General features: G+C 42.1%; 1 protein-coding gene across 1 annotated transcript; it reads right to left on the bottom strand.

Moving 5' to 3' along the window:
- Positions 1–16,742: 16,742 nt before the first annotated feature.
- On the bottom strand, positions 16,743–61,184 carry LOC126481559 (uncharacterized). The gene is made up of 5 exons (XM_050105401.1): positions 61,082–61,184; positions 50,913–51,071; positions 37,722–38,390; positions 32,050–32,257; positions 16,743–17,978 (listed from the first exon to the last, which is right to left on the bottom strand). The coding sequence occupies exons 2-5, from the start codon at positions 50,946–50,948 to the stop codon at positions 17,623–17,625; spliced, it is 1,269 nt and encodes a 422-aa protein (XP_049961358.1). The 5' UTR covers positions 50,949–51,071; positions 61,082–61,184; the 3' UTR covers positions 16,743–17,622.
- Positions 61,185–72,089: the final 10,905 nt, after the last annotated feature.

The following is a 72,089-nucleotide window of genomic DNA, read 5'->3' as shown; positions in this document are numbered from 1 at the left end:
CCACTTAACATTTACTTCAAAATAATTATCTCTACACTTATCAGAATTCCAAAATGAATGATTATATTTCAATTGGCACAATTAATGTTAAGTTTCGTGGCTAGTTCATTTGCTACCTCATCGTCTTCATGTAAACTAACTGGCCCTCCACATATTTCACAATACACACATTCACCTAACACCCTTGTTAGGATGTGTAAATCTATCGGAATGTAACCTAACATACCATTTACATAACTTTCGTTTTGAGAAAACTGTATCACAACGTTTTATTTTAATCTTCGATGCACTAATGGGTGTTTCTCTAGACACTGACGTGTTTGCCTGTATTTCACTGTCTGCAATTTCACACGCCACATGTTGAACACAATGTTTCCCTTTATTCGAAAATCTGTTACCATGAAACCCACATTTCTTAAAAACACTTCGTTTTGGCGTCATACTTTACTTTTTGAGGGATTTACCAATCTATTAGTCACTTTTCCTCGGGAAAACGTTAGCACTTCGATATACAATGCGTGTTTATACTATGAAACGATACGGTGCTGTTTTTTACAGTGCTATCAATACAAACACGTAATTAGACCTTTATAACACAGCAATCCACAGCCTCCTATATAAAAAATTACCGATTTTATTAGATCTTGAAGTAATTCACGTAAATATTTTAACATTCCAGTGAAGATTATATTTAAAAAAATAAAATAGAATACTTCCCATGTGAGTTTATAAGCTATATATATATATATATATATATATATATATATATATATATATATATATATATATATATATATATATATATACGAAAATAGCAAATTTTGTTAAGAGATAAAAATCCGAAAATGTGAAGAAATTATTTTCAGCTCTAACTCCCGTTAATTATTTAATTTAATAATTTTACAAAGGCGAATACTGTTAAAGTCTTATTTCTTGAATCTGTTTGAGGTTATTATTATTGTAATTCAACAGCTGTCTCGTTCACCATTGTGAACACCTTCATGTCTGATGCCAAATTAACATCAATTTTTCTACCTGTTCTTTGAAGAGAATCTGTGTTTACCAAAAAAATATATATAAAAATAAATCCTGTTCTCCAAGGATAAATTATGTCAGATAAAGGAGTCCTGTCCTTCCATGTCATTTACCTGATCCTGATAATTCCTGGTTTCATCAGTATTTCATCTTTCCTGTTTTGAAGAATAGTTAAAGAATGGGACAATTTAGAATCACCGTTTCAGTTCGAGTGTGTGTCCGGTTTGTTCTCCCAGAAAGCATTGGTTCCAAAATGACCGATCCTGTTACTAACTACCGAAGCTTTAACTAGCGTAGGTCTAGTTTGCCTCATTCAGTTTGTTTCGTACATGCTCTGCCCCTTTCTTTGCTAAATTATCAGTGTTCACGTTTATATCACTTAGTTTCCTTTAATGGAGCATGTTTCGTGTTTGCATAATTAACATCCCCTACAATGTAGTATCCGTTTCACGGCACAGAGTACGCCCCATGCTGATCTTTCTCCCATTTAATTGTGAACATTTGCGAATGCATACCGGCAATTAGATACAAGTTCCCATTCTTTTGTTATCAAATGCCACCTAAAAAGGTCAAGAGAATGTTAATAAATATTGTAGTTTGCAGTGCTTCTTGAAAGTTTACCATCTTCCCCGTCTCACTTAGCTGTAATCGGTGGTACAAATCAGAAAGGTACTAATTGTATCCTGAGATCTAGTAATCGTTAGCGTTGTCTGGCAAAGTGTTCGATTAAGATCTCTCTCTTAAATTCAGGCATTAATTGATTCAGTTTTCGCTGGACAGTTACAGTACGGCCATTGCACTTGCGGTCGACAAACTATTCGAAATTATAACAGGAAAGATTGGGATGTCGAATCAGGGAAGACACTAATTTACTCATATAGGCCAGGAACGATCAGTTGTTAACTATTCACAACTTTTGTAAATTATAACCACCGGACAAATCCAATGATTTGCGCTACCATATATCTAATAGGTCGATACTGAGTACTGAGAATCAACTGTCAATCTTTGCACCTAACACCGATTCTCTGCAGGCCTTTCTGCATTTCGCTAAAATTTTCTAGCATCACCCGCGAAAAAACTCATGAAACTTCTAACGTTATCCACTAGTCATTTGCATATTCACAGTGAAACATAATGGTCCTACAACATTTCCTTAGGGTACAACTGAAGTTACGGCCGACACGAGAGCAACAGGAGCCAACCCACGACGTCGGTCGCGCCGGTGCGAGCTGCGACGCCGTGAGATGGGAGATCGGCACGCCTTCCCTTCCGGCTGGCAGCGGACGGGTCGGGAGAGCGTTTTGGGGTGCTGCGCCAGGTCTTCGACAGGCATCGCAGTTTATTAGAAGTTGAGTGATTGGTGATATGTTGTTTCATTTACTTGTTAAATCCTACTTGTTTTCTTGGTCAGTCTCTCGTCCCCAGCTTGCTCGTCTGTCTCCCGTGCGCATTTGTGAGGCAGTTAGTGTCTGTCTGTCTGTCTGCCATACGTTAATAGCTGCCTCTTTCATGTTTGTCGCATTCGGTGTTAACGAATTTATTGCTTAAGGTGGAAACGCCGAATTCCTGAAATATGGTTTTATCTTGCCTCTCATCTTGAGAGGCGGTATATGTGTAATGTAGAGCATGTTTGTACATTTTATGTAAGACTGCATTTCATGAGTTTTTATTTAAATGGTCACTTTAGTATATACAGTTGCCACCCTTCCACCGTAAGAGTTTTCTTTTAAAAACAAGTTGTACTTTCGGTGGCAAATAATTTTAATGTGAGTGTTTTGTACTATTTCCATCCCTACTACGGGGTTCATAGTTTGTGTTTGTGTGAGCTGTTAAAATTTTTAGTTTAAAGTAATCTGGTGTGTTGCAGATTTGCACCAATGTAGTTTTTCAGAGGTTGTTGTGAGCGGTCGTGACTACGGCCGTGTTAAAAGGGAGTGGCAAGATTGTTAGCCCGAAAGCTCATACTGTCAAAGAAAAAAATTTTTTTTTATTTCTGCCTGTGAATAAATTGTAACTTGGTATTTACAGGGTACTTTCTGATTATAATTTTAAATCTGTTTTTTTTAAGAAAAGAGAGGGTTTTTAGGAATAAAATTTCCATTTGTTGAATTTAATTTGTTTTCCATCAGTTACCCACTGGCAACTACTTCCTCGCTCACACAGTGTGATAAAAGGCGTTAATATTCTTGATAAATCGCTAGTAAACGAAGTAAATTCTTAAGAAAAGAATTTGAAAGTAAATTCACGGTTCAGAGTGGCTAATGTTTGCCCAACGTCATTCGTCATAACCGTATAGGGCTTGCTATTACGAAGGTATCAGCTGTTTCCCTTCTGCCGTGCTTGCTTAACGAGTTTGTTATAGTACAGAACTAGTTCGTAAAAGCTCTTGATGCCGTTAGTTGCACTCGTCTTAGCCTTTCTTTCGTCACATAACGAAGGTGATGTGACCCTGTTTGACTGCTATGGGCCACTACATTCTACTGAAGTCTGCTGTCTGGCTCGCCAGAAAAGCAGCCGATAGGTTACTGTGTTTTGCCCTCACCCAGTCTCGGTGGCGATATGTTTTCACTGGGGCCGCCTCGTGTTGACATTGCCGTAAAGTAGCGAGATAGCTTCCCTCTGCGACTACGAGAATTTTACCGGTTTACCGCTCTATACATGGTTGGCATGCAACAATATGGAAAGAACAACTTTTGAGAAGGAGAATTTTCGTATGTGAAGTTACACCCAATGGAAGAAGAAATATGGTTACTCTTTCTAAAACCTGAAGCTCTAAATTCATTAATCTTAACACTTGCGCGCTGCTTTATGCCTAACCATTTACTCTCGCAAGGTTGTTGCCAACCTATCCGATGCAGCACAGCACTTGCATTTCGCTTGGTCCCAGTTCTGCCAACAACTTTTTGGCGAGAACCCTGACCTGCTCTCTTTCGCTCGAGTGACCTTATTGCTCTCAGGTTTTCATCCACGATGATAAATTTCGTCCAATTAGGATGGCACCTGCTGTGAAACTTAACTCTGTACATTCGTTCTTCTTCGACAACCAGCTCTGAACTGTAAACAGTACTGAATACCGAGGACGCACCAAAGGTGCCTGTGTATTGTTTTCCAAAGTAGGGACACCTGGAGCGATTGGGTAGACTTTTAATTGCTACGAAACATTAGCAGTTTTGCAGACACGTGTCTCAAACGCGATGCTTATTCAAGTCCACATGCCACTGGAAATATTAATTTCCGACTACTGGATTTCAAAGTAGTTTAAAACTCTCCACTGTGGATATAATATACCACCAAATGTTACGGACACCCATTCAAAATTCTAGAGTGTGTTATTTATTGCGCCTATTGTACCTAAAATACAGGGGTTAATTCGTATTGAATTCGAACATAGTGTACTGTCTTTACGTAACACCACAACACCTGAATCACCAAAACGATCACGTTCTACAATCTTCCTAGTTGCATTATGTGTTCGTAAATCGCGCCGCATGAGGATGCGTGCAGCATGAACATATTTTCAAACAATTTCTCGTAGATTCTCGTTGACTCGTATTTCGACTCATCATGGAGATGTCGCTCTCTATTTCTTTTATTCACAATAACATAGAAGTTACTTCTCAGTAGCAGATCCTAACATAATCAACAAATACAATGGAGGTTGGAGGTCCTGCGACTCCTTTCTCTTGTCTTCCCCCTCCCACCCCCCCACCCCCACCCCACCCTTCTCGATCGTTACCAAAACGTTACCGATGCCGGATGTATTTACATGGAACTCACTCCGTTCTTCAAGCGAGGTATTCTGGACGAGTGGTTTCAGGCGAGTGGTCAGTACCCTTTGGGGCAAAGTATACAGCCAGAGTTCACAACGCTGATAGCTCCGTAGCTACTAATCTACATCTACATGGCTACTCTGCAATTCACACTTAAGTCCCTGGCAGAGGGTCATCGAATCATTTACATACTACTTCTCTACCATTCCACCCTCGACTGGTGCATGGGAAAAAGGAACACCTAAATCTTTACGTTCGAGCTCTGATTTCTCTTATTTCATTATGATGATCATTTCTCACTTGCTCTTCGAAAGTCTATTCCTTCTTATATTTTCTGATGTTATCAGGCATCTCATTCTATCTGGTGCTGATTTTGCATCATATTTACTACAGCCAGCATCCTTAATAAGGTCATATAATTGTAATAAATGGCTAATACAACTTTTCCTTTCTATTGTTCCTCCAACAAGATGGGTGTTGGGGTATATGGACGTGCTCCAGTAACTTTCCACAACCCATCCCTCACACACAAAATTGGAGTTAATTCGGGGAAACGAGCAGGCCATCCTATTCGCCAAATATTCTCTTTGAACGAGAGATCCTCTATCTCCGCTGTTCTCTGCGTTCGCGCATTGGCATCCATAAAAATGAAGTCAAGGCCAAATGGAGCCCTGAAAAGACGCACATGATGAAGTACAGTGTCACAATAACGTCGATCGTAAGTGTATCGATTTCAAAGATCTGGAGGGCAGTACGCGCATGTAACTTTATGCCTCCACACACCACAAAGCCTGGAAAATCAAACCGATCACGTTCGACAGTGTTCCTCGGTTCATTGCGTGTTAGTAACTCCATGAGGGTGCGTCCAGCATTAACGTATTTTCAAGTAACGCTGATAGCTCCGTTTAAACTTGTTTCTTAAAACTTGTATTAAAGTAATTCCATCTCATTGTTAATGGTTTCAGGAGGCTTGCTAGTGAGTCTTTACTTTAGTACTTTCTTCATTTCTTCGTTCTCAGTGCAACCGATATTGCGTCTCTCTGGAAGTAAAAATTTTACTTCATTATGTTAATGTATGCTGGGTGTCCCAAATCTTCAGAGCGAAGTTTTACAGATAGTACGCGAACCTAGATAAGTCGATGGAAGTCTCCTGCAGAAATATTGAGCTATGCTGACTCTCTAGCTGACCATAGTTTCGAAAGTGTATGTTGTACGCGATCTGACACCTAGATTAGGTCCCATAAATGTTAGATGGGATTCATGTCGGACGATCTGGTTGTCCAAATCATTCACTCTAATTGTCCAGACTGTTCTTCAAACCGATTGCGAACGATTGTGGCACTGTGACATGACATCGTTGTCTAGGAACATGAAGTGGCTGCAGCTGGTCTCCAAGCAGCCGAAGATAACCATTTACAATCAATTATCGGTTTAGTTGGACCAGCGGACACAGTCCATACAATGTAAACACAGACCACACCAATATGGAGCCACCACCAGCTTGCACAGTGCCTTATTGTAAACTTAGGTCCTGGCTTCGTGACATCTGCGCCACTCTCGAACCTTACCATCCTCTGTTACCAACCGAAATCGGAACTCATCTAACCAGGCCACGGTTTTCCAGTCGTCAAGGGGCCGACCGATATGGTTACGAGCTCATGGAGACGCTGCAGGCGATGTCGTGCTGTTAGCAAAGGCTCTCGCTTCGGTCGTCTGCTGTCATAGCCGAGTAACTCCAAATTTCGCCGCATTGTCCTGACGTATGCTTTCGATTTACGTCCCACATTGATTGCTACGGTTATTTTACGCAGTGCTGCTTCTCTTTTAGCACTGACAACTCCACTCAAAGGCTGGTGCTCTCGGTCGTTAAGTGAAGGCCATCGGCCACTGTGTTGTCTGTGGTTGAGAGGTATTTGCCTGAAATTTGGTATTCTCCGCTCACTCTTGTCACTGTGGATCTCGGAATATTGAATTCCTTAACGATTTCCGAAATGTATGTCCCATGCGTCTAGATTCAACTACCATTCCGCGTTCAAAGTCTTTTGAGTCCCGTCGCGCGCCCGTATTCAGGTCGGCAGCTTTTTCACATGAATTACAAATGACAGCTCCGGCAATGCACTGCCCTGTTACACCTTGTTTACTCGATATTACTGCCATCTGTGTATGTGCACACCACTGTCCCATGAGCCTTGTCACCTCAGGGTATGAGGAACGTGTTTTAAACCCAGATTTTTGCAAAACGCTACGTTTTCCTTTTTTGTTATTGTTTAACCGTATGTGTTTCAACATCTTTGAGTGTCTCGTTTTTATTTCTATAAAATATGATATGGAATTGTAAGTAAAAAACTGTGTTTCCGTTGTGATCGGTCAACCTGAAGGTGCTTCATTTAAAGCACGGCCTGCAGCTATACATTTTAAAACCTGGCAGCCTATTGTCAGGAAAGTAGTTGGGAAAAGTATTTTTCTTTGATGAACAAGTAATTGTTTTTTTCTAAATTTTATTTCCGTGAATATTTGTAATGAATTGCTGTTCTCCGTGATACACGGTCAATAGTGGCTTGGTTGGTTGGTTGAGGGGAGAGGAGCTAACAGTGAGTACATCGGTCATATCGGATTAGGATACGATGGGAAGGTATTCGGGTGTGCCTCTCAAAGGAACCATCCTGGCATTTGCCTGAAGCAGTTTCGGGCAGTTATAGAAAACCCAAGTCAGGATGGCCAGACGTGGGTTTGAACCGTCGTCCTCTCGAATGCAAGGCCAGTGTGGTAACCCCTGCGCCACCTCTCTCGCTATTAGTGGCTTGAACGGAGAAGAAGCTGACCCATCCGTCTCGCAGAATCACAGAATATAGAATATCACAGTAGCAGTCGCAAGTGCTCTTCACACAGTGTATTCTCATTATTGGGCAGTGGGTTCCATAGCAGGCGACCTCCACGTGTTCTCCTGATGACCCAGCGACGTATTCAGTTACGATTGCATTGGGCACAGGGTCATCGAGACCGCACCGAGGATCAGCGGTAACGTGTCATCCAGTAGAATTAATGGCTTTCCTAGTTACACCAGGTCGTTGGTCCCGCACGGATACGTCATCTAGGTGAACGACTGCACGAAACATGCACCGTGTCATAACGTCAGCTGCTAGAGGCATTATTTAGGTTTGGGGAATATTCACTTCAGCTTCCATGGGACATGTGATCGTAATCTAAGACACCGTGATACCTACGTAAACGTTATTTCGGACCACCCGCATCTCTTCACGCTTCATGTCTTCCCCGATGCCGATGACATCATACAGCAGGAAAACTGCCAGAATCATACTACAGTGGTTTGAGGACTGTATTTAACTCATGTTGATGTCGTGGCTATCAGATTCGCCTGATGTAAACACGATTAAATACATCGGCGACGGTATGGGGCGCCAACTCGGCGCCCAAAAACCACCCACCAGTAATTTACGAGAATTGTGTGAACTGAGCGTAGACATTGGTGCCATATGTCTCCGAAACATACAAGGAACCCCTCGAATCTTTGTTTCGCAGAATCACTGTTGTACTGAGTTGCAATGGGGCACAGGAGCGCTGTTAGTCAGGTGGTCAAGACATTTTAGCTCACCAGTAAATATATCGCTAATTTACGGGTAAACAATGAAAAAAAGGACATTGTGTATTTTTCGGAAGACAGTTATTTTAAAACTAAACTGTTTCACTAACTCAAACGGCAATACGAACTTTTAACATCATGAAGTTTTTCTTTCATATCACATCTTAGTTTGAATCAGTACGCCAGAACTCATTGCAAAATCGTTGTCAACCAACTGGATCGACAGAAATGAGATATAGAACTGCTTTTTTCTCATTGCTGTTTCATTATAGGTTGTGGTTCGTTTTCGCGTAAACTTCATATTGAATGTATCATACAAGACCATTGCAAGGCACCGTAAGTTTGTTATTAACAAATGTGTTATGTGTTTCTTGTTACTGTACGTTGCTATTCTCCAGTTCTCTTACAGTAGAGATATTCATTTTCTTTACATATGTTTTTGGATAGAATCCGCTCTTTAGCGAAACACGATTTTGTTTTTTATCCCAAACATGTTTAAATGCAGTTGCACCATCTTCTGGGCTTTTATTTTATGGCTGTTAAAGATAATGTTCTTTACTGTTTGTATATATGTATTTTAGTTTTTAAAATCGTAATTACTGATTTTTGAAGAAACACATAAAATCTCCAACCCAGCTGGGAATCGAACCCAGGCCCTTAAAATTGACATTCCTCGTGCTGACCACTCAGCTACTGTCAGTTTTACTGTTTACCAGCTGTAAAAACAAGATGGCGGACAGTGAAACACTTGTAGGTGAAAAAACAAGATAGCTGACAGTGAAACAGTTGAAGGTGTTTCTAGCAGTTGTTCTGAATCTTGTGTGCGTGTGCGTGTGCGTGTGCGTGTGCGTGTGCGTGTGCGTGTATTTTTCATTTTTAACGAGAAACATATGCTAACAGGGGTCAATACTGACTTGAAAATTCTCAAATGCAGCAACAACCCCCCCCCCCCCCCCTTCCACAGAAATCTAATAATTGAAGAAAACTGTGTAATACAAAAAGCCATAGTGAAAGGAAAACAAGTAATAATGAACACACAGCTCTTTGCAATGGAATTATGTTCTCTGCCCTCAAAGAATTATTACATAACACCAACCTTTGCCCCTCTCTCCCCTTCATCCACAACACAAAAAATGATGAAAAATCTCTCTCTCTCTCCCCCCCTCTCCCCCTTTTCACACACACACACACACACACACACACACACCCTTCCACATAGAATTAATTTAAAAAAAAAAATGGCTCTGAGCACTATGGGACTCAACTGCTGTGGTCATCAGTCCCCTAGAACTTAGAACTAGTTAAACCTAACTAACCTAAGGACATCACAAACATCCATGCCCGAGGCAGGATTCGAACCTGCGACCGTAGCGGTCTTGCGGTTCCAGACCGCAGCGCCTTTAACCGCACGGCCACTTCGGCCGGCTAGAATTAATTAATTTCAGGCATAGCCATAACTATTTTCAAATCGTAATTTTTGCTTAAGTAATTTGTCTAATTTCAGGTGTAAATGATTGAAGATGACAAAGTGTGAGTCACTGTAAAAACGTAATACACCAGGAAAAACACACCATGTGGTAAAAAGCTATGATTTCATATTTTTGTGTTTCTTAAAAAATCTGTAATTACGATTTTAAAAGCTAATATTTACATTTATTCAAACAGTAAAAAATATTCTTTATCTTTAAAAACCATAAAATAAAAGCCCACTGAAGATGCTGAAACTGCAGTGAAACATGTCTGAGATCAAAAACAAAAACGTGTTTTCCTAAAGAGTGGACCCCATCAAAAAACTTATGTATCGTTAAAGGAAACTCAAAGGAAAGAGCTTCGACCGAAAGATGATTATATTCATTTTCTCTTGAGCTATTTCTGTACCACTTTTGATTACTTAATGCCTTTTGTCCACGAGAATACTTCAGAAATTTTTATGGTCTACATGTACTTGTCTACCTTAATAAAGTAGTTACGTAGTCATTCAGATTTCCCACATCAAACCGCTACAATACATCGGCATAAAAAAGGCAATGTATGCTAATTTAAATTGATTACGTTTCACTGGATACTTTCTCGAGTGGAGATCGAACTGGAAATGCTATGCTTCGTCAATGGAGTCCGTTCCTTTTTGCGTGACGAGAAGTGGTCTGCGACTGTTGTCTTGCGCGTTGTCCTCCTCATCACAGTTGTCACCTTGATCGCCTCTGAAGACATGCGTCGCCATCTCCTGTAACTAAAACAGGCACTACGGTTGTGTGCTGCCAGACCAGGCAGTTCCAAGGCGGTACCATTCCTGTACCATCTCTGATCAAGCTCATGATAGGCAGTGCCTGAAATCCTATACAACGCTGCCTTTTAATTCAGGAATGAAATTACAGCAAAGAAAACTTACTTTAAAGCGCAGAAATCATAACACACTTCTTATGTTCATAGTGAATTTTTGGTTCAATACACTCGACATTTTCTGATTTGGTGATTTGCTGATTTGCTGAACGAATGTCAGTCCATTGTCTTTGTAAACATTTCATTTACCACTCCAACAACAAACTTCTCTATTCGTCAAAAAATTTAAAATCAATAAAATGTTTCGGTTCATAAATTTTTCCCATACATCAGCATCTCTCCTTTTCGACTAAGGTGTAAAGGTATCATGTTTCGTATTTATATGTAAAGTCAGTGAGTTTATCGAGGTTGCAAGGTGTAAAGTAACAAGTACAACAGCTCCTAACAGGGAGGCCATAATGATAAAGCATCATCTATAGATCATTTACATTAATTTCGTGTTCTGAGTGTGAGTATAGCATCATTCACGAAGAAGAAACGTTGCTGTGTTGTCGTACATGAAGGTAAAGTTTCACTTGATTGAAAAAAAAATTATTTCAATAAAAAATATTTGTCATTATACGTTTTATTACTTTCTTTTATTTTTAGTAAAAATATTTGTCTTTAAACGTTTAATACTGAGGGTTGTTAAATACCATGAGAAAGATTACTAACATCTATGTAACTTTAACTTGATCGTACTGTGGTTAGAGGGCATCTGTGTAAACATGCCAAACTAGAAGTTGATATTTTCCGTGATGGCAGAGAAGACGATAATAAGCTGCAAATTATATTTCCACCCACGCACTCAAGAACTGATCAACGCTCAGTTACAGTCTATACTTTCGTCTATATTGCTGGCTTCATTAACGTTCCTTATGTAACTGCTAGCAACTTCAGACGCTGATACACGGAATTATCAGTTGTTCTTTTGATACATTTCTTGAGTTGAGATTTTTATAACCATAGAAATTACTAAATTAATTTTATAAGAGACGCACATTCGCTAGTACATGCACCCAAAGTCATTTTGTGCCGTCCATGATTAGGCCTTATTATATATTCGCTTCGTAATGAGGCAAATTCACAAAAGAACATAAAAAATTGGAATTTACTGTCGAAATACTTTGTTATGTATTGTGTAGAATACGTTTAACTATGTTGCTGCTTGTTAATAACAATAATTACAGATAGTGTGTAACAACCGCAACCTCGCTTCCGATAGGATTAGTCAAATTAAGGGAATAGAAACAAGACAATTAGGGTAATATGTCCTAAAACTGATACAGCCAAAACTTTCTAAAACGTGATGCACCCAGTCTCTTTATAAGACCATACCTATCACAAATGTTTCTTAACGTTCTAACGCAGCCATTATTTAGTGATAATTGGTGATAATCTGTTTTTCTATTAGAAACTTCACTTTAGAAGTAAAAAATAATTGTGACAAACAGCAATAGCAGGCTGAAAATATATGTGCCCAAAGCTATAGAACACTTGTCATACTTACGCAAGCGTTTGCTATGCATTAACTAAATTTGTTACATACACAGCAAACTATGACATATCTATTGAATTATTCGTTATTTTCACATTTATCATAGGAAGATTATTATGAAGCAGTCAACATAAGCATTAAGTCTGATATGCTCCATTCCAAAATATGATTTTGTTGATTCCCAAACGTGACAGTGTCGCCTACGACCCAGCCAGCATATACACAGCGGTGTATTGCGTGTTGCCGCCATTCCCAGGCGTCAGCCACACCGCCGCCGGAGACCACATCTCTAGCGGTAAACTCCTTTCTGAAAAATAAAGCCCTTCAAACAAAAAATGGGTAGGCCAGAAGCAGGAGGACCAGAAAGCTATGCTGTTACTAAAGCTGCGGCAAGTACACAAAAAAGGAACTGAGGAAACTGACACTGATCCCGACATCTCTTTAAGGAGTGACGACAGCGTGGATGATGTTTGGAGAATCAACACTCGGCCCTTTTGTAATGAATGATCCAGTACATGTAGATGGAAAAGGTCATATATTGGCTAAATTTAGATGAGGGAAGGAGAATTCGCACTGCGACAGATGTCTGTACCATACAAAAAATACTGGAAAATGGCATAGACATTAAGTTTCTAATGTCTGTGCACAAGGACAAAATAGATTTTTAGTTCAGTGGAAAAGATATCTCTCTTATTAATAGGAGTGATATGATAGGGAAATTTCTAATTCATGTCGGTACTGGAGTGGGGAGTGGCAAATACGAAACTCTCTCTCTCTCTCTCTCTCTCTCTCTCTCTCTCTCTCTCTCTCTCTCTCATATACTCTGCCACCTCAAATATCTGTGGAACAAAAATACTGAAAAAAGTTTTCACCAGCATGGACGTATGGCAGGGGCTTAGGAAACAAAATACTATGCAAAATTTTAAGACGGAAACAAATACTATTTTCAACACAAACTTGTGTATTGTTAAATTGACACCCCCTATTTCGTAAGCAATCAACAGCATGAAAAATCACAAACATTATGGCGTTGGTTGTATCGCAATACATCAATTAAATCCCGAGAAATTGGGAAGCGAAGTTGACGCTTGAAATAAATGAAGCGCACAGCTAGTGCACGTCCTGAGACTGACGTAATACATCAGTGGAGTGTTAGTGTATGGTGTGGTGTTCTATGACAACACATCATTGGCCCATATTTCACACATAGCACTCCTAGAGGGGAATAGTTTAGCCCCTTCTTGAGCTGTACCGTACTTAAACAGGTCCACCTCTTATGTGTCAATCAATGCGGTATCAGAATTATGGATGTCCTGCACATAATGTTTATTGATGCGAAATGACAACTAGAGGTACAATTAGTGGTAACACAATTGGTTTCACGTTTCTAAACCTCAAACGTTCTGAAATATGTGGCTTGTGAAGGATACCAACAGCGTCACAGTTTCCTAGGTAATCCCTCACATGTAGTACTGTGCGCAGAGCAGGGATTGCCAGCACTGTCGCCTGTATTCTTCCGTAAACGTACCAATATTACCACGGGACGCTCTACCTTCAATGTACAAGTGTCTCCTAATCTGGTCTGCTGAACTGCTCCCATGCTGCAACGTAATTCAGTAAAGTAGTTCACATACGTTACCACATTAAAACTGCTTTCTCGTGGCTTGTTAAATTTGCCGTCATCTAGTCGATATGCCGGCTTTCAGTAATGAAGAAAAACTAGATATTTTTATTTATGGTGAATGTCACAGAAATGTAACCGCAGCTGTGACACTGTATGCTGAACGCTACCCAGATCGACGGTGTCCGTCACGTCGAACCATTGGCAGCATCCGCAAGACACTCACGGAAACAGGAAGCTGGGCTCACACACAACGTCGACGTACAAAGCCAGCGACTGGCAATGGAAACGAAATAGCTGTTCTGGCTGCTGTAGCGCACAATCCTCAGGTGGGTGTACGAGGTGTAGGAATAAGCCACAGTAGTGCATGTAGAATCTTGCATCGGCATCTGTTTCATCCGTTCCATATCTCACTGCACCAAGAACTGTTCGGGAATGACTTTGAATCCCGCATTGCATTCTGTCATTTCGCACTTCAGCAGTTGCAAGGTAATCCAGTATCCCTAAGCAATACGTTGTTTACGGACGAGGCTTCATTTATAAATCATGGTAATGTGAATCTGCGGAACATGCACTACTCGTCCGTGCAAAATCCCACTGGATTCGCCAAGGTGCTCATCAATGACAGTGATGTGTCAATATTTGGTGCGGTATCATTGCTAACTGCATTGTAGGTCCATATTTCTACCATGGAACATTGAATGGACAGCGATATGCATCATTTATTCAACACACATTAGCGCTCCTGATGAAGGATCGAGGATTGGAAACTCTTCTGTCAATGTGGTTCCAACATGATGGATGTCCCGCACACAATGAAAACGTTGCCAGAGACGTTCTAGATGAAACATTTCCTAATAGGTGGATGGAACTGGGAGGTACTGTGCGATGGCCAGCATGGTCCCCCGACTTAACGCCATTTGACTTTTCTCTGGGTCGCAGTGAGAGACACAGTGTATCAAGAACCCCCAACGACAGTAGAGGATATGCAATAGCGTATTACTGTGGCATGTGCGGCAATATCTGTAGAAACTCTACAATCTGTGCAACACTCTCTCGTTACCCGTCTGCAAACGTATATGGATGCAAATGGAGGCCGCTTCGAACATGTTGACGTGTCAGTTTCATTGGTCAAGATGTGGGTGTATTTTCTATGCACAACAATACAGTTTCTGTGGGCGACAGATCACTAGTAAATGTGTTTAGCAAAGTGAATTCAAGTGTTTATCTCTAATTGTAGCTCTAGTTCTCATTTCGCTGGAGTAAACATACATTTACAATTTGAAAAACGTAACTTTGCGTTGGACATGTTATTTATTTTTGTGGATTGTGCATACCTTCCCATTGTTTGAGCCCTTGACACAGGCAGCGCAAGGTGCACGCTCGAGTCTCAGGACGTGCGCTAGCTGTGAACTTCATTTATTTCAAGCGTCAACTTCACTTCGCAATTTCTCGGGTGTAACTGACGTATTGCGATGAAACCAACGACTTTATTTTTGTGATTTTTCATGCTATTGATTGCGTACGAAATAGGGGTACTCATTTAAAATACACAAGTTTGTGTTAAAAATAGTATTTGTGTAAGTTTTAAAATTTTGCATAGTATTTAGTTTCCTAGGCCCCTGCCGCACGTCCATGCTGGTGAAAACCATTGCGTCACTAGCCGGTCGATTCCATCCTTGACGAAGCTAGTAGACTGCTGTCGGATCCAAGCCTGGACCCACTCACACACTTCGTCGTAGTTGCCCACGCTAAGACGCAGTAACCGATGGATCTCGTGCACGGTGATTCTGCGGTTGTCCAAGACTTAATCACTTCCGCAACCATTTCCGATGTGATGACACGATGAGCCTGTCCAGGATGAGCGTTGTCTTCCAGTGACTCGCGCCCCTCAAGGACTCGTTTGCGACATTCCACAACACTTGAACGACTCAGACTGTACTCACCGTACGTAGCCTTCATCCGTCGATACTTTTTTCGGCCTTCGACTCCCTCCGTCGCCAAAAATCGAATCACTCCTCGTCGTTCCTGCTTACTCGCCTGCATAAAGTGGACGATAACTTGTGTGACCACCTTGTCTTCGGCGTGAAACCACACTGGCGCTATGCAACTTCAAACGGTGCGCACGCGTCAATATCTCTACCAATAAATGGCGCCACCATACTCGCAGTTGCATGGTGCCATGCTATTTGTTAGGCAAAGGTAGAATCACTGACCAGGTATCATTTGAATGAACCTCTTATATCCATATAAGACCGGAACCTCCTACCTTTAATTTTTAATTTACATAACAATACGATACGTGTATCACATTTTGGACGAGTCATATCATATTTAAGGATTTCAGTCCAAAAAAATGAGACACTGTTTATTTTTTTTCTAATCTACATTTGCAACTTTAAAGAATTAAATAAATGCAGTGTCATTTTAAAGCAGCTTAAACCCTGAAACATTTACGATTTTTTGATGACAGTCTATCTTCTTCTTTGAAAAATGCGGACTGAAGTTCTGCTTTTGTATAATATTTAGGCACCTTACCCTACATCGGTGTTCTTGTGCTAAATCAAGACAATTAATGATAATTTCATATGGCTTCCATATATATCGTTATAAAATGTTATCGCTGAAGAAAGTCACCATTGGGAGCTTTGTGATTCATTGTATGAATCCAACAATAAATTCGTAAACATTATAAACAATTTTAAGTACATTTACAAAATTAGAGAACTCTCTACGTAGTGACTGTCAGAGACCTTTTCAGTATCCGTCTCACCTTCCAGAGGTTCTACATTCACAACTAAGTGAATCTTTTATCATGATAAAAGTACTGTTTCAAAACACAAAGTATTAAGCACTGTCGTTCAGACAGATAACCCTCGACTGAATAAAACTCTGTAATTTTAGCAACAGTTTTATTGTTCATTGAAATTTACATACCTTTTCTACACAAAGACTTGTACATATGACTTAGTTCGATCATTTACATGTATGTGGTAAATAAAATGTACCAGTTTTGTAATTTTGCCCTAACAGTACATTATAATACAAGGTCTCCGTTATTACGTGATATAACCTATTTAAGAATCAAATAATAACAAAGCAAAATTTACATTTTTCAGTTACAGTACGAGCAGTACTGCTTCTTAAATTTATAATAAACTTCCTGCCATCTGAATTTCACTAAGTTTGGTGAACTATCCCCACGAACGATTGCCTCGGGTGACACACATTAATAAAATGACGGAATTAGAATCGGGATTTGTTTGCGTGCCTTCTGTTGAACAGTTTTGAAACCGCGTGCCATTTTTCGATGGTGGAGCTGATATCATTTAAAATGCCCTTGTATATCAATATGTAATAACCACATAAGATTAACTGGGCTCAAGTCACAGATTTCTCAAATGCTCCATCGTTTACTTTCATCCCATCGAATTAATTCTAAGCACCACCCAGAGAAATTTAAAAATTTATAACTGCGTAACGAACATGAGGTACAAGACAGCTACATAACTTGGGTTAATTTAAATCTGAAACTGCCATTTCTGCTTTTTTACATATCTTTAATGACATGCTAATTTGAGGGCCCTTACTCTAGCAGAACCTGCAGGAACTTCCCCTCCGTCACTGTTGTCAATCTGATGTTAGAACTTTGCTGCTCAGCGAGCAAGTCATTTCTTTTTTAATATACAGTAGATATCTGCAAATACTGAGAGTTTCATCGCATACCTGGAGTTTATCCACAATGGAAAAATGATGATTCTTCAAGTAGAACTTTCTAACTGGTGTCTGTTAGTATCGAGATACTTGGATTTTCTTTACTGGCAGACACGTCGATGGGTATCCCACTACTGTTACCATTTATATGATGCTGAGATAACCTCGAGATACCGTTGGCCACGTTGTCGGGGCTTGCTTTCTTTGTCGGTCCGGTCGCTTCGTTGCTACTTGCAGCGTCTGCAGCACGGCTTCCCTGGTCGGCGGGCGCGGACGAGTCGGTTTTGAGGTTTTCATTGTCAGCGTCGGCAGTTTTACCTGGAAGCCCCGCCGCTCCTGGAACGGTTGTCTGGGCGACCCTTCCATCAGGCCGCTTATTTTTGTCACTGTCTTCCAGCATATTATTTATTCTGTTATCTGCAGAAAGAAAAGGAAGAAAAATCGCTTTCAGACACAGTCCTAGAAAATTCATGTTTTTTAACCTAGTATACTTTCTTATTGGCTTATGTTTTATTTCTAAGAAGACATCATCGATCAGTAAAACAATTTTTCGCTTCTATTCTGTCGGATAACAACCATATTTCACTATCGACAACACCTTAACGAAGCAAGGGAGGTAGCGTGTAATTTAAACCAATCAATCGTTATAAAGCTATTCCACCTGGTACGCAAGAGATATGAGACTGACTTCAGGAATTATATAACACTCCTAGTTTCAAACAAGGCATACGCTGACCGATGAAAATATTACTGAACCATCAGTAAAATACAGTACGTCATGGTTGTAAAATACTCGTATTGTTTGCAGGAGAATGGAAAAACTGGTAGAAGCCACCTCCAGAAATAGCACTTTACTTTCCAGAGAAATGTAGAAACACGTGGGGCAATACTCACCCTATGGATTATTTCAGAATTAGAGTGAGGTAAGTAAAAGCTACCTTTACAGTGTTTTTAGATCTAGATAGAACTTTTGACTGTGTTGACTGCAACACACTCCTTGAAATTCTAAATGTAGAAGGAGTAAAACACCGGGAGCGAAAGTTAATTTACAACTTGCAGTTATAACAGTCGGGGAACATGGTATAAAAGCAGTAGTTGAGAAAACAAGAAACAACCTTGTAGCCTATCCCCGCCGTTGTTCAATCTGCACTTCAGGAAGAAACAAAAACTGAGGCGCTAATGAAGAAACTGTGTTGTGCAATTGAACACTGTAAGTATCGTTCGATTTTTACTACTTGCCCAGTAAATGACTGATGATGACAGAGATAAAGAAGATATAAAATACAGACGAGCAATTGCAGGAAAAGTGTTTACAAAAACAAGAAATATTTTAACATCGAAACAAATAATAAGCTCGGTGGGGTGCAAATCTAGATCGCGTCCGCAGTAAAATATTACAGGTGCATCATGGGTAACGCTAAATGAGCTAGAGCATATCGGCTAGAGCATCTGACTACAAGCATACAGGCTAAGGTAACCAAACACTAGCAAAAGGTGCTTCTCAGAACCAAATGACTATATAACTGGGACCTTCAGTCCGTGTTTGGCAACTAAATATAGAAGGAATTAGCCGAGCTAAAAGTGATCAGTTGTTAACAGTTCTTTTAGGTAATAACACTGACGTGGTTTTAATCTGGGAAGCCCATTCATCAAACTGAGAAGATCGAAAACGAGAAATGATATGTGGGTATGACCTTATTGGCGCAACGTACAACATTTATGACGTTGCTAATTACGTTAGACCTGACTTTGTTCATGCACACCTAAGCAAAGCAAATACAGCTGATGAAATTGATAATGTATCAACAAAGCTTTAAGAGCTCGTTATCCATAACCTGTATAAACCACCTAATGTAGATTGGCGCCAAATGTTTTACCGATTACTGTCCATCCATCAATATACGCTGGTGGTTTTAACAGCCACCACGATCAGTGGAAGTACGCACGGATCGACGACTACGGTAATGCACTTGTTAGGTGGGCTGAAAATAATAACCTTTACCAAATTTTTGACGCCAAGGATTTGGATGCCTTTAGATCACTTGCATGGCAGAAAGGCTATAACCCAGACCTCTCTAATCGTCTCGTTTTACTGTAAAGACCACGCAATTCTTGCATCGAGAAAAGTCTTTCCAAACTTCCCACGTAGTCAACACAGACCTGTTAGTCTCAATAGTGGCTTATCCATCCCATTGGTTAAGTCATTGCCACGACCTAGATCGAATCTTGAAAAGGCAAACTGGCAGGATTTCCAGGACTACCTGGAAAAAAATTTCTTTGATTCCACCAGGACCCCAGACCTAGAACCGTTTTGTTGGAGCTGTTCTTGGATTTGCTTAGAAACATATTCCTAGTGTATATAGAGGAGGATATAACCCGAGATGGAATGAGACAAGAACAATTTAACAGAAGCGGAGAGAGTGACATTGCAGATGAACGTCGTCATAGTTTTGATAATGCAAGGAAAGTGCGCTGGTCTCATATGGTAGGAAACTGGAATTTCACACAATCAAGTGCGAAGGCTTGGTCCTTGCTCCGTAAATTGGACGGTTCCTTTAATAAATCTGATCAGAAGCCTGGTATTTCACTTAATCATACTGTTAAACATAAAGTAAAAATGTTCAGATCGTCCAGAGATAAATAGCATACCTCCAGGATTAAAAAAGAGACAAAAAATCTAAAAGTTCAGTCTCCAAGCGATTCAAAATTCTCTTCCTCATTCACCGTAGATGAAATTTGGATTTACCAGAGGTTAAAAGTGGTAAGGCTCGGGGTTTGATTATTCTTGGGGAAAATGACAAACACGGGCTGACTCGGTTCTTCTCTGTTACTTTAAAACAGGGACACTTCCCATGGAACTACAAAAATACAAAGTTTATGGCGGTCTTGAAACCTAACAAATCACCGGATCTCCTCCAGAAATTGCCGCCAATTTCCCTGCTTAGTTGCACGTAAAGGCTCTTAGAGTGACATATTTACAAAAGAATTAGTGGGTGTTTTTTAGAACACATTCCAATAGAACAAGCGGGATTTAGGTCTCACCGAAGCTGCAACGACCATACTAGTTCAGACAAATTTCATGGTGGCCAGTTTCCAGGAGACAGCATATGACACCGTCTGGAGGGAAGGTGTGATTTACAAATTACTAAAAATAATTAAATGCCGGACAACAGCATCTCTTATTAATAACATGACAAGTGTTCGATACTTTCAGGTTTGTTTGGGTCAAAATAGAAGCTCAATAAGGAAACCAAATAACGGACGGCCACAAAGCTCAGTTCTCGCATCTCTCCTGTTCAGCCATTATGACCTTCCAAACACATCTTCAAGGAAATTCTGCTATGCAGAAGACATCGCTTTGGCTTGTCAATCAAAAGAGCTTGATGAGTCAGAGGAACACTAACAGAGGAGTTAGTGGCATTTTAACTCATATTTAAGAAATTGTGACCCAGTACCAGTAAAAGCGAGGTTTGTGCCCTTCACCTTAATAACAAAGAAACTAACACTAAGACAAAGGTCCAGTTAGATAGCAACAGTCTCCGTCACAACAAATAGCCCAAGTATCTTGGCACTCGATTGCACTCTGTTTAACAAAAAAACATCTGGAAAACATATCAGCCAATATTAAAACTCGCAACAACATCATTCAGAGGCTGTGTGGCACAACTTTGGATAGGGGAGGGGGGGGGGGGGGTCATCAATCGAGACGCCGGCCGAAGTGGCCGTGCGGTTCTAGGCGCTGCAGTCTGGAACCGTGAGACCGCTACGGTCGCAGGTTCGAATCCTGCCTCGGGCATGGATGTGTGTGATGTCCTTAGGTTCGTTAGGTTTAACTAGTTCTAAGTTCTAGGGGACTAATGACCTGAGAAGTTTAGTCCCATAGTGCTCTGAACCATCAATCGAGACATTGCCTACATCAGTTCTTCCACTGTTTTCTTTTCGGCCACAGAGTATTGTTGTTTGGTATGGTTTAATAGTTGTCACACTAGGTTCATCAATGCGCAGCTCACGATGTGCATGATTATTGATGCAATCAGCCTAACTCCTGTCTACTGGCTTCCTCTGCTAAGCACAGATTCTCGGAACTGAGATCGTGCTTAGAGATTACCACAATATACAAGAGAATAAGGAACTATCCCTTCATTACGACATACCTGTCTTACGAAGAAATAGGCTTCGTTCGAGACACCCGCCACTCCTATACGCTGAACAGCTAGCTACAAGTAACTCCAAAGTAAGAGGTCGCTGGAAGAAGAACTGCCGAAGCATGGGAAACTACCAAGAACGGGAATGGTTCCAGAAATACGACGACGATACTGTGGTGTCGAGATTACAGGAAACTGGAGACTGTGGGGCAAATTAAACACAATCCACACTGCATGTGGTCGGTGCTCTAACTCACTCCGAGTATCCGAGGTTTGACTGTGATGCACTAAAACAATGTATCAGACATATCAAAAATGGGTGCTTCTTACGACGCTATAAGGGCACATGGAAAGATTTTATAAATGGCAATGTCACAGCGGTTAAATGGATTATAAACCTATATATTAATATTTAGTTGATTTATTTTTGTTTTATTGAATGACATTCATTACTTATTATAAATGTACTGCATTGTGTGAGATACGAATGATGATGATGAGTAAACAGGCCAAGTGGACGTAGGTTACTATACATAGGGAGAGACAAAAGAGTCTTTTACAGGATAAGCTAGCGAAGAAAGCAGCATCGTAAAAGTCTTCGAACTCAAGACCTCAATTAACAACAATTTAAACTGTTTGTTCTTTAAAAGCTGATGTAAAAGAACAGTGAAAAAAGCAAAGAAAAAAGAAATTGTATGCACGTAAAGCTCCACTTTTATCTCGTTGAGATTTCGCCTACAAGCGATGGGCTTCACTAGCGCCTTTATAACTTTTATGAATTATTTCTCAGTGACGAAGCAAACTCTCTCAAAGCAGTGGATTTGTACGCTTCCTAAACCATCCCCAACTGCACCTTTTAGTTTCAGCATGACGAGTCCTTATTTGATCTTACAACTTAATGTTTCACAAAAAGCGTTTACCTGACTAGTGTAATTATTTAAGACATATCAATAATTAAAATCTTGTTCCTCTGCTAGTAAAGTTCGAGTAATTACGAGACACCCAAGATGTAGGCTATACATATATTTACTTGAAACTGATGCAAAGATATATGATGTCACTTATTCCCTCGGAAATTGTTCATTATCAGAATCCCTACAGTCCTATTATGTTTTTAGTGCTTGTCAGCCCTCTCCTATTCCATGTTTTTGAGAAAGGCACGAAGATTTTGTTCGAATTTTTCATTCTTAGAACGGGCACCATGGTGGACATTGAGGTGTGGACATCACAGCGCTAGTGACGAGGAAAAAATCTAAAGACCGGTAAGTCCTTTATTTCGAATTATTTATTTTACTTTTGCTTTATCATACTGAGAAGAAAGAATTCCGTCTTATGCAGGTATATGTTTCATTTGAGTCTACCAAGCACGTATCGCCTCTTCATTAGGCATCTTCGGTGATTTTCAACACAGAAGAAAATTATTTAATTGTACATATTTTGACCAGAGGTTTGTAGTAATTGTTAGCGGCTCGTTTAACTATTTCGAACTACATGGTTTTGTGTTTTACATTTACATTCATTTTTACGTCACTACAGAAATCTTGCCAAAATAAGAGAGCTATTTTTTTCCGGTCCAGTCTGTCGGAAAATTAAAACCACAGTGAAAATATAATTTAACTTTGGGAAGATGTGTTACGCAGTTTCTCTAGTATGCTCGTCGATAACGGCACGTCCCACTGTTCTGTTCTGAGTGCACGGACAGCACATAAAGATGCCCAGAACAACAGAGTCTCCCGTCAGGTGTGATATGTATGCTTTCATCCGATTTGTTAATGCTGATGGATTCTGCTGATTTCTAACAGCCCACATAACGTAATTGTCGTGCGTGAGACCAAACTGCGAAAATGATGCCAGAACTTTGGAGCAGGACGTACACGTTCACGGAATGAAGCAAGTGTCAGCTGATAATCTTGTTCAGCGAGTGGATCAATAATTTGAAAAATCGTCTACGAAGGGCTACTCACAACAAGCAGAACGAAGGAAATACCAACAAAGAGGCGTGGAGTACGCAGGAAAAGAAGCCCTCGAAAAAAAGTAGTTCCTCTGAGTGGAGCATTACGTTTTCAAATATTTCATACATAAAATAAACTATCTCAAAATAAAATTTCGTTCCTCTTCTTTGAAACGTCCTAATCCACTTTAGCCTTGGCCTATAAACTAAAATCAAGAAAGAAATGTTTTAACGAGTGAGCAAAGCACAGAGCAACTGCGCCAGTGGCAACTAGCGGTTGAGGCAGAGGATTGCACACGATAAATACTCATTCAATGAGTTAAAATACAGTAATAGAAGACGATGCGCAGAAGCTTTTATGTTTGCTCAGCATAACCTGGTAAATGAGGTACTCAGAATTCCTCTATTAATGATGGCCACAATTCCACAGTAAAAACTGCGATACGAAGTTCCGAGGACGTTGAGAGTGATTTGGAGTGAAGGGAATAGTATGTATCGGGTCTGCCCATTGTGAGATTCCACTGTCTGTGAAATTCGCATGATTTATGTAGCCAGGAACCATTCATGTTAGCGAAAAATCATCTTTTAAGAAATCGGGATATAAATTCAAGTATATAATTTGCCTATGAATTGTCTCATTTTACTTAGCTGCTTATCCATTACACACTTTAAACTAGAAAAAAAATGGTATCAAACGCCGGTGAAAGCGCGTATCCTTTCAAAAACCTAGATTTTTGAATCCTTGCGTTTATGTGCGCTACGTTATTTTTATTCCTTAAGAGATAATAATTACAGATATACAGTAATACGCGTCCGGAAGTACTTTTCTTAGCATTCCTTCAAGAACTCCAGCCCCGAGTGTTCCGTACAGTGGCTTTAACGCCTGGATGGGAGGCAACAGCACTGACTTTCCTGCGTTCAAGGTTGCCTATCCATCAGAGACGTAACGACTGTGGCCTGGTTTTGCGTTAGAACGGGTTCCGTAGACCTACGAATATTATGAGTAGAACAAAAGCCTTCCTGTGGATCTCAAAAGATGTCAAGCCATTTCTTCAGTCTTAACAAGTCACAGCGTAAGTCCTAACTTCATAATCGTGCCAAACACTATTGAATCTGCCAAGTTGCAAAATTCACCAATAGAGAACGCGCGCTCTGTGCTTCACTCCACACAGTCCTTTCTTCTTAGTCTCTAGAACGCATATTCAGTTCAACATATGAGTCGAATATACTTGCATTCCAGCGCTAGACAGTTTTTATCCAACGTATTCGCCATGTTTTTTAACAATCCGCAGTACAGGAAACTTATAGATTGTACACGCAGACGAAAATGTTCAACATTCGTGTACTTTGGAGTGGGTGCTAGGTCCTCTATTTTGTGCTCTGCCCTTCTTGAAAGCATCTGTGTAAACCTTATTTTCTGTTCCGTATGTCTTTCATGGCTTTAGATGCCTTTGACTAGCTAGGTCGCCTTTTCCCGTTTCTGTCTGTCCCTGTCACTGTTTCCGGCTGGTGTTCGGCAAGCTTCTCTTGCGGTGTTCTTTTCTGAACTTCCTCGTTTTTGCTGTGGACGGCTGGCGTAGTAACTTACTTTGAAGTTGCCTTCTGATGGCCGTTCTCACATATAAAGCTACAAACGAATTTTGAGACTGAAGCTTGCATTTTGTACCTTAGCGCAGTATTTGCTTGCAACATTTTCAGATCTTTAACGTGCCTTAAGCCATGTTCAAACTTAAATTTCGTTGGTCAGCGAGGTAGTTATCTGTCGATGTCCATTGCACAGTATCGGCTTTTCATTAATCCCTCTGCACATTAAGCATGTTGAATACGTTATATTTTCTAACGTATCTGGAATCATTATTCAGTTCTTCCTTAAGTGGTGGTCCTGTATACCACGTGGTCCAGTAAGGACAATTATACTGTTTCTTGTTCCGCTGATTATGGACCGAGTTGTGGTAATCATACATTTACGTGAAGCTTTTACTATTTATTTCCCATCTCATATCGCTGATGAAAATATGTTTAAAGACACGAAGCTCTACGTGGCTTGGTCTGCACTTTTTTAGTCTGCACTTAATTTCTAGTACGATCTCTAACCCACACTCTGCCTTAAACTGGAATGTTAGTCACTGCGAGGGATAGACGCTATCAGCGTGTTTTTATTTTTTTTTTTTATTTTTATTTTTTTTTTTTTTTCCAGCACTGCTCAAAATGGCTCTGAGCACTATCCGCTATGCGACTTAACTTCTGAGGTCATCAGTCGCCTAGAACTTAGAAGTAATTAAACGTAAGTAACCTAAGGACATCACATACATCCATGCCCGAGGCAGGATTCGAACCTGCGACCGTAGCGGTCGCTCGGCTCCAGAATGTAGCGCCTAGAACCGCACGGCCACTCCGGCCGGCACAGCACTGCAATCAGAAAGAATCTTTTTCTGTTCTTTGTATGCTTCACAGTTTGGAAGGTAAGCGATGTTATGGAGGTTCCAAAACTGTCTGCTGCATGTCATATTATGTTTCACGTGCTTGCTGTGCATCTATATTTCACGGTTTGTGTGAAAAGGTGTTAGGTTACTATATGGAGCCACGCATGTTCACTGCTCATGATTTACCTATAAGGTGGACCATTCACATGTTCTTCAAATCAGATGATGAAACTCCTATAAGTATTTGCGATTCTAAAATCGTTGGAGTATTCATTCACGCCCCCAATTCCCTCCTTTGCGCAAACCAAGCACTTCCTACTCTTTACTGTGTTTTTGAAGTATAGTCATACTGCATTATACGTCATTGGTCAGCAGAACTATACGTAAAAAGGAATACACATTCAGGGCATTTTTTCTGGAGACGCATTTTCATGTACTCAGGACATTACAAAAGGAAGTGAACGGCTTACAAACTAAAGAGTAGTTCCTACATAGACCCATTATCGAGGTTTCCTATGCGATTCATAGTTTTTGGATGATGGGAACGTTCATACAGGTCTGTAGATTTTGAGAATAGGGCCCACTTTTCAAACAGGTTTCGAGCATATACTGAATAGTGTCACTAATCTCAGTTTTTGTTTTAGCAGTGAGGCTTTTAGCAGTTAGAGGCTTTTATACTTACTACACTTCGTGTTGCACTAGTGACACGGAAGTTTGTAGTTAGCATGTAGCGAAAATTCAAAATTTGTGCCACTCAGAAACTCGAAAGCGGATTTCCTGCATATCTCGGGCGGTTCCGTCAACCGCTATGTACCTGATCTCGCCTCTAGGTCGAACTCAAATATTAACTGTCACTGTAATTTCCACTTCTGATTTTCGAACACTAGCACCAGAGGTATATGCGGATATGAGGGAGTAATGCCACTGGAAAAACGATGCGCATGGATGACAGTAGCGTGTCCCTCAGCCAGGGATATTAATGAAAAGAGTGGAATGCATTGAAGGTTTAGCATATATCAGTAAGTCACACAAATACAATTTGATGTCACTGCGTTTTCATTGATTTTATTCCCATCGATCTATTAATAACATTTAAGAGCACTTAATTCGGTGTAGTTTGTTTTGTATAGGAGAGAATGTAGAGTTACAGTTTGAGACGTGTCAATGATATTTCATTGCATTGCCCACGCTCATTACCGACCCTAATATTATGTAATAAAGTAAGTTCACTTTAGTGAATATGCAGTGGGAAATTCTAGATCATTGCTGCAATCCGTGTATAAATCTAACCTATGGTTTGATTTATATGGAGTTTTGAAGACAGCGAAACAGCAGAATTCAAAGATGAACATGGTAGCCATGTTTGCTGATTTCCTGTGAGCGCGAGGGAAAACAAACTGGCGAACAGCAGCGACGATGGCGTGGGCGGAAGCTGTTTGCAGTAGAAGTTCCAACGTGTCTTCTCGAACCTTCTACGAGGTTGGCGTAAGCACACAAATTTCCGATGAAAGGAAAAATAGGACGTAATTTGAGTGCAATAGATCCTGAGGAATGGGCTCGTCCATGTCTCTTAAGTGAGGCAAAGAATAGCGAGTCAGTAATTATATTGCTTAGAAGATAAATGTGCGTAGCAAAATTCTCGTCATGGTTGCTCTGAATGATTACGAGCGTTCGTCGGCGCCTGTGCTAACGACAGTATTTTGATTAAATTGCCTAAGGAAATTAATGTATCTGACGCCAGAGACGGGGAAGAGTTTGCTTATAAAGACAGCTCTCCATTATTTTGAGGAGATCGTGCTGAGTGTTGGCTTACCAAGGGCTATGTTGCCTGCAGCAATCGAACCTCAGTGGCGAAGTAATTAATTTATATTGCCAAGGGAAATATGCAAAGCCGTATAGGAAGTGACTTTTCAATGGCGAAAAAATGTTTGGTTTGTAATATGACAAACTTTCAGTCTTAAACGTAGTTAGAGAATGGCGAACAAAGCTTAGGGCGAACCACTGCGTCACTGCATGTTGCTGTTTTTGTAAGTAGCGCTACGGTAGATTGTCAGCGCTGTTTAGATCGTCGCTGACAGCTTCATGGTCGGTATCGTATAAACATGGTAGATACGGATCTTTGCCTGATTGGGCCAAGCATAATTTCAGTATTGTGCAATTTAAAAAGTCCCGCATGCAGAATTATCCGAATGGGACGGAAATCGATAGATGTGATGTGTACATGTGCAAACAAATGATTACAATTTCAGAAAAGTTTGATGATTTCAAAATAAAGAACTTCACAAAATGAACAAGTCAGTGATGCGTTAGTCAGTTCCGTCCGGGTATGCAAGCAGTTGTGTGGTATCCTCGTGAGGGTTATCATGCCAAATACTGACCAGTTAGAGCGTTATATCGTTAAAATCCTGAACTGGTTGGAATCTTATTTGCTAGCCACCACTGATGAAACCTCTTTTATAAACAGACGTTGTGTATGTACTCTCACACAACCTGTAGAAACCCTGGAAAAATTTGTAAAAAGATAGAACGATACAAATCAATTGAATCTGAATTTTGTATACTTCGTTACCTAACTTCAGCGTTACAGATTTCTTGATAGGTATTTTTCAGTACGGCAGCCTTTTAGTTCGTAGTATATTCCATTGTATGTACGTAGAACTAATAGGGACTGTGACTGTTGCGTTCAGACGATAGCTGAGTTGGTTTCTATCCGCTCATAGCTTCAGTTAGTACTCATGTAGATCACGCAATTTGATGCTTTTGCCATAGGCCGTTACTGCCCTGTGCTGCATGCAACCCGACGTAGTAATACAGATGACTTCCTACGTGTTTTTTAAGAGTACACCGACCGATCCACAAATGTGGCCATCTCGGATTTTGCCCGCATTGAGGAGGGTCCTTCACCCATGCATGATTGGGAAGGTCCAGATATGGCAGGCAACCGCGAAAGACTTACGGGGAGCCAGCCGAAGAGCCCCCCTCGTTTGCCTGAGAAACAGTTACCAGTCGTTTACAGTGACTGACACTGATCCTGAGCCGCCTGTGGTTGCCTGCCCTGTTTCGAAGACTTCCTCTCGTCCTGCAAGTCCGGGCATTCAAAAGAGATGAGGTTACTGGTAGTTGAAATGTCCAGTTTAGGTGGTTGGTGGAGCCTATTAAGAATATGAAGCTCAAAGAGAGAAAAAGTATCAGCATGCACTCTGCGTCTTCCACAGCGGGAGTCATCCCAGGTAAGAAACAAGTCTCCCAGAATGCCTTCAAGTAAACGGAACGCAGCCTTTTGCAGTTGAAGGACCACGTCGGTGCCAATGATGTGCATAGTTTCGGATCGGATTAAATTGTTTCTCGTTTCCAGCAGCTAAGATTACCAGACTTTCGGAAAGGAAAAGGCGGAGCTCACCAACTTCAGCGACATTGGACTACCGACTTCTGGTGCAAAACCGATAACAGGGTCTTTGCCAAAAACTGAGACGTTTCTGTGACAATGTGGTATTCGGATATCTTGACTTACTTTATATGGTGTATACATTTCGTGTACCTCTAAGAATGAATTTAATAAATATTGACGGCATCGATACGGGCGGCGGAGGCTGTATGGAGCAGACTGGACTGTGTTTTAGGTTCGAGGATATCGGAAAAATGTAAACAGTTGTATAGTTTGAAAGGAGGCCGGCTCAACGCAGGACACGGATAGACCAAAGAAACTTTTACTATCAGACAACCGTCGCAGCTATAGTAGAAAAGAGTAAAAACAGAACAAATGACGTTCTTGTCTACTTGCTAGTCTAATGCCTGTTTTATCTGTTTCCTCATTGGCAATCTTTACTACCATGTTCTGTCTTGCGTTAAGTATAAGGTCCCATAGTGGGATTAAAATTCAGGGTGAAAGGATCTCAATGATAGGATTCGCTGAGGACATTGCTGTCCTCAGATTATGGGTTGAGAGTAAATGAAAGAAATGCAAAAGTAATGAGAAGTAGCAAAAATGAGATCAGCGAGGAACTTAACATCAGAACTGCGGATCACGAAGCGAAGGAATTCTGCTACTTAGGCAGCAAAATAAGCTATGGTGGACGAAGCAAGGACATATGATGCAGGATAGCACTGGAAAAAAGGACATTTTTGGCCAAGAGAAGTCTGCTAGTATCAAATACAGGTATACTAGTATCAAACACGGGACTCAATTTGAAGAAGAAATTTCTGATAATGAACGTTTGGAGCGCAGCACTGTATAGTAGTGAAGCAGAGACTGTGGTGAAACCGGAACAGGAAGGAATCGAAGCATTTGAGATGTGGTGCTGGAGAAGAATGTTGTAAATTAGGTGGACTGATAAGGTAAGGAATGAAGAGATTGTCCGTAGAATCGGCGAGGAAAGGAAAGGAGAACAATGACAAGAAGGGACACGATGATAGAACATTTGTTAAGACATCAGGGAATAACTTCCATGGTATTAGAGGGAACTGTAGAGGGTAAAAACTGTAGAGGAAGACAGTGATAGGAATACGTCCAGCAAATATTAAACGACGCAGGTTGCAATTGCTACTCTGAGATGAAAAGATTAGCACAGGGGAACAATTCGTGGCGGGGTGCATCAAACCAGTCTGAAGATTGATGTGTATTCTGTCATTCCATCATACACCAACATCTCTTAAAGTTTTAACAAGGACAATAAATTGAGCGTATGATTATATGGTTTACAAGTGACGTCACCATTATGGCATATAGCTTGCCTCACTACCTAACGTCTCATTACCTGAGAGTTGCAGTATGACGGAATTATCGATGATCACGTAATTTGTGCCGCACATGTTTCTTTTGTAGCTATCAGTGTGTTTGGGTGACTTTATTTTTGTGTTGGCAACATAGATTTTGGCCATGTTGTTTTTTCAGTCGATGTCGGTGTCAGCACCTGGTGTATTGTTAAAAATAACACTATCTCAAGTTTCTCATTCATTTATGTAAAGGATGAGTCAGACAATAACGGGTTTTACTTTATTATATGAGCCTCCAAACGGTAACTTCATTTTTCCATTGCGGCCAAGCCAAGGCCGGCAGTGTTAGCTGCCTCTAAATTCTTTCGTCCCACGGTCTAGTTACAGGAAGTCAGCACCGAGGAAGGGCACCTTGGACACGCACCCCTCTCATGTAACGCCGCCCCAGGCGTCGCTTAGCAGGTAAAGCTCTGGAAAGTTCTATGCCGCCCGCACGGTTTGCTCGGTCCTGACCAATCAGGGCGGAGGAAGCCGCGTGGTGCGTCGAATATACCCGGCCGCCCGTCACCGGTCTCGCTCTCTTGTATTCTTGCTCACCCGCGAGTCGGATGCACGCCCTGTAGCAGTGAACATCTCCCGCTTCTCCCGGTGTTGCGGCACTGTGGACTTAGTTTTGGCAGACAACCACTTTCGGTAGCTTCGCGAACAATGTTTCACCAAACTCTACACTCTGTCTCACCCTCACCTCCCTAGGCCTGTGTAATCCCTTTCAACATGCTTTCGCCAATAAGTGGACTTTATCTAAAAATAATCCTAATCATTCTATAACGCCCACCACCTGCTCATACGCCCATCCTGTACATTTACTTGTTGGTCATACTAACAAAACCAAACTTAAAGCCTTTTCCCATTGAAAAGCGGGATGCGTGGCCCCTGTGGCGTTTGATATATAAGCAGCATAGGTGTATACCGCTACTCATCAGTCCCATGATTCAGTGTCTATGCATCTACGCTCGCCTCTGCGAGGGGTGTTGAAAAACGGTGCTCGTTAGGAATGGTGAAGTCTGCACCCTATAATGAAAAGGTACTCGTTCCTACATTTATCGTTAATCTATAGCCTTCACCACACTAACTACTGCTTAGGAGTTTGCCCGCTTAGCGAATTCTACGGTCTCGTAATGAGTCGTGTCACCACCGACTGGGAAACTCAGCCTACTTGCCTGAGCCTCCGCTTTCCAGCCTACTGCGGAACTCACCCGCAGAGCCGTTGTCATCGTCGTCGCCGTCGGCGGCCTGCGTCTGTTCCAGCAGGTCCGAGATGGCGGCCTCCAGCTCGCTGAGCGACGGCGTCATGGAGGAGCGCCTACTGGAGCCTGCTGTTGCTGGAGAGCCCTCTGACAGGCTGGTCGGCACGCCCAGCTGCCGCAGCACCGCCTCTGCCTCCACCTCCGGGCTCCGCAGCGCCTGCGCACCAACAAGGGACGTGTCACCGCAACAGCTGACTCCACTCCACCGGCAACATCACTGCCCATCTTGTCGCTTGTTAAAAGGCATTTCGAAGTTACCCCACCTCTGCTATTTTTCACAAGTATTCAGTTTATTAAATCTTACACCACCGGCTAAATTTGGACCTACAGGCCATTTTTAAGCACAGTAGGTGTCGATGAGTTTTACAGTTATTGTGTACAACAACTGTAGTGTACAACACATTGAAACTTAATGCACTTTTAAACGACCAGTCGTTCAAACTGTAACACAGAGAATACTTGTCAAAAATATCCGAAGTGGAATAACTTCAAGTGTCTTATATATGGATTGGAACAGGAATTAAAGTACAAGGAGATGAAATAAAACCTTTGAGATTTTCCGATGACAGTGTAATTACGACATAGACTGCAAAGAATTTTGAATAGCAATTGAATGGAACGGGCAGCGTCTTGCAAGGAGTGTAGAAGATGAACATCAACAAAAGCGAGAGAAGCGTAATGGAATGTATCAAAAACTTTATTTTAGTGGGGGACCACAGCCTCAAAGTATTCTGACAATGAAAACATGGTCCAGGTAGGCTGTACTTTTTTTATTATCTATGCGATTAGTCAACTTCAACCTCTAGTCATTTTCATGTACGTATCTTAAGCTTACAGCATCATTTTTCAGTTGACATGTACCAGCGATATATTATAATGTAATATGAAGTGGTAGCTGAAGATATGAGTTTGAAAATGACAGAAAGTTGAAATTGGTCATTCACATAGATAATCAAAAGAATGCAGCCTACCTATACCATGTTTACATTCTCAAAGAAATGAAATATAGTCGAATTAGATGAGATGATGCTGAGGGAATTAGATAAGGAAGCGGGAGACCAAGTATTATCTGAGTTATGTTATTCAGGCATCAAAATAACTTATGATGGCCGATGTAGATAGGATATAAAATGTTGACTGGCAATGGCAAGAAAAGCATTTCTGAAGATGACAGAGCTGTCGACATCGAACATAGATTTAAGTTTCAGGAAGTATTTTCTGAGAGGAAGTATGGAACCAAAACTTGAAAGATAAAGAGTTTAGACAAGAAAAGAACAGAGTCTTTGAAATGTGGTGCTACAGAAGAATGCTGAAGGTTAGATGGGTACGTCACGTAACTGATGAGGAGGTACTAAATAGATTTCGGAAGAAAATTAATTTATGGCACAACCTGACTAGAAGAAGCGATCGGTTGACAGGACACATTCTGACGCATCATGGGATTACAAATTTAGTACTGGTGGTAAGTGCCAGAGGTAAAAGTAATAGAGGGAGACCAGGACATGAATACAGTAAGCACATTAAAAAGGACGTAAAATTGCAGTAGTTATTCATAGATGGAGAGGCTTGCACAGGATTGAGCAGCATGGAGAGCAGCATCAGACCAACCTTGGGGCTAAAGACCACAACATCAACACGGCTGGTGTACCCCAATGAAGAAAATTACTATCGTTTATTTAATTTAATTATGCAATCTTCCAGGCAAATAAAGTTAGGCGCCCAGAAGACATGTACTTCAATGTAACTTCTTACATGTACAAACCTTCGGTTGGCATTACAGTTGTCACACTATTTTAGGGGTAGAACGGCCACCAGAGTGCATTAGTGTTGCTCCTGTTTAGTGTCGTTACCTCGTCCAGCAGGGTAAATGACATGCCTGAACAACTTCAAGTATTTAGTGAACACTGTGAAGGAAACGGAGATCCCACGTACTCGTTTCAAATTCAGATGGCTCTAAGCACTATGGGACTTAACATCTGATTTAGAACTACCTAAACCTAACTAACCTAAGGACATCACACACATCCATGCCCGAGGCAGGATCCGAACCTGGGACCGTAGCAGCCGCGTGGTTCCGGACTGAAGCGCGTAGAACCGCTCGGTCACAGCAGCCGGCCGTACTCGTTTGAGACCACGCTGTCAGCAGCTGCCAGAGATTGAAAAAGCCTCATTGTGGGTCTCTATTTGGCTGGCTGGTGAAATAGTGCAGTGTCTAGCTTTGTGACAGTGACCAGACTTTGGACAGCCTGGAAACACGAGGCAAGCATCCTCGTCGTCAAGGTTCTGGCCTTACCATCTTAATGGAGGATCACTGTATTGTGCACCAAGCAAGTTCCATCCCCGTTCGCCGGCCATGGTGGCCAAGCGGTTCCACGCGCTTAAGTCTGGAGCTATGTGACCGCTACGGTCGCAGGTTCGAATCCTGCCTCAGGCATGGATGTGTGTGATGTCCTAAGGTTAGTTAGGTTTAAGTAATTCTAAGTTCTAGGGGACTGATGACCTCCGATGTTAAGTCCCAAAGAGCTCAGAGCCATTTGAACCATCCCCGTTCGTATCTGCATCTGCCATCCGAGAACGTATAATGATCTCCTTGGAACGTTTGTATCATTCTGTACCATTGGACGGAGACTAGAAACAACCAGACAATTTCATTACTGCCCCACGCGTTAGCTGCCGTTAACAGCACAACACAAACGGCTTCGTTTAGACTGTTGCCGCGACGGGGAAGCTTGGAATGCTGGTGAATGACGTCGCTTTGTGGTCAGCGATGAATCGCGGTTCTGCACTACCTCGGACTGTCGTTGTCAGCTAGTATGGAGGTGGCGTGGTAAGAGGTCCTATTCTTCCAAAGTTTTGGACAGGCGCAGCAATGTTAATCTTCGCGCCACGGTGTTGGAAGCCAGATGGCTTCAGGTCACGGCTGGTACTGACTTAGGGAACTTTGACGGCGCAACGCTATGTCACGAACATCCTGCATTCTAGTGTATTACCTCTCATGGTATTATCGTGGTACCATTTTTCTACAAGACAATGTTCGTCCACACATCGCACGCGGCTCTATGTACTGTCTGCGTGATTCTGAGCTAGATCTCCACATCTGCCCCCGATAGAACATGTGTACAACCATCTTGGGCATCAACTCCATCCCAGTGCCAGTACCCACGATACCAAGGACAATTTACAACAGCTGTACGCCAGGTCATCAGATGAGATGATACATCTTCTTGTTTTTTAGACCATTGCATTCATCCAGGTCAAAGGGGGTGCAACATCGTACTGGTAAGTGGGCTCATACTGCCAAGCTCTTTGTAAATTTGCCTCGATACCATAATTACTAAAATGCTATCGCATACCTCTCAACTCGTGAATTTTCATTTCGTTCTCGTCTCCTTTTCTGGGTGCTTCATCCTTTTATCAGACAGTGTATTTTAAATTGTTTGCAGCATCTGACTTAAAAATATGACAGTTGCTAACTTTCACAATAATAAACGTAACATATCACATCTCCTACTAATTATCGAACTGAATTTCAATTAATCATAACCGAGCGTTGTGGCGCAGTGGACTCGCATATGCGAAGATGAGGTTCAAAGCCGTGTCCGGTTATCCTGATCTAGGTTTTTCGTGATTACCCTAAATTGCTTGAGCCAAATGCCGTGATGGTTCCTTGAAAGGGCACGACCGGTTTACTACACCATCCTTCCCTCATCCGATGGGATCGATAACCTTACTGTTTGGTCCCCTCCCCCGAATCAACCAACCAACCAATTAATCATAGGCACAATGGTTTTTAGGCCCTGGAGTGAATGGATAAGACGCTGCTGTTAACTTTAAAGTAATTGGATTCGTACTTATAGTACTCATCCATCCATTGAACTTGTGAGTGCAGTCTGTATAAACTGTAAATCTACAAACATGCTCTGAAAAGTATGCTACAAGATGAAACTTCTGTGAATAGACAATTAAATTTGATAACAAGCTGTCAGATTATTATTCAGACAATTGTGCTACACGAGGTTGCTGAATATTGCGCACGTCTGACTTACCTTACGAGGCTGGAAATAACATGTTATCAAAGAATCAGGGACCCGGTTGCGAGTGCAAATGTCTTATAGAGGAAATCACAGTTAAAATGGGTCAGGAGCTTAGTATTTCCTGTTACAGGCTATTATAAAAATTGGATATATGGTGATAGTAAACGAAGTAAATCTCGGAATGCCGGTCGTTGTGGCCGATCGTCTAGGCGCTACAGTCTGGAACCGCGCGACCGCTACCGTCGCAGGTTCGAATCCTGCCTCGGGCATGGATGTGTGTGATGTCCTTAGGTTAGTTACGTTTAAGTAGTTCTAAGTTCTAGGGGACTGATGACCTCAGAAGTTAAGTCCCATAGTGCTCAGAGCCATTTGAACCATTTAGAACCAAATCTCGGAATACAGCATTTAAATTTCAACAAGAGCTATTTAACATTCTATACATATATAAATTAATGCCCTCCGCTACGTTTCTCTGTTTGTAAAGACTAATCACAGAAACTGCTGTAGAGATTTTGATATGGTTTTCGCAACAGCCTGTTTCACAAGGAGAGTTTGTGTGCATAATCTGTTACTGCTATGCCAGACAAGCTGTCCGTCAATAGACAGTGATATTGCGTGGTATTACTTTAGCAGCGCAGTGAAATCAGGCGAAACAGCGGCCCCGTTTCAAACTCACCACGTAATATACCTATATCGATATTTATATTCCGCAAGCCACCTTAAGGGGTGTGGGAGACGGTACTTCTAGTAACGCTATCATTTGCAGCCTTTCCTCTTCCGACCTCAAATGATGGTAGGCAAGGACGCCCGACGGTAAACCTCCGTATGGGTTAAAATGTCTCTGATTTCCTCGTCGTCTTTATGTAGCAAAATCTATGAAAGAGGAAGTAATGTTCTACGTGACTCTCTAATTCAGTCACAGGCAATTACCAGTTTCAGTGTTAAGCTTTGTTTCAGGCTTCATAAATCTGCAGCTGAAACCCACCGCGTTTTAAGGAAGGTTTTTGGTGAGCATTCTTTGAGTAAGACAAGAACATGTGAGTGGTTTAAGCGATTTAAATATGGCCGGAATGCGTGGAAGATAACGAAAATTCGAGCCTAACATCGTCAAACATAATTCTGAATTGTAGGCAGACGATCCATGATGTTTGTGGAAACCGTAGAATTTCGAAGGGACATGTCATTGCGTTACAGCTGATGAACTGAACATGAGGAATCGTAGCTATGTTCACTCCTCAGCGTTTTAACACCGACTAGCGAACAGGTGTGCGAGCGTGTAGGCGCGCGTGGAACTGCAGACAACAGTTCGAGATGATCTAGATTTGCTATCAAAGATCATAACTGTCAACGGATTATGCATGTCCAGCTATGACCGTGAAAGAAATCAGCCATCTTCTCAGTGGAAGACACCATCCTCTCCGCCGGCCAAAAAAGTGCCCCAAGTTGGGCCAAAAATAAACATAACTGTCCCCATCGACCCTATTCTTTTGATCTAGCACTTCGCGCTTGCTCTTCTCGAAAATACAGGCCTTTCTGATTAAGGTGTATCACTAAATAACGCACTAAACTAATCTACCATTCACTTACCGTGGCTGAGGCGATGACCTTGTCGTAGCCGTTCAGTATCTTTGAGACGACCTCAGTGCGAGTGTTGACCTCGCCATTCTTGATAGGCTCCTCTTCGTGGTCAGTCAGCTCTGGCGACGGGGGCGGGGTGATGCTCTTGATCGATATCTTCTTCTTGCGCTCCTGAGTGATGGGCTTGGTGGGCAGTATCTCCATGTCGGTCCTGGACTTGTTCTCCTTGCTGCCGTACACGTTGAAGTCGTAGACGATGGACTGCAGCTCCTTCCTGACCTCCCGCAGGCCGGACTCGGTGTCGGACTCCTCGGGGCGGCGGTCGTTGTCCGCGAAGAAGGCGGACGGCGAGTCGGAGGCCTCCCTCGGCTCGCGCTGGCTGTGGAACCACGGCTGCTCCTCGGACGGCAGCGAGCCCCGGGGCAGCGCCACGCCCAGCCGGCGCCGCTTGCCGCTGAGCCGGTGCGTCGGCGACAGCGGCGGGCCCTCGCCCGGCCTCACCGGGTTGTCGACGCCGCCCATGTCCCACGAGTCGTCGCTCTCCTCGTCCGACGACGACGCCGGCGAGTGCGACGGCGAGTGCGAGCGGCTCTGCGCCGCCAGCCGCTCCACCAGCTCCTCCGTGTTCACCGAGCCGAAGCTGCGGCACCGGCGCAGGTACGTCTCCAGACGCTCCACCTGCAGGGCGCAGAGTCCTTAAGAACACTGTCACCTCTAACAAGGAGACGGCACGACCGTGGGGTCGGGGATTTGTCCGCAATTTTGTGTGGTGAAAGAGGACCCCTAACACATCACGTGGTTAAAATATTAGGACGCACTACCCGGAAAAACACGGGAAAAATAGATCCAAAGTTTTTTAGGTGCCTTATGAGTATAAAATGTTAGTACACTTCCGAGCCGCCGTCTGGCCTAGGTGTTTAGGGCTAGGATTCTCAGGCCACAGGTCTCGTGTTCGATTCCTCCTCTGGCACTTTTTTTTTCTTCTGTTTCATTTTCTTTGGTTATGCCACCAATTATTCAGAAAGTTTCCCAAACCTACATTATCTTTAACAAAGTAGTTTCATTATTGAATAAAAATTATTTTCTTTTTGTCCAACAACACAATTCACGGCGGTGGGTTTTCCATTTTTCATTGTAAAGTGTACTAGGAGAAACATTGCCTTTTTAATCAGAATAACAAAGTCGACTGGAAAACATTCAATTTTTATACATATAATAATTATAAACAAGAACCGCAGTGGTAATTATCGTAAAAACAAACAAAGCAATAATTTTTGCGACATCTTGCGCAACATATAAAAGCGGATTTTTTACAATCACAGGGCGTTTGCAATAAATCTGTACAAAAACATGGCCCATTAACATTTACGAAAATGTTTCGAGTTTCTGACAATTTTGAGGCAAACCAGGCATATTGAATCATGTCTCAGAATATTGGTGACGATAATTGATGGTGAATTATAGAATGAATTTTTGTACAATCTTCCTGTAACAATGCCCTGCAATTTTGCAAGCAACAGAAGAAATAAAAGTAAGTGCCAGAGGAGGAATCGAACACGAGACCTTTGGCGTAAGGGTCCGAGCGCTAAACATGTAGGCCCGGCGGCAGCTCAGCAGTGGACTAACATTTTACATTCATAAAGCACCTAGGAAACTTTAGATCGATTTTTCTCGGGATTTACCGAGTAGTGCGTCCTAATACTTTAACCACGTGAGGTGTTAGGGGTCCTCTTTCACCACACAAAATTACGGACAAATCCCCGACCCCACGGTCGCGCCGTCCCCTTGTAAGTAAACAGCGGCTGTATTACACAAAGGACGTACCACGAAGGTGTTATGTATATTGGCAAAATATTGATATTAAAACTTTTAAACTTTGGCAGCCGTTGGGTGAAAGCGTGACGCTGCAGCGCAGTTTCGCTACGCATTTGGCAAGGACGGTAAACAGGGGGGATGTTGTTACCAGGAAATTAAAAGCTTTGTGAATTTTTTTCCGTGCATTCAGCTGGGCAGTAACTATGCCCCACAGACAGGAACGCGAACAATATGCGTTGATGTCAGCATTTGAGACAGGACGTGTAGTTGGGCTCAAAGAAGCCGATTGTAGCAATCAGCGATTCGATCGACATTTGAATAGGAGTGAAGCCACTTTTAGGTCATGTTTCCATTAACTGGTGAACTATGGTCAAAGACAGTGTCAAGAAGGAAGCGGTTGACCTACAGAGGTGACAGAACACAAGCGGCTCGTAGTGAAATTGCATGCTTCTGAATATCCTCTCAGTTATGTGACTGGATTTGTTATTTCCTGTCAGAGAGGTCACAGTTCGTAGTAATTGATGGAAAGTCATCGAGTAAAACAGAAGTGATTTCTGGCGTTCCCCAAGGTAGTGTTATAGGCCCTCTGTTGTTCCTTATCTATATAAATGATTTTGGAGACAATCTGAGCAGCCGTCTTCGGTTGTTTGCAAATGACGCTGTCGTTTATCGACTAACAAAGTCTTCGGAAGATCAAAACAAACTACAAAACAATTTAGAAAAGATATCTGAATGGTGCGAAAAGTGGCAGTTGAACCTAAATAACGAAAAGAGTGAGGTCATCCACATGGGTGCTAAAAGGAACTCGTTAAACTTCGATTATACGATAAATCAGTCTAATCTAAAAGCCATAAATTCTACTAAATACCTAGGTATTACAATTACGAACAACTTAAATTGGAAGGAACACATAGAAAATGTAGTAGGGAAGGCTAACCAAAGACTGCGTTTTATTGGCAGGACACTTAGAAAATGTAACAGACATACTACGGTGACTGCCTACACTATGCTTGTCCGTCCTCTTTTAGAATACTGCTGCGCGGTGTGGAATCCTTACCAGATGGGACTGACGGAGTACACCGAAAAAGTTCAAAGAAAGGCAGCACGTTTTGTATTATCGCGAAATATGAGACAGAGAGTCAGAGAAATGATACAGGATCTGGGCTGGAAATCATTAAAGCGTTCTTCGTTGCGACGGAATCTTCCCACGAAATTCCAATCACCAACTTCCTCCTCCGAATGCGAAAATATTTTGTTGACACCGACCTACATAGGGAGAAACGATCACCACGACAAAATAAGGGAAATCAGATCTCGTACGGAAAGATATAGGTGTTCATTCTTTCCACGTGCTATACGATATTGGAATAATAGAGAATTGTGAAGGTGGTTCGATGAACCCTCTGCCAGGCACTTAAATGTGACTTGCAGAGTATCCATATAGATGTAGATAAACGAGAGGACCGAGAAAACGTCAGAGAGGCACTCACAGCCCAGGATTCATCACTATGTTCGATCTGACGTGCGACTGGTGCTTCAGTGACTACAAGGACAGTTAATAGGCGCCTCGCAGACAGAGGCCCGAGCTCACGGCGCCTCTTGCGCCAACTACCATCGACCTCTCTACACTTACAAGTCGGTATGCTGTGGTGTCTGGCAGATGCCTGACACATTTGGCATGGAATTTCATTGACTGACGTAGAACTATTTTCAGTGATGAATCTCGCTTCGAATTGAATCCTGGTGACCAGCGAAGAGTTGTCTGGAGACGCTCCGGACAGCGTTGAGATACCAACCTGACTGCCGCGGGTCATACGGCTTGCCAACCAAGAGTGATGGTCTGGGATGCCACTTCATTTCATAGTAGGACCCCTTTGGTCGTTATCCGCGGCATCGTTACAGCACAGTGGTACGTCTGCGATATTCTACACCCCGTTTTGTTGCCTCTGATGGTTTACATTTCAGAAAGATAATGTCCGCCCGCTCTCCGTAAGAGTTTCTGCTGCTTATCTTTGTGCTTGCCAAACCCACCTTGGCCATCAAGGTTTCCAAATTTCTCAGCAACTGAGCACTTCTGGAGCACGATGAGCAGCTCTCCCCTATGAGCTTACAATATTGATTTTATAACGTGCCACTTCGATATAATTTGGCACGATATCTCTGAGAAGGACATCCAACAATCAATGCCAAACCGAATAACTGCTTGCATAAGGACCAGAATTGAACCAACGCGTTACTGACTTGCTCGATTTGTAAAGCTATTTTCCTTCATTAAATTACCCATTTTTTCCGAAATTGTAATCATTTGTTTGCCTTCACATGTACGTCACATCTATCGATTTCCATCTCATTCCTTCGTGGTGTGTCGTTTTCTTTTCCTTTGTTTTAGAGTGTACTAAGGCAAATGATGGTTTGCAGTTTTTTTGCGAATAAAGCCGTCTAGGAAGCTGTGAGATGAATATATTATTTACAACGACGCTCCACCTACTGCCACACCAAATCAAAATCCAACACTCGCAAAACGAAGTTCAGCAACAGTGGCAGCAAAACATTAGCGTAAGAAGGACGTCAACTACAAACTCTATTTCAAGGGCATAGGCAAACACACTCTAAGTTACACGTTGGCTTGCATTTGGTACACTGGGGAGCAGGTTTTTGAGACCTCTTTGTCCTAACGGCGTGTTGCATTGTTGCATTTTGATAAAGTTCCACACACGTTAAGTCGTAGAAGACTCTCTCCCAAACGCCACAGAAAACGATAAGGGGTTCCATCGGAAACGGATCGGAGTCATAATTCGGAAACTATAAAATTTAAGACGTCCGTTGTAGCCTACTACAAACTGCTACTTGATAATTTACATCTTTTGGATGTAGCTGGGGTTGCATGTCTTTATATAAGACGTAACTGAGGATGTTAGGCGTTGCTCTTACTCTGAGGCGAAAAGACTGAAATGAGAGAGAAAATGCAGCTAATTACACCAATGCCGCCTGGAGACTGATGCAAAGGAGTAAAAGATAGTGTTCCTCAAACCACACGGGTAGCTGCTACGTAGTTTTCTGACATCGAGAATCTAGACTAAACGCCGATCTACCATTCGCTCGAACGTCTATCGCATGCAGCTGATAGGGGAAACACTACAATAACCACTCCGTACTTAGGCACAGATTTTACTCCTATTTACTCCTGCTGTCACTGAACTGTGTTTACGAGATCCAAGTATTGGTCTGCGATGGCAGCAGCCGAAACGTCGTTATAAACAAAATAATGAATTACACAGCCCATCCGGTTCTATTTGCAAGAAAATCAGGCAGCGACCAATAATAATATAATAGTTATGGGTGCAGTTTCATAGTTTGCAGCGAAAGAATCACAAACTCAGACTGAAACACATTATGAGTTCCTCTTGCAGCTGGCGGTAATTTTGCAGTAAAAGCCATTGAAAATGCTGGAATTTAAAATGGCGCAAAGTGCCATAATATTTCCGAGATGATGCTTATAACAAAGAGAAAGAACTCGATAGTATCCGATTACAAGATTGGTTATGAATTTCTTCAGCAAGTCACGCCATATAATTAAGCCATATAAAATTGGGTCACACGTCAAAGTATTAGCGAAGGAGAATACAAGAATAGCATTAAATTCCTTACAAGGAATCTGAGAAAATGACTGCATCTGTAAAGGAAAGAGCATAAAAGAAGCTGTTGCGACCAATACTACAGTATAGTACCAATCCTGAAGGTATCAGGGATAAAATACAGGAAGAAAAAGATTGTCTAAAAATTTAATAGAAATCACATTGTAGCTGTAAGAGTAGGACACGAAAAAAGAATGGAGGGAGGTAGGGTTATATCCTGTTCCCGATATTATTCAAAATGTGCATACAGCATGCTGTAAAGGAACACGAGAAAATTTTAAAAGGGAACTAACGATAAAAAAACAAAAATTTTGCTGTTCGCCGATGACATTGTAATAGTCAGAGAAGGCAAAGGACTTTAAAGATTACTTGAGTGAAATGGATAGCGCCTTGAAAAGAGATTGCCAGATAAACATGAACAGAAGTGAAATAAACGTAATGGAATGTAGATGAACTAAATTAGGTTATACTGAGGAAACTAGATTAGGTACTGAGATATTGTAAGTATTAGATGAGTTTTGGTGTTTAGGCAGCAATTTAACTGACAATGGCCAAAGTAGAGGGGACATAAAATACAGACTGGTAGCAGCAAAAAGAATTTTCCTGAAAAAGAGAAAATTATTAGCTTCAGATACAAATTTAAATAAGTCCTTTCTCAAGGTATTTGTTTCGAACGTAACCTGATACGAATGTGAAACTTCAACGATAAGCAGTTCAGACATGACAAGCATACAAGCTGTTAATAGTGACGCTACAGAAGAATGTCTAAGATTATAGGCAACTAAATCGAATTGCGAGAAATATATATATCACAACTTTACTACATCACAACATTACTAAAGGAAGAGATAGGTGACAGGACACATTCTGAGGTACTGAGAATCGTCAGTCTGGCAGTGCAGAAGAGAGTAAGCAGGGTCACATGCGCTACCTAATAAAAACCTGATGTACGCAGAAGACATGGTCGGTTGTCAATGTAACTTCGTACACGTACGGACCATTGGCTGGTATGTAAATGATGAAGAGTCACAATTCTCTGTGATAGGTAGAATGTCCCTCAGAGTGCATGAGTGTTGTTCGTATTCAGTGTTGTTACCATGCCTATTAACGTACATAAGGGGCTTGAATTTCGTCAGATGTTGAGTGATCATAGTGAATGCCGTAGATATGTACCATACTCGTGTGAGACAGCGTTATCAACACCTGACAGCGTTTGAAAATGGTCTTGTTATGAGTCTCCACTTGACCAGTTGGTAGAATCAGCAACAATGAAATTTTTGGTGCATTCGAATGTCACATTGGCCCAGTGCTAGAATACATGAGAAGTCGAAGGCAGGCATACTATTAATCAAAATTCCGGTCGAACACGTCTGACCACCACAACAGAGGATAGCCGTATTCCTACACCTTCACATCAGCGCGTGCCATCCGAGAACAAGTAATGGAATCCTTGCAACCATTATGTGCCATCCCACACCATCGGTCAGAGGCCACGAGCTACAAGATTAGGAAATAACCGTCCCATTCATATCCTGCCGTTAATATAACACAAAAGCCTGCGTTTGGAATGGTGAAGTGACCGTGAAACACCAAACTGCATTCAGCGATAAATCACGGTTCCGCATTATCTCATATGTCCATCATCTATGAGTTTGGTGGAGACCTCGGGAAATGTCCCAGTCTTCCAACGATTTTAAGAGGCACAGCGGTGTTACACCTGGTGTCAAGAGGTGGGGAGTCACTGGGTACGACTTCAGGTCATGGCTGGTAGTGACGACACAACGGTACGTCACGGACATCCTGCGTCCTCACGTGTTGCCTCTCACGCGACAGTATCGTGGTGCCGTTTTCCAACAGGAGAATGCCCGTCCAGACCTGGCACATGTCTCTATAAACTTTCTGCGTAATGCTTACTCCAGTGCCAGAAGGATCCTCAGATCTTTCCACGATAGAACATGTGTGAGACCATTTCCGGTGTGTCAGTACCAATGTCCAGGATACAAATGACCAGTTGCAACAGTCTTAGATCAGCTTGTCTCAGGACAGGATGGAGGCTCTATGAAATCCTTCTCAACCGTATGGGTGCAAGCATCCAAGCCTAGGGGGTGCTACATCATTCTGATGAGTGAGCCCATACTGCCAAGTTCCTTGTAAATATGACTCGATCTTGTAACTACTCCAATAACATCACGTAGCCTCTCAACCCGAGAAATTTCATTTCGTTTCCTCCTCTCCGTCTACGTGCTTCACATTTCACATTTTTGGACAGGAAAGGGGATATAAACCAAGCAGTTATAAAGAGATGAACAGTTTGCCAGGTAATTAAGAAAGAGTGGAGATTAGTGGTAGTAAAAAGTTTTATAGCAGCTTTTTGGGGTATTCAGTAAGTAATGCAACACATTTTTCCTCGGCTAATTGCGAAAGAGAAATTGCAGAATTTGTTGTGGAACATCATGGAATAATTATGCTACGGCCCATATGGTTTCATGAAAATCCGATAGGTGGCGGTGCTACACGTAGCCTTCAAAATGGCGTCTGTAACAGATGTCCGTTCCCAACAGGGCGCTGTCATTGAGTTTCTGTTGGCGGAAAACCAGAGAACCGCAGATACTGATACGGACTTGCAGAATGTCTACAAAGACCTGGCAGTGAACAAAAGTACTGTCAGTCGTTGGACGAGGCATCTGTCATCATCGCAACAAGGTCGCGCAAATCTGTGAGATCTTCCGCGTGCCGGCCAGCCGCACACAGCAATGTCTCCTGGGGTTTTGGAATGTGCGGACACTCTCTTTCTAGGTGACCGATGGATGACAATCGACACCTCGCTGGTCAACTGGATGTCCCTGTTGGTAATGCGGATGTACATGTCCACCAATCCAAAGTCGACTACCAAAGTCGTATCATGCGGGCATATAAGCCCTCCCAGTGAGGTGGCGCAAGGCCGTCGCATTGAAAAATACACTGTTGTAGCTAAAAGAGCTGGTAATAATACGGTGTATTGAAACACTGAATAAAACCAACCCGATTTCAGAAAAATAATATGTTGCGTTACTTATTGAACGCTGCTAGTAAAAATACCGGCTGATCGAAAAGTCAGTATAAATTTGAAAACTTAATAAACCACGGAATAATGTAGATCAGGCTCGTCCAAACTGTGCCCCTGGGATGCTAGCGCCCGCGGCCAGCGCCCCGGGCGAATTCGTATGTTGCTGCAGTGGCCGAGCCGTGCCACTTAGCTGGCCGTGCGGACCGCCCGAACGCCAGCCGATAGATATACAGGGTGAGTCACCTAACATTACCGCTGGATGTATTTCGTAAACCACATCAAATACTGACGAATCGATTCCACAGACCGAACGTGAGGAGAGGGGCTAGTGTAATTGGTTAATACAAACCATACAAAAATGCACGGAAGTATGTTTTTTAACACAAACCTACGTTTTTTAAAATTGAATCCCGTTAGTTATGTTAGCACATCTGAGCATACAAACAAGTACGTAATCAGTGCCATTTGTTGCATTGTAAAACGTTAATTACATCCGGAGATATTGTAACCTAAAGTTGACGCTTGAGTACCATTCCTCCGCTGTTCGACCGTGTGTATCGGAGAGCACCGAATTACGTAGGGATCCAAAGGGAACGGTGATGGACCTTAGGTACAGAAGAGACTGGAACAGCACATTACGTCCACATGCTAACACCTTTTTATTGGTCTATTTCACTGACGCACATGTACGTTACCATGAGGGGTGAGGTACACGTACACACGTGGTTTCCGTTTTCAATTACGGAGTGGAATAGAGTGTGTCCCGATATGTCAGGCCAATAGATGTTCAATGTGGTGGCCATCATTTGCTGCACACAATTGCACTCTCTGGCGTAATGAATGTCGTACACGCCGCAGTACATCTGGTGTAATGTCCCCGCAGGCTGTCACAATACGTTGTTTCATATCCTCTGGGGTTGTAGGCACATCATGGTACACATTCTCCTTTAACGTACCCCACAGAAAGAAGTCCAGAGATGTAAGATCAGGAGAACGGGCTGGCCAATTTATGCTTCCTCCACGTCCTATGAAACACCCGTCGAACATCCTGTCAAGGGTCAGCCTAGTGTTAATTGCGAAATGTGCAGCTGCACCGTCATGCTGATACCACATACGTCGACGCGTTTCCAGTGGGACATTTTCGAGCAACGTTGGCAGATCATTCTGTAGAAACGCGATGTATGTTGCAGCTGTTTGGGTCCCTGCAATGAAGTGAGGACCAATGAGGTGGTCGCCAGTGATTCCACACCATACATTTACAGTCCACGGTCGCTGTCGCTCTACCTGTCTGAGCCAGCGAGGATTGTCCACGGACCAGTAATGCATATTCCGTAGATTCACTGCCCCGTGGTTTGTGAAACCCGCTTCATCGGTAAACAGGTAGAACTGCAACGCATTCTCTGTTAATGCCCATTGACAGAATTGCACTCGATGATTAAAGTCATCACCATGTAATTGCTGATGTAGCGACGCATGGAACGGGTGAAAGAGGTGACGATGCAGTATGCGCGTGACACTACTTTGACTCAGTCCACCGGCTCTCGCAATGTCCCGTGTACTCATGTGTGGGTTCATGGCAACAGCAGCTAACACACCAATTGCACCCGCGTCTCCTGTGACGGGCCTGTTACGGACCCGTTTGCGTGCTACGACCATACCTGTTGCACACAGTTGGCGGTAGATGTTTTGCAATGTGCGACACGTTGGATGCTCTCTGTCCGGGTACCGTTCTGCATACACCCTGCAGGCTTCAGCTGCATTTCGTCGACACTCGCCATAGATGAGTATCATCTCCGCCTTTTCAGAGTTCGAATACACCATGGTCACAGTTCCTACAACACTACACTATCACAGACGTCTGGTAACACGGTGTACTACAGTTGGTCTGCGTGCGGAGACGAATGCAGAATAACAATAGCAGCAACCGCTACATGCGGACACTGCGACAGCTAGACCAAACCACAACAGTGCACTTCAGCCACACTCGTAATCACGGTCGTCATCGTAAACATGTCCCTGCAGATGCTGCTCGCCGACCGTGGCCCGTGTTTGTTACAACACGCAAGTGAACGTCGGAGGTTTCAAGCGTCAACTTTAGGTTACAATATCTCCGGATGTAATTAACATTTTGTAATGCAACAAACGGCACTGATTACGTATTTGTTTATATGTTCAGATGTGCTAACAAAACTAACTGGTTCCATTTAAAAAAACGTAGGTTTGTGTTAAAAAACATACTTCCGTGTATTTTTGTATGGTTTGTATTAAACAATTACACTAGCCCCTCTCCTCACGTTCGGTCTGTGGAATCGATTCGTCAGTATTTGATGTGGTTTACGAAATATATCCAGCGGTAAAGTTAGGTGACTCACCCTGTATTTGTTCGCCCGTTTTCCCTTCGGGCAGAGGACGTTTCACAAGTGCTTCAACTAGAGCTGATTGACCTATAGTGCCATACCCGCCTGAAGGACCGCTTTCTTATGTGTAACTTCCTAAAACTAAAAACCGTTCATTCCTTGGCGATAAAAATTTAACCAATTATTTGAGGTTAGCAGTTTCACGGAGTATTGTACCAAGCCTAGACAAAATCGTTTCCTCGAAAAAGAAAAACGCGTAAAATGTTAATTGTCTTCTTTAACAATGTTGACTGTAAGAATAAAAGAGCTTTGTAACTTAATTCCATTTTAATAAGTTTTCAAACTTTGGCAGTTAAAATTATTACGTACAAAACAGCAAACTAAGGATCCGATTTCTAAACTCTGAAAAGGGATGCAAAAAATTGTAGCACGAAGTATAACAATAAATACTTACTTGTAACTACTAACAGTAAGAATGATACTCTACGTCCCTTACACAAAAGTAATTCTAAAATAGAATATTTTGTTTACGTTAAATCTGACCGCGGGACAGTCCAGCGCAGAGCAGTGCTGTGCGATCTCTCTCTCTCTCTCTCTCTCTCTCTCTCTCTCGCTCGCTCGCTCTCTCTCTCGCTCCTATGGCGACACTAGTGACAGACGGTCGCGGACGGGGCGCTGAACTACACTGTCTTGCGCCCGCGCGGCGCGGGCGCGCCCGCCGGGCGCAATTCTTGGATGAGCCTGATGTAGATAGAGAGGTAAAAATAGACGCACATGCTTGGAATGACATGGGGTTTTATTAGAACAAAAAAAAAACGAAGTTCACAAAATGTCTGGTAGATGGCGCTCGACAGCAAAACGTCAGTGACTGAGCATGAGAATCGTGTATAAAAGGAGCTGTAATGAGAGAGAGAATCAGATGCGCTAGCAGTCGCAGCATGTTGACGTTACCTGAAAAGCCTCTTTTAGTGAAGCTGTATTATCAGAATGGGGAATGTGCTAGTTCAGCATTATGATCCTATCGCCATAGGAAGGGGATTCGAACGGGTGAAGGTCCGTTGACAGATGCAGCTGTGGCGAGAATGATTTCGAAGTTCGAAGCCACGGGTTGTTTGGACACTAGACCCCGTAGTGGCCGACCGAGCACAAGGCCTAATGTTTCTGAAACACTTCAGGAATAAACGGAGACTGTAGCGGGTTCGTCTATGCACGGGGAAGTCAGCGCTCGTGCAGTCGCACGTCGCACCGGCGTTCCATACACTACTGTTTGGTTGGCACTTAGACGTACCCTCCGATGCTATCCGTTTAAAATACATCGGCATCATGAACTGTTACCTGGCGATTTAGTGAAGTGGAGGACATTTGAGGTGTGGGCGTTTCAAAAGGTGGCGGAAGACGACGATTGGTTGAGTAACGTGTTGTGGACCGACGAAGCACATTTCACGATCCGAGGGTTTGTCAACGCCCACAACTGCAGAACTTGGGTTACCGAAAATCCTAGAACTTCGTGGAAACTCCATTCCACGACGAGAAAGTCAAGGTATGGGTTGGATTTACCACATCTACCGTTATCGGGCCTTTTTTCTTCGAGATAACGCGTGACTCTGATTTTGTAACTGCTACAGTGACGGGTGTGAGGTACACCGATATGTTGCAGGATCGCATCATCCCCAGCCTGGGTGATAAACAACTGCTGGAATGTACGATGTTTATGCAGGATGGCGCTCCGCCCCATATTGCACATGCGAGAAAGATTTCTTGCGTGCGTCGTTTGGTGATGATCGTGTGCTCAGCCGCCACTTTCGTCATGCTTGGCCTCCCAGGTCCCCAGACCTCAGTCCGTGCGATTATTGGCTTTGGGGTTACCTGAAGTCGCAAGTGTATCGTGATCGACCGACATCTCTAGGGATGCTGAAATACAACATCCAACGCCAATGCCTCACCATAACTCCGGACATGATCTACAGTGCTGTTCACAGCATTATTCCTCGACTACAGCTATTGTTAGGGAATGATGGTGGACATATTGAGCATTTCCTGTAAAGAACATCATCTTTGCTTTGTCTTACTTTGTTATGCTAATTATTGCTATTCTGATCAGATGAAGCGCCACCTCTCGGACATTTTTTGAACTTTTGTATTTTTTTGGTTCTAGTAAAACCCCATGTCATTCCAAGCACGTGTGTCAATTTGTACCTCTCTATCTACATTATTCCGTGATTTATTCAGTTTTCAAATTTATACAGACTTTTTGATCACCCGGTATATTTTGCCAAAGCTGTTGAGCATAAAACACACAAGACTTCTGTAGATAAACTCAAATTCTGTTTGAAGAACAAAGACTCACCGTGGCCTCTGAGATGGAGCTGAGACTGCTGGCCATGCCGCTGCCGGTGCCTGGGCTCAGGTGGTTCCTGTCCACTGCCTTGAGTTTCGCCTGGTCCAGCTGCTGGTAGTCAGGCAGCGATACCGTGGACAGCTTCTGGACGCGGATGTCGCCGTCATCCTGCAACACGGGGAGGCAAGTCCGCCAGCGTTACGCACCGGGACATAATCGAGCACGGCAAAGCACCTGGTAGGACCGTACGAGACCAAAGGTCAAAACTGCACTCGGGTGAAACAGTTAATATGCAAAACTGATGAAACTATTTTCCATCGAATTTTGAAATACCTTGCTGTATTATTACAAATACAAAAACGAAAAGGTTTGTATAGTATCTGTTATCTGTCAATAATACTCATTGAGCGGTATTAGATCCGCAGGACGTTCATATGTGTTGATTCTTACGTACCTACAAGCAGAATAATAAAGACCACAGCAGTAGATATGCGGATCATACATCATATCCGTAATTCTGACATTCTGGTTAATGTAATATTCTGGAAACTGTTTGAACGCTTTGTACAAGACTTGTATTCACATACCATATGTGATTTTCTACTTTTTTATTTTGTTTTTAGTGCTACAGTACTGTTCACATTCTTTAAAAGAAATTTTAGTTTATAACGCTCAACTAATTACTTAAAGTAAGTGTAACTGCAACTTTGTTTCAGTACATTTGTGTACGAGTATAGCTGTACGTAGTTTTTCTAACAGGGTTTTTATTTGGTGGGTAAATTGAAGACGATCTTAAAATTGGCCATAATCAATTCCTAGAAAGCAGTAAGAATAGCTACGTAATCATACTAGGAAGTTTCTTAAACATCCGCCTACACACAAAACATCACTTTCTAAAAAACCTGGACATGTTATGTCCGATTTTCTTTTGCTCCACAATGTAATACTGCTCAGGTTTAAAAGTATTTTTACTTAAGTTAGAAGGCTACGTAATTATTTTCTCATTCTTTCTTATTTTCCTTCTCAGTTGAGAGCCTTAGACTAAATCTTTATTAACATATATCTGACTCCACAACTGGCAGACATATAGTCCCTGCATATTAAAAACCGCGCAAAATTCTTGGAACTCAGATTCGTAAAATAAAGTCACAGCGAACTAGGTAGGGCGCAGAATTCTTTCCCTGCCAGATTTCATAACAGGGCATGAATATTTTTGAGAATTACATAGATAAACTTGCAAATAAAGGCGTAATTATCCACAAAAATCGCGGTGTAGTAATAATAGCGAAATAAAGCAAGACAAATTTATGTTAAGACGTCGTGGTATAAGATCTCGCAATTATTGCTGTCTTCAAAGCCTCTGAAATATTGAAGAGAGCGAAAATTTCTCGAAAAAATAAAAATTTGCTGCGAATTAAGGGGCTCCGGAAAGATTCAAAAGCATGAAATGTTCAATTTTTACTTTTATACATTTTTAAAAATCTACAGACGTTCCCCTTTCAATTGATATGTAATTTATTCACTTCAAAGGACTACAACTATTTTAAAGATATTTTTGAAATATGTTCTGCGCGGGCTTCATCTGCTGTGGCAAAGTTAAACTGCTGTCAAATGGTGTACTCATGAATCTACATTCTCATCATGTACATTTTAGTGATGTGAGAGAAAATAAGTGTTACAAAATAAGTGTTGCGGCTAACCTCTGATAGTTCGATATCCGTCGCTCGCTCGATTGTCATGTGTTTCATGTTTATTTAATCTTTTGTAGTCCTGAAAATATTCAATTCTGTTCATTTAAGTCTTTTTGGTTGAAGGATAATCATGGGCAAACGAAAAGTGACCAGAAATCCCCTAAGACTTTTAAGTAAAGAATAATTGTTGGAAAGCCAAAGGTATGTCTTATTACCATAACAGTAAAGACGATAACCAATTGTGTAAATTTAATCTTGCAGGTACATCCGCCCATTGCAATGAAAGTGAGAAAAAAAGTAATTCGCAGCGGAAGCTTGGTTCCGTTAGTGAAAAGTATGAATGTTTCATGGGCGAATCGGATATGGATGAAATATTTGATATGTCAGTTCTCAACAGAATTTTTGCAACTGTGTAAGATGTATTCAGTGTAGTGGGTCTGACTGGACTTTTGTATAAAAAATCACTTAGGACTCGCCAGTAAAATGGATCTAAAGTGTGGTAAGTGTTCCACATGACCACCATTTGCAACAGTGTTGCAGTAACTATAAATGAAGAAAAGCGTAGCAAAATCTATGAACACAACATTAGATTTGCTTACGCCTTGTGTACCATTGGTAAGGGTGCTATTGCAGATGCAGTTTTCTGTGGCATGATGAATCTTCCAAATCCCCCAACCAAGTTTATGAATTATAATAGATTTATAGTGCCAAAAGTAGAAGATGTCTGTAAAAGAATCTATGAAGAAAGCTGTGGAAGAGGCAGTAATGGAAATCAGTGGTAACGGACACTTGCCTGCAGCACTCATTGGTACCTGACATAAACGGGGACACACAACTCTTCATGGTGTATTATCTACCACCAGTATAAATACAGGGAAAGTTTTAGATGTAGCAGTAACATCCAAATATTATAGGTGTCCACAAAAAATAAAGGTATCCATGAAAATATTTCACAACTAACTATAGAGGCAGTAATGGAGGATTGGAAGTGACTGGTGTTGCTAGTATATTTCAATGTTTTGTTGCGTGTGATGAAGCACGATATGTGAATCCCCTTGGTGATGGTGATTCTAAAAAGTTTCAAACATATTAAGGATCTGAAGCCCTATGGCGATGATATTGTAGTGTAGAACACACACAGATTTGATGGGATGAAGAAAGCTGTTTGGGCTCTTTTTCATACTTTTTCAGCCAATGAAATTCCCCATCATTTCTTGTGCCCCAAAGGAGAAAACATTTGGTGTACGAACAACAAGGGATTGCTAATTCATGAAGTACACAGATAAACATAGTCTGCCTGATGCGGTAATGGAGGTGAGAGTTAGCAGCAACTGTTGAAAAAGTGTGTTCATGGAAAAACTCAAAATCTCAAAGAAAGTGTAATTAGTGTTACATGGTCAAGAATCCACAAGACTGTGTTTGCTAGAACAGAAATACTTCACTTTGGTGTGTATGATGCTGTTGCTACTTTCAATGACGCCAACGTTGAAGGTGCAAAGTATTTCGAAATATGGCAATGAAGAAGTTTTCAACAAGGTACGAACGATGCCTGCTTTAGACAAGGAATATCTTCGGGCTGCTGACAGGGCTGTAAATAGTCTAGAAACAGAAGCAAGAGTAAACAGGAGGAGGACAATGAGGAAGTTGGAGGAAGAGTTTGCAGAAGATGAAGATAATCCATCCTATGAACCTGTACTGTACTAAAAAGGCAATACAAACATTGTCGCTCGATTCCCTAAAGTTTTTCTCACACAAATTAGATGTTTCCTCCAGGGTCTACCAAAGCAATTAAACCAATTTGTTTCAAATTTTCAGTAAATGTAACAGTCTCTTCCGCTTAACTTAACACAGCCTTTCATAAAAAATCTGTATACTGTTGAATCTATAAACAAAAAATGCCACAAAAAGTAGTGAATTTTCATTACAATAGAAAAAATTAATCTCTAGCAACTGAATTCAAATTTTTGAAAATCCGCGTGTTAAATTGTACCTCATACTCCAATAAATAACCTGTAAAAATTTCAACTTCCTAACTCAAATACTTTCTGAAAAAGCATGGAAGATAGAGCTTTCGGGAGTTATCATCTGAGGGTGAACAGGTAAGACTGAGGAGGAATGAACTGTACAGAGTACAAATTACGGAGTTCTGGTTTAAGAAAAATTAAGCGTAATCAAGGTTATTACGAACGATAGCATCAACATATTATCAAATTTTGAAAAGCCTAAGTAAAGAAGGAGGTATTTAGCTCCACAGGGAACTATTTTATTCTAAACGCCTTAGTCAATTAAGTTGGAAGACGATGATTGGTGCCGACGATAGAGCCTTTCATCACCAAAAGAGGAGCGCTTCTATCAAATATTCACACAGAATCGAAGAAGGTTTTATGGAACTCTGCTTCATGAACACAGAATTGAAGGCGCGAGAAGATCTGCGAAGAAACAATTTCATTCATTGTGTTACAAAACAATTTTAATAATTACACAGTATAAAATATACGACGAAGTCTAACGAAGACCATTACCAGAAGGGAGAGTTTAATTTTACCTTTAATAACGCATCCAGGAGTACTTCACGCCAGACAAGAAATTAAAGGGAAAGACAGTAGTTATATTTATGTCAAGTAGTCTGCGGCCTTGGGTGTAATGGGACAGTAGAGATGAAAACATTAAATTAATTCCGAAACACTTTTTTCTCCATCTCTTACGGAGCTCCTTTAAATAGATTTTAAATAATATTGGGACCATAGAGCATCACCGTCACAGTCTTTGAGCGCCACAGTCTTTGAAGACTCGCAGTGGCAGGGAAACTAATTTTTCTACTGTAACCCTATGAGTACAGCCTCCACAACTTGCATGTGTGCGATGCGCCAGCATTTACCATTCTGCTCCAGTCTATTTCGTGGTACAGTCTTTTGGAGATCCACATATATTAAATAATTCTGTGCGCTATTACGTAGTAGTTACTCCGCAAAATTCTGTAAATACCCCATCTAAAATATCCCATACGAAACCATCCCAAGTGCAAATCTGTTATAATCTTCTAATTATTGAAGTCACAAAGACTTCTCGATAGTTGTTACAGTCCTGTCTTTCAATCTGTTTTTATAAACAGAACTGACTATAACTTCATTCTATATGTCTGTAACTGAATGTCCTAAGTTTAAGTTGTAGATTCTCGTCAAGACCTCACATAGCACCACCACTGCTTCGTTTACTAGCTCGAAATAAAGGGTGCAACAGATATAAGCTCAGATACTTCTACTGGTAATAAGGACGGTGTACTGGACAACATTACAGCCGTTTTTACGTCATTTGCAGACTAATAATTATAGCCATTACAGATCATACGGTTTTAGGTTGGTTTGTAACTGTAAGTACATGTGGCAAGAGCAAGTGATTAATGCTTATTTTCACCTGCGCAGTAGTTGAAGTGTGGGCGCGTGGAAGCAAAACAGTTTGCATGTACTGACAGGCGTAGCGTACTTAGTGATGCAGTACGACCGTGCAGAAAACATCAAGTCATATAATTTGTGACGTGTTTGTGGGAAGATTGTTTCGACTCAGAGAAAAACAATCAGAAGATTGATGTGTGTATATATTAACGTACCACATATAAAAATAACTGCACTTGTACCCGTAACACATTGTTTAAGGGTTATTTGTAAGTACCTATTACAAGTCAGACATTTTAGACACATATCAGTGGATAGAGCATATCCCCAAGTTTCTAACTGATATCACGTGTGCTCAGTGTGGGCGCCCTTTGTGATTTGGGAAACATCAACATGTGTGTGCAATTCATTAAAGTCATTTACACGAATTACCTGGGAAGACGCGATAACAGCCCTCTTTGTCCATAGGGAAACGAAATAGATGCGATAATACAGAACTGTCCCCATCTTCTAAAATGCTTGGCCCCTAGTGCAACTACGCCACAGCACTTATTACGTAAATAAACTTAGAGAGATATTCTGTCCGCTAATATGCGTCATTTTTCTGTGCATTTGTAGTTTTTGAAACCTCAGAAACACGTCAATAATGCTATCTATATATACAAGGCGAGCTCAATAAATAATGCTACGCATTTTTCCCTTGGCCAGTTTTGGTTGAAAAAATGCAGCATTCAGCCCCTACAGTTTCGTAAAGTCCCGATTGGTGGTGGGGCTATACATAGCCTTCAAAATGGCGTCTGTAACGGAATTCCATTCACAGCAGAGAGCTGGCATTGAGATTCCTTTGGAGGAAAACCAGCGCGTCACAGATATTCATAGGCGCTTGCAGAACGTCTATGGAGACCTGTCAGTGAAGAGAAGCACACTGAGTCGTTGAGCGAGGCATCTGTCATCATCGCAACAACGTCACGCAAACCTGCCCGATTTCCAGTGTGCCGGACATGACTCCTGCAGTTTAGGCGAGCCGTGCCGGTTCACATCAATCACTCGATCGCTACATGTGAGTAAAGGGATACGATCTTTGGTGGCTCTCCGTGCGAGGAGCTTTGGCTGGCACGAAGATAGACAGAATTTGCGGGCCGAAGTGGAACGAGCACTTGCTGGGCGCGAGGCCGGTTTACCTTCGCCATCTGGAGCCGATAGTAAACAACTTTTGCAGAGCACAGACCTCATCCTGCCAAGACGGTGTTTTGGGTTGGCTGTGGTGGCGATGGGACTCTGCAAATTTGCCTGTGCCTAGCGTGCGGAGATTTTGAGTGCCACTTTGCTACCCATTCATCAAATATTTTGGTGAGACTCTTTCCGTGGCTTACGAGCCATGTTTCTTAAAATCGTAGCACTGCGACTAATTTCTCCTTCCCGGATGGTCTACTGTGTTTACTGCTTGTGGGGGCCAGAAGTGCTACCTTAATGGAAGCAGTTGTGTTTCATTACAGACGTTAGTCGCAATTGTTTGTGAAATATATGGATGTTGCGTGGCGTATGTTACAGAGCTAGTTGGATTAAATTAATCAGAATGGCCTTCTTTAATTGGTCATATTTCAAGGGGCTGACCGTGGATCATGTTGAGGGCTGAACTATGCGTTGTTTTACCTTTTAAATACAGCGAAGTTTAATTTAATCAGAGAGAATTTTAACTGAAATCACTTTAATAAAGCATTTGCAAAACATCTTAGTTTGGTTAGTCTAATTTAATAGGAGTGTCTTTCACTGTAATCATGTTAGTTAAGCATTTGTAAAACATTTTGGTGGGGATTTTCATCGACCCACCCTGAGAATTTCCATGGTAAATTCTGCTAAAACTAGAACGTGCTTTTTCTTTTTAGTTGGTATTGGTAGCCTGGTAAACAAAGTTTGACAAATGGGATTCATTTGCTGAACTATTTGAAGTAGTGGATTTTACGTTAGTAAGAGCTGCCCAGTACGTTACTTATGGCTAGTGTCTTACTGCAAAGCATGTTAAAAGTCAGCAAATTTGATTTTTATTCCATTTTAAAATAGTTTTAAGCACAGTTCCTGCTGCGTAATTAGTACAAGTAACTGTTCGTCGAATAATTTTTGGGGCACGTAAGCTTTATGGAATGAACGCACCACCATTTGATTACGATCCAGGTTTCAGCCTTTTATGCCTTTTACAAGTGATTGAGTTCATGTAATTAAAATATATTGCAGGACATCAATTTTAATCACATGAATTGAATCACTTAAAAATAGCATGAAAGGCCGAAACATGGAGCCGAAATTAAATAAACAACAATGCAGTCAAATGACCGTGTGTTCATTTAAAAATTATTGTGTGACTGTTGCTCAGTAACATTAAAAACTGCTTAGGCTTTATTTGGTTTCTCATTTCTGTAATAGCAGTGCTACCCAGCTGTTAAGTGCTTAATTGCTTATCATCATATTCGCTGATTGGGCAGATGCTTGTTATTTATTTATTTATGTTTGGCTCTTGAATGCTAACATAATTAAATAAGTGCAGCTCTTCATGAAGTAGTGCGCTGTTTTCTAAGGTTAGTTCTTAGTCTGTTGTAGTTTACGTATTATCGGACCTGCCTAGTGTACCAGCACCCCAGCCCCAAAGGGTGGCGAGTTCACACCGCCCACTGACCGTCGGGTTATCTCGCCTATACCTTCTCCTGGTTCTGAGCTTACGTCACTAACGGACGTGATGCATCGCGTGGGTGGCTCCTGTGGCTGCCAAGTCTGCAGCAATCATTTGAGATTTTATATTTAAAAGCTAATTGAAAAATGTTAAGGTTTGATTATTAATATGCAGCTTGGCTGACTTCAGATACCCGTTAATGATTGACAAATTGCTTAGATTCTTAATTGTTTAAAAGATGTTTTGCTAACGTCAATTGCAAATCTCATTTTCTCTTTACTGTTCGATAAGTTTTTTAATTTCTCACTTGTTTTTAAAAGCTATTTATAGAGGTCACGAGGTTGTTGACTTTTTATTTAAATAAAAGATTGCCGGCCGGGGTGGCCGAGCGGTTCTAGGCGCTACAGTCTGGAACCGCACGACCGCTACGGTCGCAGGTTCGAATGCTGCCTCGGCATGGATGTTTGTGATGTCATTAGGTTAGTTAAGTTTAAGTAGTTCTAAGTTCTAGGGGACTGATGACCTCTGAAGTTAAGTCCCATAGTGCTCAGGGCCATTTGAACCATTTTTTTTAAATAAAAGATTACGCATGTTTTCAACTGCGAATGCTGCTTTCGTGCCTTCTGGTCCAGCCCTACCTCTCAACAGCCTATTAGCCTAACTACATCCAATTCAGTTGGAAAGTACAGATACTCTCTTTCTAGGTGCTCGACGGTTCACAGTCACACACGTCGTTGCTGAACTGGAAGTCTCTGTTGGTAGTGATGACACTCGTCCACCAGCTGGGGTACTCAAAGATGTGTGTGTGTGTGTGTGTGTGTGTGTGTGTGTGTGTGCCCGCTGGATTCCTCCCTGCCTGGCAGAAGACCATCTTCGAGGAATTGCTTGCGCGTTACAGGGCTGATCATGGTATTTTCTGTGGAACGTCCTCACTTCGAATCAGGAACAATACGAAATCCATGGTGCCACACCACCTCTCCTCTGAAGACAAAGTTCAGAGTCGCACCCTCAGCCGCCAAAGACATGGTGACAGTCTTCTGAGAGTTTCAACGTGTTACTCTGTTTGATTTACACCCTGATGGTGCAACGATAAACTCTGATTTTTACTGTGCTACCCTCAAGAAATTGAAGAAACAACTTAAGATTTTCGTCGCCACAAAAATGCAAACAAACTTCTCCTTTGACAACGAAAGGCCTCACACAAGTCTGCACACCTGAGAGGAGCTCTGGAAACTTCTTTGGAATGTTCTTCCTCGTCCAGCCTACAGCTCGGATCTCGCACCTTCCGACTTCCATCTGTTTAGGCCAATGGAGGATGCACTCCGTGGGAGGCAGTACGTGGGTGAAGGGTAAGGTATTGACGGAGCAAGGCGTTGGCTGTGACGTCGACCAGCAGAGAGGTACCATGCGAGGTACCACGCTGACATACAGGTTCTTCCGGTAAGCTGACGTAAGGCCGTAGCATTGCACGGAGATAATCTTGAAAAATAGGGTTTTGTAGACAAAACCGTGGGGAATAATATGGTATATTGGAATCCTAAATAAAACCAACCTGCTTTCAAAAAAATGTGTTGTGTTACTTATTGAACACCCCACGTGTTACCAGCGCCTGGTGCTTTACTATTCTTCTTATACATCAAGTTTTTAAAGATTCGATCAGGTGTTTTTGGTGGGGTACTCCGCTTTCTCCAGTCTTAATGCACTGCTGATTGTAGAAAAAAAGACAAGTTCTCACTTTTATAAACAACCAACATCGGTGCTTTGTGCATTTTTAAATACTTATCGGACTAACCGCAGTGTTGTCTATATTTTGCATTCTCGCTGTATCGAAGGCATTCCACTCTTTGTTTGCAGAGGAATTTCCCATGTTCTTACTTGTTCCCTCCCCACTTTAGAACAGTTAAGAGGATGTCCCTTATTTTGGGGCACGTTGATGAATAATCGAAGCCCTGAAAAAGAAGACATGGTTCAATTTTTTCCGTCCAGGATGCCATTTAAGTGATGATGGGAGCGCTCCTTTTCAGCTGATTCTTTGGGGACAGTGGTAGGATGTGGAGTGTTCGAGGACATGGCTCAGGAAATCTGTTTGTGGACTGCGTTTGGTGGGGTGATGCCTGTCTGTGGAGGCCTTCGTGACACCTACAGCATACGGCGGAAAGGAATTGTCGTCACTGCAGATACGTCGTCCGCAAGTTGTCAGGCAGTACATGAGGGATGGCAGCTGTAAGATCTTACTTCTCTAGTGTCATAGGCCGTCTTGAGTGAAAACCGAATGTCCCACTGACTTCATTTTCTCTGGGATGGCGACATTCAGTTGTCTCCAGACGACATAACATTGTTGTCATTTTCTGTTAAACGTATATGGAAAATTCAGTTAGTGCTGCAATATTTTTTCTAACGCCCTGATTTCCGAATGAGGAGGTTACTGACCGTCCGTATGGTTGGTGGCACGATGGTGGAGACGCTGCGCTGCTGCAGGCGCTGGGCCTTGGGCGGCCCCGCCACCCCGGCAGCCGCCGCCGCCGCCGCCGCCGCCGCCGCCGCCGCCGCCTCCGCCTGCGCAGCCGCGACGCGCGCCGCCGCCCCCGCCGTGGCCGCACTGGAGCGCGCGCGCCGCTTCTTGCGCGGAGGCGGCACCGGTGTGGGCCCGATAGACTCGCAGTCCTCCGAAGTGGTGTCCTGCTGGCGTTGGGGCGGCACCTCCAGGTCGGCCGACTGCCAGCCGGAGACGGCCACGGCACCGCCCCCGTTCAGCCTCCGAGGCGTGTGCACCGCCGGCAGCGGCACCGACCTGAGAACACGGCCAGCACAGCTCGAGTAAGCGACGTACGTCGGCACTGAGACCCCTTTTAACAAAATGATGAAAGACAACACTGCTTGTGTTACTTTTTTATCTTTTTCTTGCTGGTTTGGGCGCTCGCCACAAGTCATCTTCAGGTCCAGATCTAACGATTGCGAACCGTATTTCGTCGTCAGGACAAGGCACATTTTTAGCTGAAGATGACTTGTGGTAGGGTTCGGTAGTGCCAATAGGAAAAATAATAAACATAACGCAGTCCCTGTCTGTCTTTCTAAATGAACAGTAACAGCTCCAATACCGACTGCTATCGCTTTACACTTGCTACACCTGTTATTTACTGTTTGCTTGAACCCATAGTCCTGCAGTATTCTGTGTCTATTTCACCTATTCGGCACGATAGTGATTCATACATGTCATTTTCAAGCGATAGATCATTATGAAGTGTCGTTGTATCGAACTTATTAACTCCTGTCCTCGAACCAACAATGTTTATATATTCCATGTGTGTAATAAGACATTTGAAAAATGTCACAAATTATGGACTCATGGTGGAAATTACGTGCGCAGCCTATATGGATACCACAGCAACTATTACGTTCTCTGGTATTACTGACGAAGACTCCATGCAATAGATAAACATAGTTCGCAAGAGGATACTGTCATCTTAAGAGGAACAATATTCAAACTGTATTGGACACCACTGGTAATTGTTCTGTTCAGCTTCCGAAATGGAACTCGATACAAATCAACAACGCGGTATGAGAATATGCTCTCATCATCAGGCTGTCTCTCGAAACGGGTTGTTGAATTGCGTTAAATAAGATTAAAGTGTTTGAATGCTAGTAGTTATTTCAAATAAAAAATTACCACAGGTACCTGAAAAGCGAATATGGATTATGTGAAACTATTTTAGACATGATTCTGAATGACGAAGCATAACTGAGTTGTTTACTTTACTCCAGAGGTACTAATTCAGACGGGTAAACAGAACACTTCTGATGAATTTGACGGAGACGAAAGTAGACACTGTTAGACTAAACCCCTGAATCGGGTTCCAACACGTCCCCTCTCCACTCCCCTCCTCTCTCCCTCCAATGCACAACACTTCCGACCCCTGTTTATATATATATATATATATATATATATATAAGCTTGACTTCTTGACTTACTTCAACTCTGACTATTCGCGGTTTACCACCAAAGAGAATTCACACGCCAGCAGCACATTTTCAGATCGTGTGCCTTGCACGTTTATTCTTACTGTAACTATTATTTATATTATAAGTAATGAATACATGAGCTGAAATAAAACCATCTGTACCTATTACAGCCATTGTTGTTGAGCGAAAATACTAATATTCTCCCTAGTAAACGTAAAGTTTACACACACTGACGGCAATGGCCATTCACTAATAGGTTTTCTACGGAGATAGCCATTTCTTAGCTTTCTACCGTGAAATTATATTTAAAAAGTTGTTGATCAGAGTCACGTTACCAAACAAACAAACAAATCGAGTAAAGACTTGGATAGGGCAAGAAGACTGCTCCCCACAGCGGTGTGCCACACGGTAATAAACTCTACTGCTTGCATTTACTAAGCTGAATCGATCAGTTCGTAGCTCTGATTACCACATGTTTACAGCAGCCCAGCCAAAACAGATCTTCTCCGTTTTATTGCCAGCAAGATGCCTTCTATTGTTGCCTTCGGATTATTTAATGGCCTATTAATCGTCTTCTCCGTGCCACGAAGAATAATCGATTGTCTATTAACAATGTACGAGTTTGTTCAAATGGCTCTGAGCACTATGGGACTTAACATCTGTGGTCATCAGTCCCCTAGAACTTAAAACAATTTAAACCTAACTGACCTAAGGACATCACACACATCCATCCCCGAGGCAGGATTCGAGCCTGCGACCGTAGCGGTCACGCTGTTCCAGACTGAAGCGCCTAGAACCGCATGGCCACACCGGCCTGCGAGTTTGTGCAAACACCTGAATATTATGTGTGGACAGGGAGATTAAGGGTAACATTCGACATCACAATCGATATCTATACGACTGAAACGGGCTGAGATGAGTTAGTAGTAGCTGACAACCAAATGCCGGAACATCGAGTTCAAAGCTAGCACATAACTTTTATTACAGCAGATACTCCGCTGCAGAATGTAATTATAGACGATCACGAAGCTTTGTTGGGTGTGGTATAAGCACTTAGTTTTCACAACTTGATTCCTATCATACAATGATGATCCAAAACCCTATGACTACCACCCATCCCTAAATTTAATACCGCCTGGTGGCGTTACGGCCGCGTATGCGGTGAGGTAAGTAAACTGTGCAACACATTTAAAAGGTCATTGCGATGGAGAAGTTTCAGATTTGCTTAAAAAGTGCTTAAACCTTCTTCTGTAATGGTGCAAAAACGTGGAGATCTGCGATGTCACCCTCGTGCTGGCGACGCTTCAAACAGAATAGTGTCGACACGTGCGAGAAAAAAGCCAGAGCTCATAAATTGAATCCCATGCATTTCGGGGTCGTAAACGACAAATCGCAGTGTGATGAGCGACAGAACAACCTTCCTGATAACCTTTAACACTCCTGACACCACCCATACAATTTAACCTGTCTTTAAGTAAAGGGTGGGCTTGCAACCGCACTGAGCACTCTAGCACCCTTTACAGTTTTTGCTATGGTGTACAGGGTGGAATCACAAAGGACCGTTAAAAACCATTCGACAAAATTTGAATGTGATCTTGAAACAACAAAGGAAGCTAATGCTTTTTCACCTTTACTATTTCGTTCCCTCCGGTGGCGTGACCACGGTGGAAAAGCGGTGGGGGGGGGGGGGGGGGGAGGCGATACTGCCACATGCATGAATAAAACGGCAGAGGGTCCCTCTAAGATTCTAGATCTCGCAGGTCGGCAACACGGCAACACGCTTGCTGCCACCCCCATTCCTTTGTTGAGCACTTTGTAAACGTACCTGTACAGAGACAACAGATGATGGAGTCTTAGGTTCGTACAGGCATGCTAGGCTGCTGCTCTATCCCCGAAGACAGACTTAAGGCTATATGGAATGCAGTAAACGAGCGACAAGACAACCAGCCAGAGAAAAAGACAACTTTTTTACTGAACGTAATGGAAGGGCTATAAATGATGAATGACATGTAACAAATCCATTCAACGATCATTTCTTAAATATAGTAGAAAGCACAGGGTCAAACGGTTCACGAGCAGAATCACAACATTAACTTTGCAACTATCACAAAATTCAGTCATACGAATGTATCCTTTTGAAATTAAGGAAACAATGCGTTCTCTCCAAAATGAAAGCTCATCTGGTTTTCAATAGAGTACTCAAAATTTGCTCCCATGTAACAAGCCCAGTCTTATCTGAAATATGTAATGCATCAGTAACTCAAGGCATTTTTCCAGAGAGACTGAAATATGCAATTGTTAACCCCTCTTTATGGAAGGTGATAAGAGAGGTGTCAATAATTGCAGACCTGTTTCAGTGCTGACTTCATTTTTCAAAATTTTTAGGTGATTTACTCCAGAATAGTATCTTACCTTAGAAAAAATAGTACGCTTAGAAAATCACAGTTTGTGTTTCAGAAGCGTTGTTCTACTGAGAATGCACGTTCAGTCACCAGATTCTACAAGGATTGAATAATAAAATAGCGCCGGTTGGTATATTCTGCGACCTCTCTAAGCAACTCACTGTGTGAGTCACAGCCTTCATCTAGATATATGTAAATGCTCTCCCGTTAGTGCACAACAAGCAGAATTATTCTTTTTGGAGACGACACTATTATTGTAATCAATCCAAGCAAACGTACAGAAACAGAAGAAACGATAAACAAATTTCGTAAAAGTATCATTGGATGGTTTTCTGCGAATGGACTCACCCTCAGGTTTGAAAAGAGCCAACATATCCACTTCTGCATATCTAGAGGTACTACACCAATGATAAGTGTAGCAAATGGTGATTAAATAATAAATAGGGTGGAAACTTCAAAAATCTTAGGGATCGATATTCATGAGAATTTAAATTGGAAAAAAGACATTTTGGAACTTCTAATACAACTTTGTTGAGCCACGTTTGCGCTTAGAATCATAGAAAATTTGGCATATTATCACTCAATAATGTCATATGTAATAATGTTCTGAGTTAAATCATCTTTAAAAAAGAAAGTGTTCATTGCGCAAAAACATGCTGTACGAATAATATATGATGCTCATCCACTATCATCTTGTAGATATCTGTTTAAGGAGTTGGGCTTTTCGACTACGGCTTCACAGCATATTTATTCTGTCATAATGCTTGTTATAAATAACCCACTACAGGTCAAAAGGAGCTATCAGGTACGTAATTACAATACCGGAAGCAAAAATTATATTATTACTCCACATTAAGGTTGTCTTTAGCACAAAAAGGTGTACACAATGCTTCAACAAAAATTTTTGATCGCTTACCCAGTGATGTAAAATGTCTGACACACAGCAAAGTAAAATTTGATTACAAATTGAGAAAGTTTCTCCTTGACAACTCTTTATAGGTTCTTTCTTATTAAAAAAAAATGCGTTCTCAGAGGGGTGTTAGGGGTTTCCTGCGTGCAGGCGCCTAGGAATCGGTTTGTCTCCGTACAGTTACATTTTTAAAGTGCATAATAAACGTGGGCAGGTGGCACCGAGAGCGTTGCGAAACTGGGTGTTCTTAAAGGAATCCTTTACCATATTATTCACACATGCGTCAATGTTGCTCCCTCCTCTCCGCCATCCCTCGTGATACTGCCCCAGGAGAGCACGAAATAGAAGGGCTGAAATAGTATAAGCACGCTTTGCTGTTTCGGGATCACATTCAAATTCCGTCGAATAGTTCTGAACGGTCTCTAGTGGTTCCACTCTGTATACCAGAGCAAATACTGCAGTCCCACTACACTCCAGAGGGCTGCGATCACGTTCAGTGCGGTTGCAGGCCCACAATTTCCTCAGAGAGAACAGTTGAATCGTCTGGGGGCGGGGGAGAGGGGTCGGGTGGGGGTGTCAGCAGTGTCAAAGATTGTGAAGAACGTCGTCCTGTTGTTCAATATCATGAGAACTAACGTTTTGGACCGGGAAATACGTGGTATTCAACGCTCGAAGCAAAGAGGTGCTTTCATTGACGTCCTTTGCGCTGCCCCTGAGGCCTTTATACCCCTTACTCATGAGAAACCCGTGCGGTTTCAACGCTTGGTGTCGCGGTCCTGACCTCAAACGGAGAGAGGTCAAAGGAAGGGATGAAACGTGGATAAGAGGGGGTGTGATGACCTTCCCATCATGTGACACGACCACGGTGGCGTTGGGCAGAATTGTGCTCAAATTTAGTGCCAACGTGACATCGTTAAGCTATCTTACACTTCACGTGACGTAGTGAACTCTGGCTTTCTTGTCTCGTGTGGACACCTTGGTGTTTGAAGCCCAAGTTTGACGTTGGAGGGCGCCACGGTTTTGCACCATTATAGAGGAACGTTGTAGGCACCTTTCATCCAGCGGTGAACTTCTACGGCGTAATGGAGATGATTACAATGGTTTCGAAGAAGTGACCCTTTAATTGTGTCGGGCAGTATATATAAGTGGAGCAGAGAAGAAAGGGGAATGATTCTAGCTGTGGTACGAGCAGCAGATGAGGAAATCCCCCGACATAAGTTATTCTGTCGAAATGCAGGCTGTTATCGCCAGGTGTCTAGAAACAAGCAACTCGGGAACGGCGAACTGGACGACGGTCGGCGTGCTAGTGTTGTGAGCATTTGTGCAAAGTGGTTGGAGGACGGGGAAACCATGAGTACGCGGTAACATGATGGACGCGAGCGCTTCATCACGTGGAGGTTGGAGGTTTGACCGCTCTGTAAAATAGTACAAGCGACGATATGTGACAGATCCAGCTGTGGAGTATAATGCTCGTACAGGCACAAGCGTTTCATAGCACACTGTTCAGTGCACAGTGTTGAACACAGGGCTCCACAGCAGACAACTCCTGCATACTCCCATGTTAACCCAACGACATCGTCAATTAACATTACATTGCTCAGATGAATCATGTCACGGAGGCTCGATGATCGCCTCCGGATTCACCGTCCTGCAACATAAGTGTCCATGTTCCAAGGCCAGAATCGTGCCACAGAGACTTCACGATCACATAGCGAACTCACGTTTATCTCTTGGCCATCAACTTCGCTTGATCTTTAACCGATGGAACACCTATGGGACGCTATCCTGCACCAGCATCGCACCCACAGACCTCAGGCTTACGATTTGTGGGAACTGCCTGACCTGTGCGTGGACATCTTGTGCCACATACCTCTCGAAACTTAACAATGACTTGTCAAATGCAGCTGTTGGGGGGGGGGGGGGGACATCAACGACAGTCAGAGAGGAGAAAACTACATTTCATTGTGGAGAAAGGTGGTTTCACCATTTAAATAAATACTGTATTATTATGTGTTTGGCTCAAATGGCTCTGAGCACTATGGGACTTAACTTCTAAGGTCATCAGTCCCCTAGAACTTAGAACTAATTAAACCTAACTAACCTAAGGACATCACACACATCCATGCCCGAGGCAGGATTCGAACCTGCGACCGGAGCGGTCGCGCGGTTCCAGACTGTAGCGCCCAGAATCCCTCGGCCACCCTGGCCGGCTATTATGTGTTTATTACGACTTCAAAATTATACACTGCTCTTGTTTCAAGGAGTGGTGGAGGGGGGGGAGGGAGATATAGAGTTTCCTCCGCAGCGAAATGAAATGACTGGGTCCTCGAAGAAATTCATTCGAATAAGGCACAATGACGCTGAACATTATATTAAGTGCGGCCATCTCTTTGAAACTGTATACACGAGAGGACTTCAAAAGTAAGTCACACATATTGTTTCGCGCTAGGACTATTGAGTTACAAAAGTGACGCTTTGTCAGAAAAAGAGTACATGTTCCCGATTTCCTGCAGACTGTCTTCTGCTTCAGTATGGATAACAGGTCTATCACAATATAGGTATGAAATGATGCGGCAATTGGAAACGTTGTCCAGAGTTGAAGTACACGGTACAGTACGATTCATGGGGACAAAGCATCTATATTGCACATAGGTTCACCGTGAAATTCTGGCAGCATATGGATCAAATGCAGTATGGCGTCCAGCCATAGTGGAACAGTGCCAGCTGCTTGACGAATCCCACACAGACGTGAGTGATGCTCATCGGGAAGGAAGGCCACATTTATCGACCGGAGGCGACAGTGTCCAGGCACGAGGAACTGATTCACAGCAATTCCAGATTTTCGGACGATGAGAACGTTCACACAGCGGTTCTCGAACGGCTCCGTGACCGAGGAGTGGATTTCCTTCGACTGCTTGAGCGTTCCGTCTGTTCCTTACCGAAACTATGCTGAAAAGTAATCATCTATCTGTCTCATTATGAAACGTAATGTAGTGCAGTATTCAATAAAAGCTACTTGACCTGCCAGTAGTAATGTATAACTTACTTTTTGAAGTCATCATCGCCAATACATCTACGCCTTGGTATGGTATAATGCCTTTGTGCGGGATTATCAGTGCGCATGTGTAGCCAGTTGACATGACTGCAGAAACACGTCGCCTCCACGTCAATTTGCTATTTGCATCGACGAGATATTAAATCTGGAGAGGAATTTCGCGTTATGAAAGACATTGTTTTACAGTTTTGTTTTACCCAGACATGTTTCAGCACATTATGTGCTTTCGTCAGTGCACTATTTTGTTTATTTTCTTTCTGAGAAATTATTGTCACATGTTAACCTCTTGTGTTGGTTATATTAATTTTGTCTCAATAGTATTTACAGTTTGCGAAAGGAGCGATCATTTTACAGCTACATCCAGAAGATGATAATAAACCTATCACTAATAATCGCCGCGCAGGATTAGCCGAGCGGTCTGGGGCGCTAGAGTCATGGACTGTGCGGCTGGTCCCGACGGAGGTTCGAGTCCTCCCTCGGGCATGGGTGTGTATGTTTGTCCTTAAGATAATTTAGGTTAAGTAGTTGTAAGCTTATGTACTGATGACCTTAGCAGTTAAGTCCCATAAGATTTCACACACATTTGAACATTTTTTGAACTAATAATCAAAAATCTGCTGAACAGGGTAATTTATATTATACTGTTTCCAGATATATATATTTATCTTCATTTTCAGTTAAATCATCCACATTCGCATTAAGGCAGAACTGTACCAAAACAGTAATATTTACATGGACGTTGGATAACTGTGTCAATAATTAATTCAATGTTCCATTTTCCTTGAGCTCATTCTGGCAGTGACTGCTAATTTGGAGTTGATTATGCCACCATACAGAAATTCCCCATAGTAGAAATGACTCATTGTCCTTTGTTTTACGTGGTTTCCTATCGTCGCACAGACTTCAGCATCTGCCTCCTGCGCGCTATTTCGCGATATGCGCTGTCATCGGTATCGGCACGAACAATCATCTTTTGGATCGGTACTGCACACTCACGTGATGTTGTAAGTCCTCTGGCAGTGCTCGCCGTCCAGGGGAATCACTGCTGCCGTGGGCGTCTTGGGCTGCGGGTACACCTGCAACAAGGAAAACACCTCTAAGAGTCACGTGAGCACTAGTCTGACCTACAGTTACTAGCGGGAACACAGGGTACTAACATGATTACCATAACTCATTCCGTCATGTTTCATTTGTACAACACAAATCATGTATCATCAGTTACGTTACTAATTAGAAATCTGAGCGTATTTGACAATTTCATCTACGGTATTGAATCTACATTGTAACCAATTACTACAAGACACGTTAGTAACAAAACGAGTTCTTGAAATATAGTCAGAGAACAGTTTCCTTTGTTGAACAGTCTTTTCTTCATTTAAAATGGCTTCTTAACATTTTATTTTCGATGTATCCAGAAATTTACTGTACACAGATAACATAAATTTACCAGCACAAAACAGTATGAGGCAAGGCTGACAAACGACTTCCGAGAAAAATGTGTTGTAGGTATTTGTAGTCTATATCATCTAAATCTTTCACAGTTTTATTTCATGAACGATTCAAAATATTGAAACGTCAGGATTTTGTTATCTAACACATTCAATCTTAGGTTAGTCTTATGTCCGCCTTTGTTACAAATATACATAAACGATTTTCCGTCTGATATACAACAAGCAGAAAAAGTTCTATTTCCGGATGACATCAGTATTGTAATCAAGCCAAGTATGCACACGACAACAGAATAAATGGCAAACAATGTTCCTAACAGTGTCATTGACTGGTTTCTTCCGAACGGTCTCTCTCAATTTTAAGAAGACACAATACATTAATTTTTTTTACATATAGAGGTACTACTCCAATGATACGTCTAAAACAAGGCGAGGAAATAATAATACCCTGGAAACTGCAAAATTTTTATGTAATCATATTAATGAGAATTTAAACTGGAAAAACCAAATTTTAGATCCCCTAAAACAACTGACTTCAGCAACATTTTCGCTTAGAATCACGGCAGATCTTGCGAAGAGGTAAATCAATAAACTGACATATTTTGCATATTTTAATTCAATTCACATGGAATAACGTTCTTGGATATGTTATAATTAAGAAAGGACGTCTTCACTGTTAAAAAAACGTGCTGTCTGACAGGCAACCAAGCAAAATTAGAAAACAAACTGAAAAATTTTCTCCCTCATAACTCTACTTCATAGAAGCACTTCTATTATTATTATGTGTAAAGGGTGGTGGACAGGAATTACTAACTCACATTGTATGGGTTTAATAGTAATAATAATAATAATAATAATAAAGCAAAAAGAAGAAAACAAAGGACACTTACAACTGTTCACCATGTAGCCATATTTACATGTGAATTTGTGATGTGGATGTGAAGTTAATCGTTCCACATCATTACGATTTATCGTGAAAATGATCCATGAAGCATAAAACTAATTTAACTCTTACATGAAACGAGATACAGAGGCAAGTACGGTTTCCCTGTGGTAGAATGAAGTACTTTTTAATAGCATTCCAAAGTTCTTGAAAACACGAGTACAGCGATATAACACCTGCTGGTCTTATTGTTAGAACTAATTGCGAAAATATGAAAATTGTGCAAAAAATTAATGGCAAGGCTGCCAGTATCGTCTACTGGGAGTAAACATTGCCAAAGGGGCTATCTTGACAGACTCCATCGTCCTATCAACCCTTTCGACTGTTAACTACTTTCCATAAAATCTGTTCACTTAAACAGATGCATCGACATTTTTAAAGCTCTCTAAGCCCTTCTCGTACGCTAGATGTAAGCACATGAATCTATTTACAACATCTACGCTTGATTTGTTAGTATCTACGTCGTATAACGTAGAGCCAAGAGGAAATATATTTTACCTTGGTTGCGTACACTTATTTTCATGCTGCAACTAAGACAAGCATGAGAGTCCTACTTATACAGCAATAGCAGATTGCGGAGGCCTTGCCTTTCAACTGTAGCACACTCCTCAGAGACTTTAGTGAAAAGTTTTAACAGCAGTATCAACATGGGTTATATCACTGCGCTCATCTTTTCAAGAGCCTTCGAACACCCTTTAAAGAAAAGTACGCCGTTCCATT

Source organism: Schistocerca serialis, chromosome 5, assembly GCF_023864345.2.
Source record: "Schistocerca serialis cubense isolate TAMUIC-IGC-003099 chromosome 5, iqSchSeri2.2, whole genome shotgun sequence".
In the NCBI taxonomy this organism is placed as follows: Eukaryota; Metazoa; Arthropoda; class Insecta; order Orthoptera; family Acrididae; genus Schistocerca; species Schistocerca serialis.
The sequence above is the reverse complement of the archived record's forward strand: the minus strand, read 5'-3'. Positions and strand labels throughout refer to the sequence as shown.

Coding starts and splice junctions, on each gene's coding strand:
- LOC126481559 (XM_050105401.1), bottom strand. CDS start 50,948: ATGGCCAGCAGTCTCAGCTCCATCTCAGAGGCCACG. Junction 38,391..50,912: donor GCTCCATCTCAGAGGCCACG/GTGAGTCTTTGT, acceptor TGCGCCCTGCAG/GTGGAGCGTCTGGAGACGTA. Junction 17,979..32,049: donor CGATGACAACGGCTCTGCGG/GTGAGTTCCGCA, acceptor TTCTTTCTGCAG/ATAACAGAATAAATAATATG.